The sequence below is a fragment of the Procambarus clarkii genome, chromosome 28 (genome assembly GCF_040958095.1).
Source record: "Procambarus clarkii isolate CNS0578487 chromosome 28, FALCON_Pclarkii_2.0, whole genome shotgun sequence".
Taxonomy (NCBI): Eukaryota; Metazoa; Arthropoda; class Malacostraca; order Decapoda; family Cambaridae; genus Procambarus; species Procambarus clarkii.
Genome location: NC_091177.1, coordinates 21,881,955 through 21,954,043, shown reverse-complemented (window position 1 = coordinate 21,954,043; position 72,089 = coordinate 21,881,955). Strand labels below are relative to the sequence as shown.

The window sequence follows — 72,089 nt, the reverse complement described above, 5'->3', positions numbered from 1 at the left end:
GACTTGGTACAACTTCCTCTTCCCCTCTCCATCAGTCATGCCATCTCTAGCCCTTATCCTCTCCTGATATTAATGTCTTGCCAGTATTTTCGACATTCAATTTATCTTTAAAAATGCCTTTCAATCACTTGCTTTTCTCAGTTCCACTACAGTATTACAAAATAAACGCGTGTGTGCATTCCCCTTGGAATGCAATTTTCCCTGGCATTCCCCCATGCAAGGGGGAATACATTCCCCCTTGGAATAAATGGAATGCAAGGGAGGAATATTTCATTCCTCTCCGTAAATATGACAACTTCCAACCTGCTGGAAAATGGCTAATGACTAAAAATACAATAACGGGAGAATACAGTAACTGTTAAGCCACTGACCAGCATCTTTAATACGTTTCTCCCTTCCTTTTCTGCTAGTTCTAGTAGAGAACGACCCATAATGCTTTATTGCATTTAACTCTGCAATCTCCCTTAACTCATTCACTTGTTTGCAACACGTATGATGGAGACATTTATTCAAGATTGTATTGGGGGAAGGGGGGGGCTCATCTTGATCTCTAGTTTTCATCAATAATCTGTATTTCTTAATTTTTTCGAAAATGGTCTTTTTGTCAAGCGTTATCTTGAGGTTATCTTGAGATGATTTCGCAGCAAAGCGTTCCCGCGGCCCAGTCCTCGACCAGGCATCTTTTTTTTTTGTTACACACCCCCAATGAAGCAGCCCGTAGCAGCTGTCTAACTTCCAGGTACCTATTTTCTACTAGGTAACAGGCGCATCAGGGTGAAAGAAACATTTTGCCCATTTGTCTCCGACTCCACCGGGCTAGAAAAAATCAATTTAGAACGGCTAAATTTTATCTCAAAACACCAGCACGATTTTATCAACGGGAAATCCATGCTGCTAGACGAGCGCTTTAAAGTTCAATAATGATGAAAAGATGATGGAAATCAAAAAAAGTCATTGGAGAATGGGCAGGCTGCATGTTCCTCGACTAACAGAAGGCATTCGATACTGTCCAGCACAGGAGACTCCTACTCTGTGTAGTGAAGCACGCTGATGTATCTAAGGTATCTTAAAGTGAAAGAGTATCTATTCGGAAGGAAACAAAGGGTTATAGAGAGCGGGGATATAAAATTTAAGAGACTTTACGCGTGGAATACCACAAGTATACCTTATCTTGAGGTTATCTTGAGATGATTTCGGGGCTTTTAGTGTCCCCGCGGCCCGGTCCTCGACCAGGCCTCCACCCCCAGGAAGCAGCCCGTGACAGCTGACTAACTCTCAGGTACCTATTTACTGCTATTTACCTTGCAAAAGATTTTGAACACGCCCCATAAATGTCCTGAATAATGGCTACTAGACTTTAACCCAACCAAATGCATACAAAAATATGAGGAATAGAAGAGGAACCGCAAAAAAAACAAAACCCTGAAGTAACAGATCTTTCAGGCTGAAAAGGAGAAAGACACGAGAGAAGAAATAATCCCAAATCAAATGGCAGAACACACAAGAGCAGGGAAGGGAACTATCAGGGGGGAAAGCACCAAGTCATTACGACTATACAGCACTTGGAAGGGGTCAGGGTAAGGATTTGGGATGGGACGGTGGGAAGGAATGGTGCCCAACCACTTGGACGATTGACTAACGGCTGCAACACACGCCACATACTGGCCTGTGTTCAGCTAGCCATCAGAAATTTGGAAAAAGGAACTTTTCTGGCCCTGTACACATCAAAGGTGAGACCTTCTCTTGCGTATGCATCACCTGCATGGAACCCTGACCTGGAAAAAAACAAGGAAACTAGAAAAGGTTCAAAGAGATGAGAGAGGGTGGAGATTGGGACAGAGAGTGGAGATTGGGAGAGAGGGTAGAGATTGGGAGAGAGAGTGGAGATTGGGAGAGAGGGTGGAGATTGGGAGAGAGGGTGGAGATTGGGGGGAGATTGGGGGAGAGGGTACAGATTGAAATCCTGAATACCCCTCTTTTTATATATATATATATATATATATATATATATATATATATATATATATATATATATATATATATATATATATATATATATATATATATATATATATATATATATATATTGTCTGAGCACGCTCTCGAACTTGCATCCTTCCTCAATTAGACAACGAACGGAAGATACAAGATACAAGGAGGCAGCTGTCTTAAGAAATGAAAAGAAGCGGAAGAAAGTCTTAAAGTTCAGTCAATAAGAAGGGAGGAAAAGCGGCAGCTGTGGCCACAGAATAAGGTGATTCGAGGCAAAGAGAGCGTGATACGAGGTTAGTATCACACAGGAAACAGCAGGAAAAATATTAGATAAAACAGACAGCAGTCGACATTCTAATTCAACGAGATGAAACAGAACAGAGAACTAACCCAGTTATGAGAAACTAACTCATTTCACCCTGAATATAATGACATCAAAGGGAAATAAAAAATGGGACAATGATGTTGAATGGTTATAGGGAATTGTTGGTCTATGGTTATAGGGACATGGTGGTCAATGGTTATTAGGGACATGTTGGTCAATGGTTATAGGGACATGTTGGTCAATGGTTATTAGGGACATGTTGGTCAATGGTTATTAGAGACATGTTGGTCAATGGTTATAGGGATATGTTGGTCAATGATTATAGGGACATGTTGGTCAATGGTTATAGGGACATGTTTGTTAATGGTTATAGGGACATGTTGGTCAATGGTTATAGGGATATGTTGGTCAATGGTTATAGGGACATGTTGGTCAATGGTTATAGGGACATGTTGGTCAATGGTTATAGGGACATGTTGGTCAATGGTTATTAGGGACATGTTGGTCAATGGTTATAGGAACATATTATATATGTTCCATTATGATATATGATCATAATATATGATCACACGCAATATATATATGATCAGTGTACAGTGTACAGTGTCACTGTACACTGACACGGGACTCTAACTAAGCAATGCACACTGTACACTTACACTGGATTGTAACTAAGTGCACAAAACTGTACACTGACGCTGGACTGTAACTAACCGCTCAACACTGTACACTGACACAAGACTGTAACTAAAACTCAACACCGTACACTGACACAAGACTGTAATTAAGTGTTCAACACTGTATAGTGACACTGGACTGTAACTAAACACTCAACACTGTACAGTGACACTGAACTGTAAACACTCAACACTGTACAGTGACACTGGACTGTAACTAAACACTCAACACTGTACAGTGACACGGGACTGTAACTAAACACTCAACACAGGACAGTGACACTAGACTGTAACTAAACACTCAACACTGTACAGTGACACTGGACTGTAACTAAACACTCAACACTGTACACTGACACTGGACTGTAACTAAACACTCAACACTGTACACTGACATTGGACTGTAACTAACACTCAACACTGTACACTGACACTGGACTGTAACTCTCAGCACTGTACACTGACACGGGACTCTAACTAAGCACTGCACACTGTACACTTACACTGGATTGTAACTAAGCACTCAACACTGTACACTGACACTGGACTGTAGCTAAACACTCAACACAGTACACTGACACGGGACTCTAACTAAGCACTGCACACTGTACACTTACACTGGATTGTAACTAAGCACTCAACACTGTACACTGACAATGTACTGTATCAGGGGGTGTGGAGGGAAGTTGGGAGAGGTTTCTTTATCCCTGCACTGAAATTTTGTTATTAGAACCAACCTGATACTAGTTTACCATCGAACAGAGGTCCCCAACCACTCCCTGACAGAACAAACAGCAGACCTCGGCAGCCACACTCCCGCTACCGCTGGTCGACCAGCAATGAACACTAACGTGCTTGCAATTACTTAGATCACCCTGGTAAGCATCTGGTGCTGGGAGAGGGTGGTGTGTGTGGGGGCGTTCCCTGCACGAGGCGGGAGCCTGGACCAGGAGCTACAACTCAACTCTCACCAGAGGATAGGTGGAAGTAGGTGATTCTAGTTTCCCTCCCAATTCCCCTTTAGTCAGCTATATTATTTAGCCAGAGTATTTTGTATGTCGTGAGCAAGGCTCACCTATGTCACAGTAAGGCGCAAGTGTGCAGAGTGGGGCTACATAGAGCACTCACTGTATCTATTATTATTATTGGTGTGTGCAGGCACCCGGAGTAATTGATGAATTTACTGTGTTGATAATGTCTTTCATGAGACTTTAATATGATCATTTAGTGAGAGAATATATATATATATATATAAATGTACCAGTATTTGGTGTTAGGCTATGTGCCCAGTAACTATATTATTACTATTATTGATATATATGATTTATCTATATATATATATATATATATGTCTATGCTTGTGTATTGAATAACCATTCATGTGTGCAGTGATCAATTGAATATTCGCCCACGAAAGGAATTACCGAGAACTCCAGTAATATATACTTGCATGCGTTATCATTAAATGAGGTGCAGTGTGTAATACCATGATAGTGAATTATTGTGTTCATTAATATAGAAATGTTTGATTGAGCTCAAGATCAGTGCAGCAAAGTATTTACGTTCTATTGCTATTGTCGCAGATATTGTGTTGTTTGAGCATTTAGTGATCCTTGAGAATTTAAAGAAACAGGCATATTTCACCAACAAACAAGTGCAGTAAGAGATCACGCAGTGGGAAGGGGGGGGGGGAGTCGCCCAGCTGATTTTGACATTGACGTGAGGGGGAGCATTTGCCAGCTTGGCGAGTTCATGATTAAATGTGGGAACGAGCGACTTACGCATGAAATAGCTGTTTACTTGTTGATATACGGATGTGATGTCTTGAGTTTTAAGTAAAACACAAAATACCTTGGCGTTTGTATCATCCCCTCCATATTTCTTGTGGCTATATAATACATGAAAGGAAATAGAGTGATAGAAATAAATACCTGCCTGATATCAGACCTATTGAGTGTGCTCTTGCCACTGTTACCACAATTCAACGAAACCACTGACGTGTTACTGGACACAGGAAACACCAGTTGGCGACCTTGTGGTTAATAGTAGAGCCCTTGGCGGGGCGGGCACACAGCTGTGAAGAGAACGAGCTGTGTTCTCACTCATTCTCGATCAGAGGCCGGTTGGGATTGACTGGGATACTCTCCTGGCGTACAGTGGCGCCGCGAGGATAGAGTGAAGACCCGCAGGGCTATGGTGAGTGACCTTGTGTATACTGTTGCTCACCCTCTTATGGTGAACCCCGACAAAGTGCACACTTATATAAACTATAAAATCTAAAAAACCCAAAAATACAGCACAACTATATATTCACATTACTGCACCACAATTTAATCTTTGCCAACCTTTATTAGGTAGGAATTTAAGGTGTGATTGTGCTGAATTTGGCACAAACGCAGACTAAATAAATTTGTAGTTTCTTAGGTAGAAATTCTTACAACTAGGCTTGAGCTAGTTAGTAGTACATATATTATTCATTCTTGTGCTGACCCTATCAAGGGTGGGATTTAACCTTAGGATAACTCTGATTAGAGTATATCCATATTAATTATTTGTGTTCTCATTATTTGTGTGTATGCATTTTGAGTGCTGCTGAATGGTCACCATTACATCTAATGGTGATAAAGATGAGCTAGCCGGACGAAAGTTAATAGTGAAGTGCAAGCACTGCTCAAAATCATTAGCTACTTATTGTTAGGTAGGTACATTTAACCTCGAGTGAGGTATCTTCTTGAGGTTATCTTGAGATGATTTCGGGGCTTTAGTGTCCCCGCGGCCCGGTCCTCGACCAGGCCTCCACCCCCAGGAAGCAGCCCGTGACAGCTGACTAACACCCAGGTACCTATTTTACTGCTAGGTAACAGGGGCATAGGGTGAAAGAAACTCTGCCCATTGTTTCTCGCCGGCGCCTGGGATCGAACCCAGGACCACAGGATCCCAAGTCCAGCGTGCTGTCCGCTCGGCCGACCGGCTCCCCTAGTAGAGGTAGGTGTAAAGATAGGTAGTGTAATTTAGAAAGGTAGAGTGTAATTTAGCCACATTAATTTAGGCTACATTCAATATTACTTGTCAATTAATGAGCAAGTACCCAAGCTTCATTAGTAATACTTATTCAAGTCCCATGAAATTTGGACTTAAAGCCACCATGGCTACTCCTGAACAATTAAGGAGAATCTATATTGGCCTCAAAGGTCATTTAACTAGACATATTAATAAGTCTGATACCTTATCTAAAGCAACTCCCATTGATTCATATCGACTAGAAACATCAGTGAGGGTAGCTGATCTGAAATTTGATCAAGTTAGATCTACAAGCCAGTCTTATCTCGACCTACTGAATACCATTGAAACTGATCCTGATGAAATGGATCGAATTATAGCAGATATTTCCCAGTATGAAGATGAGACTCAAGATAAACTTGACATACTATCCAATATAGTAACCCAATCTAAATCTAATGCAAATGATACTATGTCTCAATCCAGTTATCAATTAACTGAGGTTCGTCTACCTACTTTAGACTTACCTACATTTGCAGGGCTGGATGAAGAATATTGCGACAACTTTTGGACTTTATTTGAAGTTCATATACATAAGAAATCTTCTCTTGACAAGATTTCTAAATTCTCATACCTGATTAGTCTTCTCAAAGGAGAGGCTAAAAAGGTCATAAATAACCTAGCTCTCACTGAGAGTAATTATGAGGAAGCTGTAAAACTGCTAAAGTTAAACTATTGCAACAAGGAGTTGAGTATAGCTAACCTTTATTACCAGTTGCTAGATCTGAATGCACCAAGTAACAGACCAGACTAACTTCAAAGCTTCAGGCTAGAAGTAGAGTCTCTAGTGAAGGCCTTAGGTACTAAAGTTGATGTATCAGCCTCAGAATGGTCAATCAAGTTACTTTTGCAGAGGAAATTACCTCGAAATATCTTAGCAGAAATCTGCTCACACTATAAAACCGAGTTTCTCACTCTCGAGCAAATATTCGAGGGACTGAGAATAACGGTCTGTCAGGGGACATATTTTTCCTGCTCTCTCGTGCACTGAATTAAGTACGAAATTGCATAGTGCACCAGTGATGTGCACCGTGATTCAACTTTCTGAATATAACTTTTCCACAGTCGTGTTGGGTGTCGTTGGATAGCCCATGACATTTGCTAGCCATTGATGTCATTCTGATCGCTGTATCAGGTCTGTGAAGGAAATTACAGGAGGGAGTTGATTTCAGGGAAATTTTGTACAAGTCAAGTGTAGAGAGGGAGGTATGGGGGGGGGGGGTTAACGGCCGTAGACCACCCCCCCCCCCCTATCACGTGTCCACCTCGTGAGAGAGGGGGTAGCGTCATGGGGCAGGCACGCCATTGGCTAAGGTTCCTGGGCCTCAGGAATGCTGAACCGTGATTGGCCAAGACGCTGAGGGGTACAGTGTGGTACCCCAGGCGTAGACTTGGTGGGAAAAGACATTCTTACCTAGAACGTTGCTATGAGAGGACGTAATTTTCCGTGCTAGGCCAAGCATCAGGAAATACCGCCTGCAACGTTACTAAAGTCACGCCTATCATCTTGCTATCTTTCCGTGTGCCGTGCGTAAGAATCCGGTAATCGGAAAGGTGCTTGTACCGAACCGTGTGAACTTGTCATCTAGCCGCGTAATTGTGGGACGCCATCTTAGAGCAACTGGACTGAGTGAGGTGTTAATTATCGGGCTACGAAAGTGACATCCGCCGTCTATCGTATCTGTGATTGAAGGTACTGTTGTGAGACGTGCTAGAGAAGGTTTCAGTGTTATGAGAGAAACCTTAAAAGTTCTAATTCTGAGGAACAGTGAAGGACTCCGTCTCGGGTCTCGTGTACCGTGTAACCCCGTGTACCGTCGTATCCTGGGATACCGTCGTATCCTGGGGTACTGTGTCAAGTGAAAGGGCGTGATTCCGTCTGTCCAACAGCCTGGTTGATCAGTCCGGCAACCAGGAGGCCTGGTCGACGACCAGGCCGCGGGGACGCTAAGCCCCTGAAGCACCTCAAGGTAACCTCAAGGTGGTACTGCATCCCTGCTGTTGTGCGCTCACCCTGGCCTGCCTAAGCCGGTGTGTCGCGCCACCCTGGTCTCTGTGTGTGGAGCTAACCCCGTGGTCTAGGACCCTGTGCTCCACCTGACCAAGTGTAGGAAGTGAGGACGCCTACGTCATCATCCAGCAGCAGCAGCAGCGGGAGTGTGATTTGGACGTGTGTATGAGTGAGTGCGAGAAGGTTGTGGGCCCGCATAATTGATGTAAGTACACTGTTTCCGTTTGGGTAATAAAACTCTGAAGCTGGGTTCGCCCCCAGTGTTCCATCTGTCCTCTGTCCCTGGGACCACCTGGTGAGGTGAATGGGAATTGGAGACGTGTGAGTCTACCCTGTTTGCTGTCATCAAGTTGAGGTTGGGCCCAACTGTGATTTTTGACGTGTGTGAAGACACCTAGTGACACATTCAGAGGTAGAGTAAAGTGAGTTATTTGCTTCTATTTTTTCTATGTGCCGCATATGTATTCGCTGTAATTTGATTCCCTTTTTCAGCAGTGAAAGTGGTAACAGGGAGATTTCCCTTGGTTATAAATTTTACTGTTGTGTTGTGGTAAAGTGTGAATTATTGGTGGATAATTTACTGGGGGAAGTCATTTACAAGTTTTGCCATGAGTGGCAAAGATGTACTGTGTTGTACTGTGTTGTACTGTGATGTACTGTGTTGTACCGTGTGTAAACCGTAGACAAGTTTGACCTTGGTGGAAGGCGTTGTGTACTGTGAAGGATTCCGTGAGAATTAAAGTCAGTTAACGTCACCGGGGGTCACGATTTACTTAACGAGGTCACTTGTTCGTTGAACATTGTTGTGATTAACGTAGGGACGTGTAAAGGCAACAGTCACAGTGAAGTTCACGCAGTGGAGGAATTTTCAAGTGAAGACTAACGTAGTGTTAACGATTTAACGAGCTGTCGTTAATTGAGTGATTAACGTAAGGGGTTGACGGTCTGTTATGATCGGGGGTCAATTGAGCTGTAATTAAGCTGCTGTAATTCGTTGGACTGATCAGATCTGTCTGTGGACAGAGTGATTAAGCACTCGTAGCTAATTAAAGATAATTAGTAATCGCCACTTAGTAAATTCTCCAGGTGTTGATGTTGTTGTTTACACGGAGTGTCGTAACCTTGTGTGTGGTACAGTAGTCTACCCTCGTTAAGGTAATCTTGTCGTAAGACCGAAAGTAAACTGTCAGTTGAGAGACAGTAGGCTTTATCAATACTCGTCTGAATTAATAGGCTGTTGTATTCAGTAATTAATTGGGAATTACTCACCGAATGCTTGACTTTCAAGTTGATGTAATTAATTGATGTACGAGTTATTGCTGCCATTTAAGTGTCGTTGAGACACGTGTGTGTTAACGTAATTGTTTAAATTCAATTAGAGTAACTTTTGTTTTGATTGTCCTGAGAGACAAGTGTTAACGTAAGATTTTTATAAGGGGTTATCATTCTTGGATTAACCGCCTTGTTACTTGGTACCTCGTTGAGGGCAGCGAGCGCCAGTCAAGTCTTTGTGATTATAGTATTGATCACCGTGAAGCCGTGACACTATTGATTGCAAGCTTGCGTCACCAGTGGGCACCACTGTGTTCAGTTAGTGTCATTAGTCAGTCAGCGACGACGGGATAAGGATACCGTGGGTCCATCAGGCTGTTGATTAGCTGTTCTTGAATGTGCCACTGGAGTGACAGTAAAGTAACGTAAATTCACTGTGTAGTAGTTTTAGTTCTTGTTTTGTGAATAAATTGTTTTGTTATAGAAAACGGTCGTTTACGTCAAACCTTCCAATATTACTGCCCCCATTTCATGTTCTGCAACGCTTTGTCTGCTTATGTTCATATCAAGTCTGTATCTAAAGCTCGAGTCCATTGCACAGCACCACACTTCTATAAATAAGAGGTGAGAATCCGTCGGGTACCCTTTATTAGTTGTCAACTAGGAGGAGCCAGCGACCTAAGTGACAGGTGTTACCCGAGTGGTTTCGCCTGGCGGTTTGCTCCCGCGGTCCTATGATCTTAGGCTTTAAGATTAAATATCTGCCACTGGCAGCTCTTGCTGTTTAAGGTCTGCCTCTCTTGCGAGGTAGTTACCATTAACGCAACATCAATAGGACTTAATTCTTTTGATAACCTGTCAAAGAAAAAAATCTCTCACGGTCAACAGGTTGAAGACTCATGATAAGATTAAACCTGAGTCTATACCATCTAATATTGACACCTCAGTCAAACCCAAATCGACTTTGAATAAGTCCAATAAATTCAAACCTAAGACTACTCCATCCACTGGAAAAAGGAGTGGTAGTGTAGGTATTTATTCTGTATCTCCCTCTGATGTAACAAATGATTTGCCTACTAAAGGGACAAATTCAACCAGAGAGAGAAGGTGTCTGCTCTGTAGTCAAGAACACGTCACCTACAAATGCACTGTTTATTCTAGCTTTAATACCAGGATTAAACGGTTACAAGAATTACACAGGTGCTCCAAGTGCATGGGCTCTCATGATCCCAGTAAATGTGTAGTGCAACTACGGTCATGTGGTAGATGCAACAGAGGTATACATCATTATGGCTTATGTAGAAAAACTTCTACACAATCTATGACAACTGGGGAGAATTCTATGAATTCTACCACAGTACAATATTGCAAGGTACATCAGGAAATAAATGTATTTGCTACTGAGTCAGGCAATAATACCACTCTGCCTACAGCTCAACTCAAACTAATTGACAGGAAATCCAGAGTTAACACTAGAGGTCTTTTTGATCAAGGATCACAGAAAACCTTCATCACACAACAGTTAGTCGAGCAGTTAAAATTAAAACCTGCCAAAAGTGTGAGATTGAATATTTCTGGCTTCTTGACTAATAGTGGACCTCGTGAATACCAAGTAGTTAAGGTATTAGTGAGACTTGGATCTTCCACTAGTCCAATACAAGCGGTAGTAGCAGACAAACTTCCTTCAGACCTGCAGGTCACAGGATTAGCTCGCACTGCGAACTATCTTAAACGAAACCGCATGAGGCTAGCAGATTACAAAATAAATTCTGACTGCCTCACTAATGTTGGCATACTTATAGGCGCTGACCATTATTATAAACTTATAACGGGATGCACCAGACAACATGGAATGAATTTGTTGTCAACTGCTGGAAGCAAGTTGCTTACTGGACCGGTGCTTTTCCAACATAATTCAACGTCAACCAACCAACCATCTAACGATACAATAGTAGCGTGACTAGGCTTGGAACAGTCACCCCCTACATTTCAGAGAAATATCTGAAGATAATGAGTCTGATCCACCTGTACATCGTCTGTGGGATTTAGACACTTTAGGTATTGTCCCTGAACAACCAAGTCCTGATGATATGTGGACTTACCAGCAATATCTGGATACAGTTGTCTATAAAGACAAACAATACTGGGTGAGACTACCATGGAAGTTGAATCATCCACAACTTCCAGTTAATTATTTCATGGCAGCCTCACAATTACAGTCTCAATTAATACGGCTGAAGAAGCAGCCAGACAAACTGAACATGTATCATCAATTAATTCAACAACAACTCAACAGTAAATTTATCGAAGTTGTTGATAATGATGACCGAAAAATAGGTCACTATTTACCCCATCACGCTGTGGTGAAAGATTCATTGACAACGCCAATACGTATTGTCTTCAACTGTAGTGCCAAAGTGAAACCAAACAGCGTGCCCTTGAATGAATGTCTCCAAATGGGACCTAGCCTAACACAAATGCTACATGATGTACTATTACGATTCCGTACTGGTATTTTCGCTTATACTGCTGATATCAGTAAAGCTTTCCTTAGAGTAGGCTTACAAGAGGAGGATCGTAATTACACCAAGTTTCTCTTTATTAAGGACCCACTGGATCCTGACAGTGATGTCATAACTTATCGTTTTGCCTCTGTGCTGTTCGGAGCGACTTCCTCCCCGTTTCTTCTTCAAGCTTCATTAGATACACATTTGAGGAAGTCAAATAGCCCTTATAAGGCAGAGATCAGTGACAACTTGTATGTCGATAATTTCCAGGGAACTACAAATGAACAATCCAAATTGGTAGAAATCTATCATGAGGCTAACCGTGAGTTATTAGGAGCCAATATGCCACTACAATCATGGGCCTCAAATAATGAATCATTAAACCAGATAATCGAGAAAGAATTTCCAGGTTATCAGGTGCCTAATCAATTAAAAGTTCTGGGTGTGGAATGGAACACAAGTACTGACGAGATGAATGTCAAGTCAGTACAAACCGATAATTCATCCCTTACCATGAGAAAATTACTCTCGTATGTCAGTCAACCATTTGACCCTTTAGGCTTACTTAGTCCTATATTAATAAGGGGCAAACTCCTAATGCAGGAATGCTGGCAGAAACATATGGGATGGGATGATCCGTTGCCAATTGAGTTACAAGCTAAATGGCAGATACTCACAACGGATTTCAATCAGTTAGGTGTTTTGAAATTTCCTCGTAATGCTTCAGGACCAAACTTGCCCACAAATTTGCACGTTTTTTGCGATGCCTCTGGCAAAGCGTATGGCGCTGCAGCCTACTTAGTCAATAGTGCACAATCAATTTTACTCACATCTAAAGCAAGAGTTGCTCCAATTAAGAAGAGATCTTTACCTCAAATGGAGTTAACTGCATTGCTGGTGGGAGTAAGATTGGCTCATTGCCTGACCAAGACACTCAATAATATCCACTTTGGTGAAATCGTCGTGTGGTCGGACAATGAGGCAGTCTTACAATGGGTAAGAAATAACAAGAATAAAACTCCCTACGTTAGTAATCGTGTTAGGGAAATTCATGAATTATCTGTTGGATATAAATTCAGACATGTCCCCACTAAGGACAATCCTGCAGATTACTTATCAGGAGGATTAACATTAAAACAACTCATCAAGTCTTCGATGTGGTTTAATGGACCTTCATGGCTTGTTAGTGGTCAGTGGCCCAAACAAAAGCCACAAGTCATAGTGACTAATATCACTACTCTCATGACAGAACCAGAACCTCACCGAATCTTAGCTATTAATCCTCACAATTATTCTAACTTGAGTAAGTTATTAAGAGTGACAGCACATGTGTTTGACTGTCTTGCTAAGATAGGAATCAGACATAAGTTTCCCAATCCTATCCTCTACTGGATCAAACGTGCACAACAAGAGACATATGGAAGTGAATATGAAAATCTTCCAGATAAATTAACCAAGTCTCTAGGTACCTGGTATGATGCCAACACTCATAATATATTAAGGTGTGGGGGACATTTGCTTCATGCAAAAATTGATTTGGATACAAAAAATCCGATCCTTTTACCACGTCACCACATTATTACAAAATTTCTAGTTTTACATCACCATCAGTATGGTACTTTGCATGGTGGAGTGTTAGACACTCTCACCGACCTCAGACAGAAATATTGGCTTCCTCAAGGTCGTCAAACTGTCAAATCAATTATTAAGTTCTGTGTGATCTGCAAAAGATACGACGCTCGAGTGTGTCCTCACCCAGGACCTCCACCACTCCCTAAGGAGAGAGTAGTTCATCTTCGTCCCTTTGAGACCACTGGTGTCGATTACACAGGAGCCTTGCTTCTCACTGGCAATCCAGATAAGATACCAGTGAAAGCTTATATTTGCCTCTTCACGTGTGCTACCACACGAGGTGTACATCTAGAAGTGACTTCTGACATGAGTGCCGAAGCCTTCATCCAAGCTTTTTGTAGATTTGCAGCTCGCAGATCCTCTCCCAAACTAATGATATCGGATAATGGCTCAAATTTTGTGGCAGGAGAAGCTTGTCTACGAGAGGTATGGAATCATCCTTAAGTGCAGTCAGTCCTGCAGAGACGACAATGCCACTGGAAATTTATTGCTCCCAGAGCCCCCTGGCAAGGTGGGTTCTACGAACGTATGATAGGGACTGTCAAGAAGTGTTTAAGGAAGACCTTGCTTCGACAGAAAATAAGTTACTCCGAACTCCAAACACTCGTCGTGGAAATTGAGGCACGAGTCAACAATCGCCCATTAACTTACCTATCAGATGATTTCTCACAGAGAGAACCTCTGAGTCCCTCACACTTAATACATGGAGGCCTGCTGAGCCCTCTGATACCTTTGGCAGAAGAGGACCCCGTCGAACCTTCCCATGTAACCAGGAGTGACTTAGTAGAAAGTTACCAACATCTCTCGAGAGTGATTGAAAGGTGGAATGAGGTGTGGACTCGAGAGTATCTCACAGCTCTACGAGAGTACCATTATGGAGCTTCGAGCCCCTATAATAAAGTTAACTTAAATCAGACCTGGTATTGGTTGACAGTGATGGACCAAGGTCAGAGTGGCCTATAGGCAAAATTGTTGCTATCCACCCAGATCACCAAGGCATCCTGAGAGTAGTAAAGGTTTTGTGCCGAGGCACTACTACCCTAAAAACCTTAGAGAAGTTGGTGCCTCTCGAATTAGCAGAACGAGAGTGTTTATCAGAACCAGCTTCACCAACAGTTTCCGAGGACAACAATTCTGATCCACCGAGCACCCGCCCTACTAGAGCAGCTGCTCAACAATGCAAACGGAAACTACAAGCCTATTATAGCTCTGACTAAGAGCAAATAATTTCCCATCCAATTTGAGTAATCATGATGATGCTGTGTTGTGATGTCAAGTAACAAATCAGTTACAAGTCACAATGACCCAAAACATTCACCTCACAGTGGATTCTCAGTTACTTTAAATTGTATGATTTAATTCTTAATTTGTTGTATAGGCTATTAACAATAACATTATTTCATCTAGAGGATCTATGAGTTTGCAAAACTTTAAGACTTAGCAACATAAACGTTACATGTCATAGCGACACCAGTCACAGAGTATATTGTAGGCTTTATTAGTCATTAACTTTAGATGATTCACAATACCATGTTCCATTCAACATGATTTTCTTTACAAGACTCAAATTTCTTGTATGTCCTTGACAATTACGGGACATCCGTTATGTGTGGTTATCTTGAGGTTATCTTGAGGAGATTTCGGGGCTTTAGTGTCCCCGCGGCCCGGTCCTCGACCAGGCCTCCACCCCCAGGTACCTATTTTACTGCTAGGTAACAGGGGCATAGGGTGAAAGAAACTCTGCCCATTGTTTCTCGCCGGCGCCTGGGATCGAACCCAGGACCACAGGATCACAAGTCCAGTGTGCTGTCCGCTCGGCCGACCGGCTCCCAGTACTATGTTTGTATGTTAGTATGTACTAACATACTAACATTAATACTAACTTCGGGATAGGTATGTCAGTACTCAACATTGCACTACGACCCGAGAATTCTCCCTCCGGAGTTATGTTGGAAATTTCCAACACTAATAAACTACTATTGTATTATAATAAATCATTATTATTATATATTAACTACAGTAGTCAATAAATTTACTAACAGTAGTGTCAACATAAACTAACCATTGCATCTGCGTATTAATGCTAGAATTCTCACGAAATAGAGAAGCAAACATTGCGTCAGATAATGTCTAGTTAAACACATTTATTACCAATGTGTTAGAGAATTGAATGTGGTTCTCTAAAATCATTAGTATTCCATGTGATAATTACTTATGGATAACATAACTCCCAATAATCTTAAATCGAGAGTTATTAGTTACAATTGTTATCAAGTAATAGTTTTTTCTGTCACGCGCGAATGCCATGGAGAAAACTAAAATCTTCTCCATTTCTCGTTTAACACCATAAAACGAGAATGCGATAATATTTAAACCCCTATAATTGCAACCCAGTCCTCATTAAAGTATTTCATCCACAATCGCGCGAAAAGGAATTATTTGTGATTAATAATTTCTGTGGTCAATGCGAGACCCGGGTTGAGGGAGGCGGCGACGCCATTGTCGAGCGAGTGAGCCTGGACAGTGGAGGAGAGAGAAGGGTCCTGGCGTCAAGAGTGGCGAGACACGTGGCGATTGTGAGTTATCAGCAAGAATTACACTGATACCCAACTAATAGTGAATAATTATTCTTCCACGTGCTCCATAGTGCTCAGCCAACCAATAACGCGTCTATAATTAAAGCCAAAACCCACAAATACGCGTGCAACGATGTAAACGTTTGGGATTGGCAGACGCGATATCGGCAGACTCCGGTAGTACCTACACTCACGTTAAGTATAGTTTCTTTCTTGATGCATCATTTATGATTGTATATTTGTGAGTAGTCTGTCGTTACATAGTGAGATGACCCCATATCCAACGTTAGTACCACATCGGCATTTCTTCTATTTTCATGAATATTGAGATTAAAAGTAGCCTATTTCAATGCTACTTAATATTCTTTAATTTTCAGCTCGTATGTGAGGAGTCACCGAGTCGTTTTCTTCATTCGTGCTATTCACCTCTAATTCCTTCTATGTGGAGATCCTGAGATCACGAGGAAGAATCACAAAACGATGTCATAGAAATCGTCTTAAAGCTAAGACTCTTTGTACCAATTTAATTCCTCCAATTTGATTATTATACAAATTTGTAGGATCATTATATTAAATATTATTACCAGATATGATGATTGGAAATTCATGTGTTTGCTTAGACGGTTGCTCCGTAATTTTATAATCATTAATATTTACAATTTGAGTTTATATATTTGAATCTACAGCATTTTAGATCATAATATTATTTACTCAGCAATGAACTGGTGACGAACCACACTAGTTCCTAGACGTATATGAAGTTCAAGTAATACCCCTCCCCCCCAATGTAGGTGTTTGAAGCTTTGACTTTAGTTGTGGGAACCGACCTGTGAGATTTATATTTATTTAATTTATATGAATTTATATTTACGTTAATTTATATACTTCGATAGCAATTTGTATAATGATAAGTGGACTGTATTTCTGCAATAATCTCTTAATCTCACAAATCGATCCTCTACACATTAGGGGGGGTTATTAAATTAATATATATGCAGCCAATCAAACTACAGTAACTACATACATTGAAGAGGTTCCTTCTCTTATAGTACAGCAGGTTAGTCCACCAGGTATAACTAGAGTGTAGACACCAAATTATCCTCTTTGAGGTAGCTTCTATCACCCAGTAACTGGTGCACATAATCTTGCATCCTCGTCTTGACCTTTAGTATGAGGCGATTTCGCGTTCTAACCGGCTAACCCTATATCCTGACATTAATGGCCATAAATGAATGATAAACGGGTTTCGGATAGACACTTAACTTGTATTTGTAGACAGCGTGTTGACAATGGTACACCTTTGGGTTCCATAACACTACGTCCAAGTAAATTTAACAGGAGCCGAATTTGCTCCCGTGTGAGCCTCTGGTCTCAATAAACAACAATCGCTGCCCTCCTCCTCACTCTGACGCCTGGCCTACTTTGTCCAGATTTCAGAAAGTGATAGAAGGGTCACATTTACTCTACTTTAATATTGATAATTAAGTTAATTTATATAAGATGTTTTTATGATGGTAAAGTCCAAAGACTTATGTATTTAAGAATAATTCCCAGCAGAATAGCTGGTGAATTATAATGGTATGTGGTGATGATATCCCGTCTTCTTTAGACGGTAATTCCACTACAAGTTACGTTTTCTATGGGTAACTTGTTGGTAATACAGCTATTATCTGTATGATATATTAAATGATGTCGGATTTTCCGACATAATTCCCCAGGGGGCTGCTCACGGGTCGAAGTCCTATTTAGAACAGACGAACACCGATACTCCTCCTTCGGATTATTAGATTAATTTGATGTTAGTAGTTAGTAATCACACATTTGTGTGTCTGTTCGTACAGGACGGATGTCCCGTACTAGAGTTGTAGGGGTTAGAAGTCTAATGCGATTTCATTTCCCTGTCAACTCTTGAAAGGCTAATATTCAAGCCTTATTACATATTATTTAACCCAGAAGACTGGATGTGATCAAGTACTACAGTCAAGTATGATTCAGGGACTGCAGTGAGATCAGTGACATTAGATATAACTTGAAGTTTCTTCAGGTAACTGGTCACTGATATATGAACACTGAGGCCCATGGAATACATCTTGATTAAATAATAAATGTATCAAATCAGTCATCAGATTTATTGGGGTTTAATTTAATTAATTGATTCAGAAGATTGAATAGCTCATCATTAAAGTAAAGTATGGTTCTGAGACTGCAGTGGGATCAGTGACATTGGTCGCAGTGACTTGTAGCTGTTTTAGGCTACTGTTCACTGATTTGCCACTGAGGCCTCATGAACTCATCTCCAGCTTTAAATGATGATACTAACATCAACCTCTGTTGGTATAGTCAGCTGTAATCTCCTTAGTATAATGCTACTGGAGAAATATAATCAGCTGACAAATTTAAATTTCTACTGGTATTGTTTATCTGCAGGCATAGGTCTCCTCAGGCTTGATACTGGGCCTGAGAGTAATTTACCTCCTGCAGAGTTTAACATGGTTATACCCTGATATTTAGTAGGGCTACCGATGAATCGATGACAATAGTCTGTCCCTACAAGGAGACCGAAGTCGGTGAGGTGATCAGACTTAATATTATCTGCCAATTTTATTCCTCTATTTCTCAGGAATTTGGCTGTTGCTCGCAGACCTTGAACTTGTAGGTCTACTGGTATTTTGTCCACCACAATGGCTTGTACTCGACAGATGTACCTGCCTAAACGTACTGATGGTTGTACCACCTGGTAGACTTGAGGTCCTGCATCTGTTACAAACCCTGAGATGTTGAATGACATCTGGGCTACAGGCCTTAATTGTAATTCATCTGCCAACTTTTTAGTGATATATGTTCTCTGGGATCCTTGGTCAAACAACCCACGGGTATGGACCTTGGCCCTCTTATTCAGGATGGTAATTTGGGCAGTAGGCAAAGTCGTATTACCTTTAGACTTTGCCGATTGGACACTCTTTGTTTGTTGCACCTTGCAGTACTGTACTGTGGTGGGAATGCTATCTTCCACCTTGGGTCTTGAATACGTTAATTTCGTATATTTGCACAGTGCTGCATGGTGTCTACCTCTTCTACACCTGTTACAGGTGTTGAATTGGGTATCACAATAGTCTATGTTGTGTGACTTGAGACACCTTGAACATCTCCCTAATTCCTGGAGTCGCTCAATACGAGTGTCTCTGGTTGGATAATTAGCACAACGGTATGTTGAATGTTTCTTTTTGCAGAACATACATGTCCCCCAGCCTACTGCACGTTTGGAAGTTACCGGTTTGGGTGAACTAGTAACAGTAGGCTTGGAGGATGCTGCTGCATTGTCAGATTTTCTGCAACTTGATGTTAGAGTAATTGACTGATGTTTATTTGGGGAAGTTGTTTTACTCTTTAATTGACTATTTTCTATTACTGAAGGCTTGCATGAGGCTTTAACTTCCTCATTTGCACGTCGTTTGTTTATGATGGAATGTAAACCTTCAGTGATGTCCTGTACTGTCAGGATGGTGTTATGTTGATGTGCATATAATTCATCTAGTATATCGCTGGACAATTTTCGTTGAAGGATTACTTTGGTCATCCATTCACTAGTAGTTATATCAACCTTAAGTCTGAATGTTCTTAGTAGTGACTCAAACTCCATGCTGAAGGATTGTAATGAGTCAGCAGTCTGATCAGGTTGAGGTAAATCCAGCAATTGTAGTACTAGATGTATGACAGTTTTCTCATTGCCAGCATTATTCCTAGGAGGCTGGACTGGGAAATTAGTGCTGTCGCTATTTTCATTTACATTTTCTACTACTGGTTCAGCTTCACCTCTAGTTTGGAGGCATGTTAACTTAGTAGCTTCAGGTATTGGGTTTTCAGAAACCACAGAGACTGTGGATAAATTGTCTGAAAACTGCTTAATTTCTGGTGGTATAATATTAGGTGAAGCTGCTGTGGGTGAAGCTTTATCCTTGTTGATTAAAGGATCTAATCTGGCTTTACATTTATTCTCAAAAAGATCCAGATCATCCATAACATTATCTACTTTATTTGATGTACTTGCTATTTGTTCTGATTCAATTATCCTGTGTAAATGTTCCAACCTGCCTTGAGTTTCTTCTTCATATTGTGCTAGGTCAGACAGGAATGGTTCCACATCTTCAACTACTACGTCATCGTGGACTTGATTTTGGTAAGATTTCCTATTTGCTTTCAATATATGCAATTGGGTTTGAATCTGCAACAGTGGTATTTTCAACCGACGATAATTAATTACAGGCTCATATAACAACTGTTCATATTGGTTGAGATCTCTTGTTAGTTGGCGTTTGCTTGATATTAAAGCACGCTTTGCTTTCTGTGGATTAGTCATGGTGACTTGTTAATTGAGCACCACTGGCTCATAAATTGTGAGCAAGTACTAATGGTAGCCTAGGGTTAATTCTGCACTCACTAGGCAATAATCCTACCTCTACTAGAGGTTAGCACTTAAAATTAATACACATTATATATATACAATCATACACACTAATGATTTGAGTGATAAACCAGTGTCACTGGAAGTACCTTTAGGTTAGCTCTTCTATATCACCCTAGGATGGTAGAGACACTAATTAATCACTCAAAGGTGTAATGATCATAAGTAATTTATTATATATACAACTCAACTCGAGTTGATAAAAATTACACCCAAAATAGGGTCTGGACCATTCATTAATGGTGTTAGGTTGTTCAATATAGTACAACTGACTATTGTAATAATGGGACTAGGATGAACAATAATAGTTCAACTAGTCATATCCTACCCTGTTGTGGGTTGGCAATTAGTAAATATTATACTGTGATCACTAGTGCAATATATATTAAATAATTCTCTATTTTGGAGAAATAATATACACAATTATTGATAATAGCCTCTTAATTAGCCTCTAAGAAACTTCTAATATTATCAAGAAGTATTAAATATTATTAGTGACCTCGCGAAATAAAGTCCACAAAATTCGTAGATAATCTCTCGCGAAATGTAACACCACGAAATCCGTGAACAATCTCGCGAAGACACAGTCACTAATTTGGCTGGATTCTATATTAGCGCTGTCATTTCACGAAATAACACGCCACCAAATATCTGTGGGTGTGCATGAAACCGCTGACGAAGCTGAACTGGGCTGAGGGAGGCTCCTGAGCTCCCTCGAGGCTACGCTGCCGTCTTGACTGCTGGCTTTGTTTAAATAACACTGCACTAGTATATTTAATGAATCCACTGGTTAACTGGTTCATCCGGTACTAAGATGACCAAATGTGGGTTCATAGGACCGAATATTCCGGTTCCGAAGGTCCAAATAATTCGGTTTCGAAGGACCAAATAATGTGGGCACCGACCTGTGAGATTTATATTTATTTAATTTATATGAATTTATATTTACGTTAATTTATATACTTCGATATCAATTTGTATAATGATAAGTGGACTGTATTTCTGCAATAATCTCTTAATCTCACAAATCGATCCTCTACACATTAGGGGGGGGTTATTAAATTAATATATATATGCAGCCAATCAAACTACAGTAATAGCTACATACATTGATGAGGTTCCTTCTCTTATAGTACAGCAGGTTAGTCCACCAGGTATAACTAGAGTGTAGACACCAAATTATCCTCTTTGAGGTAGCTTCTATCACCCAGTAACTGGTGCACATAATCTTGCATCCTCGTCTTGACCTGTCAAAAGTGCGCTAGCTGTGAAGCCAGAATCCTATATATGACAAGCTATATAAGAGAAAACACTATACAGTACATGGAACATTAAAGACCTGGCTTAATTACCTTTAGTATGAGGCGATTTCGCGTTCTAACCGGCTAACCCTATATCCTGACATTAATGGCCATAAATGAATGATAAACGGGTTTCGGATAGACACTTAACTTGTATTTGTAGACAGCGTGTTGACAATGGTACACCTTTGGGTTCCATAACACTACGTCCAAGTAAATTTAACAGGAGCCGAATTTGCTCCCGTGTGAGCCTCTGGTCTCAATAAACAACAATCGCTGCCCTCCTCCTCACTCTGACGCCTGGCCTACTTTGTCCAGATTTCAGAAAGTGATAGAAGGGTCACATTTACTCTACTTTAATATTGATAATTAAGTTAATTTATATAAGATGTTTTTATGATGGTAAAGTCCAAAGACTTATGTATTTAAGAATAATTCCCAGCAGAATAGCTGGTGAATTATAATGGTATGTGGTGATGATATCCCGTTTTCTTTAGACGGTAATTCCACTACAAGTTACGTTTTCTATGGGTAACTTGTTGGTAATACAGCTATTATCTGTATGATATATTAAATGATGTCGGATTTTCCGACATTAGTTAATTAATCATACAGTCCATTCTTTATTTCAAGTGATTATCCTTTCTAATAATTATCCATAGACACTTGTTCTCTAGTGTTATTCTAATGATCATTTTTATTAGTTTTCCCTCTTTTCTCAAAAGTGGGTGGTCCTTCGTTATTAAATTAAATAAGTAAATAATTGAATAATTGAGTCAAGCTCCAGATATCCCACAGTTTGTGTTTGTGTTTTGTGAGATTCGAGTTGTGAGTTGTGAGATGCAAGTTGTGAGTTGTTTACGTGATTTGAGTTGTGTTTGCATGTTGTGATACATTGTCTATGTTTGTGTTTTGTGTTTGTGTGTTGTGATTTGCAAGTTGTGTTTGCATGTTGTGAGCTGTGTATGCGTGTTGTGATACATTGTCTAGTTTTGTGTTTTGTGTTTGTGAGATGTGAGTTGTGAGTTGTTTACATGTTCTGAGTTGTGTTGTGAGTTGTTTTCATGTGTTGTGAGATGTGAGTTGTGTTTGCATGTTGTGAGTTGTGTTTGCGTATTGTGTTTGCGTGTTGTGAGTTGTGTTTGAGTGTAGTGAGATGGGAGTTGTGAGTTGTGGTTTTGGCAGTGCGGAACGATCCCCAACGCTAGATTCTTTGTGATTTTGGTAAGAGCAGAATAACGCTGTGTACCAGGGAAGTGACTAGGAATTATCCCTAAGAGAGAGATCTGTAGTGTAATAAACCTTCTCTGTTGAACCTGAGTGTTTTCATCTGGGGCGGTGTTGTGAGAGGTGAAGCTTTCCTGAATACTCAGTGTCTACCTGGATGTACTAACCACAACATCACCAGAGTGAGAAGTCAGCCAATTAACACATCATGGGGTGGTGCCGGACTGTTAAGAAAGTAACCATATTGTATTCATTAATCGCAGCGGCATGAGCAAAGGGCCCCAGGGCGTGGGCAGAGGGCCTCGGGCGCGGGCCACGGGCGCGGGGCAGAGGGTTCCCTTGGTGCGGGCAGAGAGCTCCCTGGGTACGGGCAGAGGCGCACGGCAAGTGGCGTTGGCTTGTAGCGTGGGCGTGTGCACACATCTCCACTGAGTTGGTGACCCTCTACATAATCTAAAGTTTGCTTATATGAACTAGTCAGGAGAGAGAGAGAGAGACAGACAGACAGACAGACAGACAGAGGGTATGGGGTGTATAATAAAGAAATTATATCTCTTATCTATAGGTGTAATGTCTTAGGGCTTTCCCTGATAATTCCCTCCCTCCTTGTGAGAGAGGAGCGCGGCAGAGGCTCCCTCCCTCACACCCAGAGCGGCTCGATTACGCTCATCTGTCATGGTCACCTATCATCCATCTATCTGTCATCCATCTCCACTGATTGAGTGGGGGACCCTCTATATAATCTTGCTTCAAGAGTAAGCTGGTTAACCGGAAAACTACATCCGGCTTGCACAGGTTTACCATGTGATTAATCACACTCATCCATCATGCTCATCCATCTCACCCACCTCAGCGATGCAGTGGACACTCTACCCCACATAATCACACATCAAGAGGGACTGGTTAACCAGAAATCCCGCCCGGGTCTCACGATTATCACTCCTCACTCATCAGTCATCCATCTGTCACCCATCTGGCGCTTGCACTGGTCCAAGAGCTAGAGCCTCTAAAAAATACACATAATCATACATTAAATGTTCATGGAATAAGCGGAAAACATCACCCGGGCCGCACAATTATCACTCCTCAGCCATCAGTCATCCATCTCCCATCCATCTGCAGTTTGTGCTGGTCCAAGAGCTAGAGTCTCTAAAAATATACCTAATCACACATTAAATGATCATGGGATAACCGGAAAACCATACCCGGGTCTCACAATTTTCACTCCTCAACCATCAGTCATCCATCTGTGGTTTGCACTGGTCCAAGAGCTAGAGCCTCTAAAAATACACATTAAATGATCATGGGGTAACCGGAAAAACCATACCTGGGTCTCATAATTATCTCTCCTCATCCGTCAGTCATCCATCTCACATCCTTGCATTGGTCCAAGAGCTAGAGTCTCTAAAAATACATTAATTACCCCTGAAATCACACATCGAGAGTGGGAAGGGTACCGGAAAACACTCCTGGGTCGTGCGATTAATCTACTTCACCCGTCTGTCATCCATCTTAGAAATGGAGTGTGAACACTCTAGTCATAAATCCTCCTACTGATCACAACTCTTGGCCCACTTGTCTGGGTCAATTCGGCATATCTTCCTTATTCTCAAATAGACAAGATGTCTCCTATGAAGTACAATTTGTTATTGGGTATTTTCATGAACCAAGTCAAATATCTTTATCTGTAAACCTTACCATATTTACTCATGTCAACTCTAATTTGACTTGTTGATCAGTGTTTTATCTTCAGCACATTATTATTTCAGAGTAATTTATTTATGGATGATTGAAGCCTTAAGTTTTGCAGATTTTTAGATTTTAATGTTAGCTAATCAGAGTACAGCTTTACATGCTCAAAATGAACCGTTCATCCTCCATGCTAAACTCTGATTCCTAACTCGGTGTTTTGGCTTGGTCTGATAGCAGAATAACCATTTAAAAGTATTTTACACTTTAATAGAGTGGCATAATCTTAGAATTACAGTGGTTTATATAATATTTTTTTTTTTTAGTTTTTGAAATAGGTAGGTCATTTGCTTCACTTAACATTAGTACTGTATTTGTCCTCAGTGATGTAAAGGCTTAATTAATTATTGTTAACAACAGTATACCTTCACAAGAGGTTCTCCTTGCCATTGCATTACCTTGTCATTCCATAACTCAAGGATAGTGCTCTACATATCTATTTATTGCAATACAGTAGCTCTGAAGATTAAGTAAGGGAAGATAATCATTTTACTCGAAGGACATTGTAATCAGTTGTCAAGCCTGTTTTGTTAAGATATAATAGTAGCTATTATAAAGAGATAGTATTATCTCTAAAGCTAATCTTCTTTTGGTTGTATGGGTTTAGGAGAGGGGTGCATATGATGCATTTTGTGATGGCAGTACATATTTTAGGTTGTATATGTCGTGGGATGAAAGTGTAAAGTTTGGGTTGAGGAGGGGTTAATATTTATTGGGAACTTGGGAGGGGGGGGGGATGCATTGTGTGATGAGAGGGCATTCCATAAGTGTGTGTGTGTGTGTGTGTGTGTGTGTGTGTGTGTGTGTGTGTGTGTGTGTGTGTGTGTGAACTCACTTATTTGTGCCTGCAGAATCAAACACTGGCTCTTGGATCCCGCCTTTCAAGCCGCCAGTTGATTAAAGCAATGACTTCTTTACCATGTCGTGGTGCAGTCGACTAGATCACGCCTGGGAACATCCAGCGCATAAGTTAGAACCCTTATCACGGCTCCTGTTGGATTTGTTCAATGACTCCTGTCCTATTTACCTATCATATCTAGTTTTAAAATTATGAATAGAGTTTGCTTCCATAACCTGTTCCCTAAGTTCATTCACTTTTTCCACTACTCTCATGCTAAAGGAAAACTTTCTAACATCTCTTTGACTCATTGGAGTTTACACCATCCACCTATGTCCCCTTGTTATGTTAGTATTACGTGTGAACATTTCTTCTATTTCCACTATGTCAATTCTCCTAAGTATTTTATAAGTTCCTATCATATCTTCCCGCTCCCTTCTTTTTTCTAGTGATTTAACAAACATTACCTTGATTGTTATGTTAATATTCAGTGTGAACATTTCATCTATTTCCACTCTGTCAATCTCACGTATTTTATGTTTCTATCATATCTCCTCGCTCCCTCCTTTTTCTAGTGTTGTCAGGTTCAGTGTCAGAGGTTGCCCTCTGAGCTAGCTTACACTTATTAGATAGTAGAAGAAAAATTGATATTTTGGCCTTAGGAAATTTCAGGGATGTGCACGGTTGTGCACAGAAATCTATCTCCCTTAGTATAGGAGATGGTAGGTCGAAATTAGGTGTCTTTCGAAAGCAGATGCCTTCAGTTCTCCAGAGAGTCAATCATCGTTGCTGTAGCATTTCTGGATGAATAGTTACAGGATTTGCCTGAAACCTGGCCTTAAGGCGCATAGCAACAAGGTGAGAGAGACAGGAGGCCCTCGCCTGGCACTTGAAAGTCAACGATTGCGCGGCAGGTTCGCTCTGATAGGTTGAGCCTGGCACAAGGGGACGCATGCCCCAGCCTTCCAGCCAAAATGCGAGTATTCTGTCTTTGAACGCTGTGCTCAGTGGACGTGGGAGCCTCTGCTCCCGGCCAGAACAGAGTTCTACCCCAGTCTACATCAAAGCTCAGCTAGCCAAACTGGCTAGCTGTTTTGTGTTGCCGTTGCAGAATCCAGTAATCGTAGGGCTCCATCCGAAGTCATATAACGAAGTTACGAGACCAAAATCTTAGCTGTCACATGTGTTACCTATAGGCACAACTGGACTGTGCAAAGTAATCGTGTATAATAGGTTTGTGTATGAGCGATCCGTCATTTTATTGCTCAGTAAACTGTGAGAAAGAAATCGGGAAATGTGATTCCAAGTATTTGAGTGAAGATCATGCCTTAATCTTCAAATTTGTGGGATGTGGGAACTCTGTTAAATTTTCTTCCAACCTGTGATCACTCTGTGTGTCTGTTACGTGGTTCTTAATAATATTCCAACGTGCATTCAGTCAGCCTTCAGCATATATCACACTAGTGTGTATAATCCGTGTATATTGTGAGCACGCTTCCCAAAAAAGTCATTAGTGTGAAAGCCCAGCCATTCTCGCCCTTAGCGACCAGTGGCCGCATCACCCGTGCTGCCTGAGGCCTTAAGCCACGCCTCACCCAGTTGCACCTCACTGCCGCACCTCATCCATCCTAGCTCACACTTGCTCCGCTTTCTCCTGTGTTTACAATCAACAGCAGGTTGTTCGTTCTCCATAACCCCTCTATGGGACCGAGTTCGATTCCCCGAGGAAGCACGATAGGTAAAGGCCGACTACAGTTTTTCCTGTGTGATTGCTGTAGCTGGACCTTAAGTGTGTTTGTCTACATTATTACACATTTAGAGATTGTGTGTCAACTGTTGTGGTTTTATTGTGTTTTGTGTGGATTCAATATTATACCACCACTGTGTTGTTTAACCCATGTCCATTCGTTCTGTACTTTACTTCCAGGGGGCATGTTGTAATTAAAGAGTAAGATTATTGTGTGTATTCAGTTATTGTTTATTGACACGAGTGTCAATATGTTGTGTTCATTATTGTGTACTGTATTGAGTTGGTCTCTGTGACCCGGTGTTGTTTGACTTGGTGTCATTATTGTGTAGGTTTATGTTGAGCTCCGTGACCCGGTGTTGTTTGACTTGGTGTCATTATTGTGTAGGTTTATGTTGAGCTCCGTGACCCGGTGTTGTTTGACCCGGTGTCATTACTGTGTATTGTTTGTGTTGGTCTACGTGACCCTACGTTATGTAACTTAGTGTTCATTTATCTCGAGAAGTCAGTGTAACTCAGTGTTCATTTATCTTGAGAAGTCAGTGTAACTCAGTGTTCATTTATCTTGAGAAGTCAGTGTAACTCAGTGTTCATTTATCTTGAGAAGTCAGTGTAACTCAGTGTTCATTTATCTTGAGAAGTCAGTGTAACTCAGTGTTCATTTATCTTGAGAAGTCAGTGTAACTCAGTGTTCATTTATCTTGAGAAGTCAGTGTGACTCAGTGTTCATTATTCTTGAAGTCAGTGCATTGATTTAACGTTATCAATTGTCGTTTTAATTAGCACGTGATGACTAGCAATCGTGTTGACTAATAAGCGTTTGTCAAGCGGTCTCAGTGACTGCCGAGCGTTAACGTAATTCTTTGTGAATCAAGTTGAGCTGTTGAGTTGTAACAGGACCTTGAGCGGTTACTCAGGAATTGCTAATTACCCGTAAGCTGTTGTTGACTTCATTGACTTGTTCTGATTTGTTTGAGTGACTGTGTTGACAGAGTGTGTTAACGTAGTTTACCTTTTTTTGAAGTGAATATCTTGGAGACCTAGTAACGTAATTGGATTTACTAAGTAACGTAAACATCTGTAATTGTTTGATTGAAATTGAGTAGATCACTTGTCATCTGTCATCGTGTTTAACGTAATTCACTGAGTATGCATCCCTGTGCAGGGTTGAAGTAATAAGCTGTCCTTACAGCATTTGTTTGATGTTAGTTCAGTCTTTCCTGACTGAGGTCACTTGTATTAATATTGAGACATAACATCTGGTGCCAACGTGTTGCTGCTGAATTGTCATTAAGAGTACCACGAAGTGCCCATCTGGCCAATAGATACTTGTAACCTATTCACCTCTAAAAGGGATAATCTCACATTCAGATCCTACAATCGCTCTTCATACCCAATTCCTTACAACTCTAGGACGAGCCTCGTTGCAAATTTTCAAACTTTTTCCAGTTTCTTTGGGTTTCTTCAAGTGGGGGCTCCATGATAGGGCGACATACTCGAAGACTGGTCTCACATAGGCAGTGTAAAGTGCTCTAAATGCCTCCTTACTTAGGTTTCTGTATGATGGTTTCTTCTAACTTTTCCCCAGTGCGCTGCTGTTGTTACCCTAATTATATGTGCCTCTGGAGTTAGATTAGGCATTACAACCACTCCCAGGTCTCTTTCTCAAATCGTCACAGGTAGAGGTAGTTTTTCTTCATTGTGTACTGTCCATTTGGTCTCCTGTCACCTAATCCCATTTCCATTACTTTACATTTGCTCATGTTGAACTCCAGGAGCCATTTCTCTCTCTATCTCTGCAACCTGTTTTAAGTCGTCTTGGAGGATCCTACACTCCTCTTCTGTCACAACTATTCTCATTAATTTTGCGTCATCCGTGAACATCGACATATAGGACTTTACTGCTGCGGACATGTCATTTATGTATACTGTATTAGAAATAGAAATGACCCCAGCAGCGATCCTTAAGGTACTCCACTCGTTACTGTTCGCCAGTCTGACTTCTCGCCCCTTACCGTTACTCTCTGGCTCCTTCCTATTTGGTAGTTCCTTACACATGTTAGGGCTTTTCCGCTTACTCCCGCCTGCCTCTCAAGTTTGAATAGCCTCCTCTTGTCAAGTCTCCTGTGCGATACTGTATCAAAGACTTTTTGGCAGTTCAGAATTATGCAGTCTGCCCATCCTTCCTTGTCAAAAATTTCTTGAAAATTTATACATTTGTCTTCTTCCAGCAACTGGGCAACTCTCCCTTCATAAGTGACTCATTAAAGATCCTTGCCAGAAGCACGCTAGGGCCTGCGCTGCCTCTTTTAGTATCTATGGTGATTCATTGTCTGGTTCAACTGCTTTAGTTTCATCCAGTGGTGCTAGCTTTTTCATTACTTTCTCTACTGTTACCTTTATATTTGATAGTTTTTCATCTAGGGTCATCTCTTCTAACGATAGGAGCTGTTCAAGCTCAGTTGTGAACGCTGTATAGAAACTGGCATTCAGTACCTCACAGAGATCTTTGTCACTTTCCGTATATGGCCTTTTTGTTTTCTCATAGTCTTGTCACTTGGTCGTTCAGCGACATTTACCTCCTAATATGACTAAGGAGTAATTCAGGTTGCTTTTTCGCTTTGGTCGCAATATCGTTCTCATAATTTCTTTCCGATACTCTTCTTATGTTAACGAAATCGTTCCTAGCTCTGTTGCAACTAATCCTGTTCTCCTCTGTGCTTTCTTCACTCCTTCCTGCTTCAATTTTTTTCTTCCTGACTACCTCCTCTCTCCCCCCCCTCTCTTTCTCTCTCACTCTCTCTCTCTCTCAGTCTCTCTCTCTCTTTGTGTGTGTGTGGAGGGGGAGGGGATGTACTCTCCTATTTGGGCATGCAGGATCGAGCTTTAGCTCTTGGACCCGGCTTTTTGATACAGTACCCCGTTTTATGGGGTACTGTATCAAAGGCTTTTTGGCAGTTCAGAAATATGCAATCTGCCCATCTTCTTGAGGTTATCTTGAGATGATTTCGGGGCTTTAGTGTCCCCGCGGCCCGGTCCTCGACCAGGCCTCCACCCCTAGGAAGCAGCCCGTGACAGCTGACTAACACCCAGGTACCTATTTACTGCTAGGTAACAGGGGTATAGGGTGAAAGAAACTGTGCCCATTGTTTCTCGCCGGCGCCCGGGATCGAACCCGGGACCACAGGATCACTGTCCAGCGTGCTGTCCGCTCGGCCCCATTGCAGATTCTAACGCCCAGGTAACTATTTACTGCTAGGTAACAGGCGCATCAGGGTGAAGGAAACTGCCGATTTGTTTTTCCGGCGGTGCCGGGGAATCGAAGCCCGGTCCCTAGGTCCATGAGTCTAAAGCTCTGTGCACTTGGCCAGCACCCACCGGATGTGGGATTGTATGTGTGAGTGTATGTATGAGTGTGTGTGTACACTCATTATTCCGTGAGTCCAACAACGATTGTAATACGCAATTTAATTTAGAGAATAAAACAACTCGAGTTATATCATATGCATTTGAACAAGTACATCAAGAAGTTTGAGAAAATAATATATGTATATAATTCATACTTGACCAAACTGACTTGCCTAAGCTAAGTTGTCGTGTCTACAACATTCATATGTAAATTTTTGTAAACCTAATTAGATAAAAATATAACGTTCGTTATACTATTAGGCTGCATACTAGAATATTTAGTAAGTTAAAAGTATTTAAGTGAAGAGTGACACGTTGAGCATAATGAAGCAGTGGCCGCTGTTCCCATAACCTGTGTTCTTGTCTGGGTGTTGAGCATCACACAGAGCTCCGATATCATACTTAATGAGTATTCAGTATCTCCATGACTACACCGGACATCTATGATCTTACAGGATCTCTGTGACTATGCAGAAACTCCATGACTATACAGGAACTCCGTAACTATGCAGAACGTCCATAACTATACAGGAACGCCAAGACTACGAAGGAGCTCGATGACTCTACTGGAGCTCCATGACTTTGCAGAAAGTCCATGACTATGCAGGAGCTCCATGCCAAAGACAAGGAGACTAAGAGCGAGGCCGCACACCAGCACAAGGAACATGCCCTGAAAGAGTTACTTTGAATTATCTAATGTAATCGAACATTTACTCATATTCAATCACATTAAATTATGGCAACTTATAGTTAAACCAGTTAATACTTGCACATTACCTTGATGTTAACAATAGAGAGTGAAGTCTGGATAACAACCTGGGTCGGCGGATTGGAACAGTTGGAACTGTTTGCAAACAATTGTTTTAACTCCTGATTGTAGAGCCAGGTTTCATCTATCCTCATGAGTCTGGTGATATTAAATTAAAATATGTTATTTAGTAAATTTTAATTATTTCTTATGTAGCATATGTTTTATAAGGTTAAGCACAACAGAGAAGGAATTTGGTTTCCATTTTTGATTCGGCAGACAATTAAGGATTTATATTACACTAGGGATACATTATTAATGGTAATCTATGCCAAACTTTACTAGCATATTTCGATAAATATGATTAGATAATTAAATAAATAATAAATCTTGATAAGAGGATAAATATTCTTGCATTAAAGTGTTTGGTAATTTTATTACATTAGATAACATAACTCAAGAATTATATAAGCTGATTTATATAAGTAACGAGTTATACCTTCTGCTGAAGACAGGCACCAGGGGGTGTCCCTTGGCACACAAAATACAGTACATCAGCGGCAGGAACTCCTCCCTCGCCACGTAAAAGTCACACTCACCTGAAGATAGTGTATTTTAACAGCTGTGTAAAGCAATCACTGTGCACGAACAGACTTCACTTTGGAATATATATACTGTTCATCCCTTCCCTGATTTCTTTGGTGAAGTCGGTGCAGATTTCGTCTGGAGAGTTCTTCATAAGTAAGCTGGCGTATGAAGAACTCTCCAGACACCAAGCAGAACGCCTTAAGAAAGACTAACGTCGTCTATGCTTTCACATGCCCACTTGGGGTACTGTCAGTACCCAAGATCTCAGTATGTTGGCAAGACCACAACGTCTCTCACTCTAGGTGATTAACAATGCACAAGTAATAGGGCTCCATCAAGGAGCGTATACTTTCCACACACACAACCAGACCATCAACAGAGACATCCTAACAAGCAACACTGAAATAATCGACAAGTATAACGACAACAGAAGACTGGACACCAGCGAGGAGCTACACATCAAAACGTCAGAGCCAGCAATCAACAACCAGTTAACACTTAATTACATTCTACCCACTCAAGACCCCGAGCCAACGTTGAGACAGGATCAAATGACCCTGCCTTAGGGCCACAAGCACCAACAAGAACATAAGCTGTCCATGTTGATACATTTAATACCCTTTCACTATACCCATGTTATGCCATTCATCCAATTGTTCTTTACCACTTCACCCAATGAGAATATAAGCCTGCACTAAAAATGGTAAACTTTCTTTTGTGCATGCAAAGAGGGATATTGCAAAACAAGACCTTGCTGGAGTTCCTCCAGCTCCTCAGATGATGGGCAGAAAACCCTGAATGCAGTGTGCATTTCCTCTCTGTATCGCCATGATGAGGCACTGGAAAAGGAAGCTGGTAGCTGTAGGGTCTCTTGTTGTTTCAATGAGCCTAAAACCCAGTCCTTCAAAAAATTGGTGGCACTCTTACCCCAGGCGCCGAGTGTCCCAGAAGCAATGGGGACAAAATTGCAGTGGTGATCCAGTTATCTGTATTACGGGATTTGGCTGATTCCCTGTGAGTGGTAGCGCCACCTGGTTGTGCAACACTGACGTTATTGTAGGTGTTAGCCAGGGTTGATACGCGTGTGTATCTCATACAACTGCTTGTCATTCTTCTGGGGGATCGTTGTGACACAATCTGGGCGACCAATAAGAGCATCACAGTTATTGGGCGATAGGTAACGGAGCTCTCTTTCAGCTGGGCATCCAGCTGTGGTGAAGCTCCTCTTGATGATGTCGTTAACTTCCCTGTGCCTTGAGTGCCATCCTCATGTGCTTTGGCAGAGTAGGCCATGTTGGCCGTACTTGTTGGCCACCACCTTGCCGCAAATAAACCTATATTTGCTGTGGATAGGGACAGCAATTCAAAGGGCGTGTGGTGTCTCACACCACACGCCCTTCAGTTGATAACATTGGGGTTGCTAAAATTTTATGCATGTGGGGTTGCATGTGGGGCTGCTACTGCTGGAAGGCGAGCAATGTCGTGTTTATCATATATATATATATATATATATATATATATATATATATATATATATATATATATATATATATATATATATATATATATATATATATATATATATGTCGTACCTAGTAGCCAGAACGCTCTTCTCAGCCTACTATGCAAGGCCTGATTTGCCTAATAAGCCAAGTTTTCCTGAATTAATATATTTTCTCATTTTTTTTTCTTATGAAATGAGAAAGCTACCCATTTCATTATGTATGAGGTCAATTTTTTTTATTTTAGTTAAAATTAACGTAGATATATGACCGAACCTAACCAACCCTACCTAACCTAACCTAACCTATCTTTATAGGTTAGGTTAGGTTAGGTAGCCGAAAAAGTTAGGTTAGGTTAGGTTACGTAGGTGAAATAGTCGAAAAATAAATAATTCATGAAAACTTGGCTTATTAGGCAAATCGGGCCTTGCATAGTAGGCTGAGAAGTGCGTTCTGGCTACTAGGTACGACATATATATATATATATATATATATATATATATATATATATATATATATATATATATATATATATATATATATATATATATATATATATATATATGTCGTACCTAGTAGCCAGAACGCACTTCTCAGCCTACTATGCAAGGCCCGATTTGCCTAATAAGCCAAGTTTTCATGAATTAATTGTTTTTCGACTACCTAACCTACCTAACCTAACCTAACCTAACTTTTTCGGCTACCTAACCTAACCTAACCTATAAAGATAGGTTAGGTTAGGTTAGGTAGGGTTGGTTAGGTATGATCATATATCTACGTTAATTTTAACTCCAATAAAAAAAAATTGACCTCGTACATAATGAAATGGGTAGCTTTATCTTCTCATAAGACAAAAATTAGATAAAATATATTAATTCAGGAAAACTTGGCTTATTAGGCAAATCGGGCCTTGCATAGTAGGCCGAGAAGTGCGTTCTGGCTACTAGGTACGACATATATATATATATATATATATATATATATATATATATATATATATATATATATATATATATATATATATATATATATATATATATATATAACTGAAAACTCACACCTCAGAAGTGACTCGAACCCATACTCCCAGAAGCAACGCAACTGGTATGTACAAGACGCCTTAATCCACTTGACCATCACGACCGGACATAATGAGGTGATAGCCGAGGCTATTTGAACCACCCCACCGCCGGCACTCGGATAGTAATCTTGGGCATAGCATTTTACCAAATCACCTCATTTTTTTGGGGCACACGTGAGGAACACAAATGCGAACAAGCCTGAATGGTCCCCAGGACAATATGCAACTGAAAACTCACACCCCAGAAGTGACTCGAACCCATACTCCCAGAAGCAACGCAACTGGTATGTACAAGACGCCTTAATCCACTTGACCATCACGACCGGACATAATGAGGTGATAGCCGAGGCTATTTGAACCACCCCACCGCCGGCACTCGGATAGTAATCTTGGGCATAGCATTTTACCAAATCACCTCATTTTTTGGGGGCACACGTGAGGAACACAAATGCGAACAAGCCTGAATGGTCCCCAGGACAATATGCAACTGAAAACTCACACCCCAGAAGTGACTCGAACCCATACTCCCAGAAGCAACGCAACTGGTATGTACAAGACGCCTTAATCCACTTGACCATCACGACCGGACATAATGAGGTGATAGCCGAGGCTATTTGAACCACCCCACCGCCGGCACTCGGATAGTAATCTTGGGCATAGCATTTTACCAAATCACCTCATTTTTTTGGGGCACACGTGAGGAACACAAATGCGAACAAGCCTGAATGGTCCCCAGGACAATATGCAACTGAAAACTCACACCCCCCAGAAGTGACTCGAACCCATACTCCCAGAAGCAACGCAACTGGTATGTACAAGACGCCTTAATCCACTTGACCATCACGATCGGACATAATGAGGTGATAGCCGTGGCTATTTGAACCACCCCACCGCCGGCACTCGGATAGTAATCTTGGGCATAGCATTTTACCAAATCACCTCATTTTTTTGGGGCACACGTGAGGAACACAAATGCGAACAAGCCTGAATGGTCCCCAGGACAATATGCAACTGAAAACTCACACCCCAGAAGTGACTCGAACCCATACTCCCAGAAGCAACGCAACTGGTATGTACAAGACGCCTTAATCCACTTGACCATCACGACCGGACATAATGAGGTGATAGCCGAGGCTATTTGAACCACCCCACCGCCGGCACTCGGATAGTAATCTTGGGCATAGCATTTTACCAAATCACCTCATTTTTTGGGGGCACACGTGAGGAACACAAATGCGAACAAGCCTGAATGGTCCCCAGGACAATATGCAACTGAAAACTCACACCCCAGAAGTGACTCGAACCCATACTCCCAGAAGCAACGCAACTGGTATGTACAAGACGCCTTAATCCACTTGACCATCACGACCGGACATAATGAGGTGATAGCCGAGGCTATTTGAACCACCCCACCGCCGGCACTCGGATAGTAATTTTGGGCATAGCATTTTACCAAATCACCTCATTTTTTTGGGGCACACGTGAGGAACACAAATGCGAACAAGCCTGAATGGTCCCCAGGACAATATGCAACTGAAAACTCACACCCCCCAGAAGTGACTCGAACCCATACTCCCAGAAGCAACGCAACTGGTATGTACAAGACGCCTTAATCCACTTGACCATCACGATCGGACATAATGAGGTGATAGCCGAGGCTATTTGAACCACCCCACCGCCGGCACTCGGATAGTAATCTTGGGCATAGCATTTTACCAAATCACCTCATTTTTTTGGGGCACACGTGAGGAACACAAATGCGAACAAGCCTGAATGGTCCCCAGGACAATATGCAACTGAAAACTCACACCCCAGAAGTGACTCGAACCCATACTCCCAGAAGCAATGCAACTGGTATGTACAAGACGCCTTAATCCACTTGACCATCACGACCGGACATAATGAGGTGATAGCCGAGGCTATTTGAACCACCCCACCGCCGGCACTCGGATAGTAATCTTGGGCATAGCATTTTACCAAATCACCTCATTTTTTGGGGGCACACGTGAGGAACACAAATGCGAACAAGCCTGAATGGTCCCCAGGACAATATGCAACTGAAAACTCACACCCCAGAAGTGACTCGAACCCATACTCCCAGAAGCAACGCAACTGGTATGTACAAGACGCCTTAATCCACTTGACCATCACGACCGGACATAATGAGGTGATAGCCGAGGCTATTTGAACCACCCCACCGCCGGCACTCGGATAGTAATCTTGGGCATAGCATTTTACCAAATCACCTCATTTTTTTGGGGCACACGTGAGGAACACAAATGCGAACAAGCCTGAATGGTCCCCAGGACAATATGCAACTGAAAACTCACACCCCAGAAGTGACTCGAACCCATGACTGGGGAACGTGACTGGGGTGTGAGTTTTCAGTCATATATATATATATATATATATATATATATATATATATATATATATATATATATATATATATATGCGAACAAGCCTGAATGACAGTATATATCATTCATATATATATATATATATATATATATATATATATATATATATATATATATATATATATATATAATATAAATATATATATATATATATTTATATATATATATATATATATATATATATATGTCGTACCTAGTAGCCAGAACTCACTTCTCAGCCTACTATTCAAGGCCCGATTTGCCTAATAAGCCAAGTTTTCCAGAATTAATATATTTACTATAATTTTTTTCTTATGAAATGATAAAGCAACCCTTTTCTCTATGTATGAGGTCAGTTTTTTTTTATTGGAGTTAAAATTAACGTAGATATATGACCGAACCTAACCAACCCTACCTAACCTAACCTTACCTATATTTATAGGTAAGGTTAGGTTAGGTAGCCAAAAAAAGCTAGGTTAGGTTAGGTTAGGTAGGTTAGGTAGTCGAAAAAACATTAATTCATGAAAACTTGGCTTATTAGACAAATCGGGCCTTGAATAGTAGGCTGATAAGTGCGTTCTGGCTATTAGGTACGACATATATATATATATATATATATATATATATATATATATATATATATATATATATAATATAAATATATATATATATATATATTTATATATATATATATATATATATATATATATATATATATATATATATATATATATATATATATATATATATATATATATGTCGTACCTAGTAGCCAGAACGCACTTTTTGGCCTACTATGCAAGGCCCGATTTGCCTAATAAGCCAAGTTTTCCTGAATTTAAATATTTTCTCTAATTTTTTTCTTATGAAATGATAAAGCTACCAATTTCATTATGTATGAGGTCAATTTTTTTTTATTGGAGTTAAAATTAACGTAGATATGTGACTGAACCTAACCAACCCTACCTAACCTAACCTAACCTATCTTTATAGGTTAGGTTAGGTTAGGTAACCGAAAAAGTTAGGTTAGGTTAGGTTAGGTAGGTTAGGTAGTCGAAAAAACATTAATTCATGAAAACTTGGCTTATTAGGCAAATCGGGCCTTGAATAGTAGGCTGAGAAGTGCATTCTGGCTACTAGGTACGACATATATATATATATATGTATATATATATATATATATATATATATATATATATATATATATATATATATATATATATATATATATATATATATATATATATATATATATATATATTATATATTGTTACGGTGCCCTCTCCTATTTCTTTCGCTTGCCAGCTTTAAGAGTCATATCAGCTCTCCCTACTGATTCTCTGAGGTTCGGGGAGTCTATTGATATATGTGGCGACCAGACCGGTTGCCAGTTAAGGGAGAAAGTTACATTATAAGTTGTAAGTAAGGGGAAATTAGCACCCTGATATAAAATGAAAGAGTATCCCCTACTGCAGATATGACGTTTTGGAAGGGATACTAGCCGATCGCGGATTGGCTGACTTAGGTCGCGAGCGACCAATCTGGGCCCGCCATGACGTCACCGAGTGCCCCGGGCGGCTCCAACGTCAGAATTGACCTGACCTTGGAAGCGAGCGGACGCACCTCGGTCAGCTCTCAAGGATTAGAGGCTCTACAAGCCTTTCTTAGTGGATTAGTACCGGCTATCGCAGCCCATCGGATGTATTGGAGACCCTGCGCTTCTGGGAAGCAAAAAGGAACCAAGTTTATTGAGCGAAAGAGTGCCAAACTTGGAAAATATTCGGCGACGACGCTGGACGTTGAGGGCCTGATAAAGTGTAGCGGGCAAGCCTAGCTGTGACCGGGTCACATCCACTGAGGGTTTTAGAAGGACGACACCGTGCCTAGGACAAGGAGCAACGCCTTGTGGAAGGGGCGAGTGTGGGAAAATAGTGATTAGCTCAGCGCCTATCGATGAACCAGGATTGGGGTAGCTGAATCTCAGGGATTGGAATGGCGACGACGCGAAGGCTCCACGACACCTGAGGACCTATGGAACGTTCCTGGATCGTCAGGGATCGACTCAGGAAGCGTGGGAACCTCACACCATCGAGGGACAGGCGTCGTGAGCCAGGAATGTAAGGTAGATCATTTTCCCTCCCATTACCCCTTGTGTGAGTAGGCTAGTTAGGCCACAATATTTACTTATGTATGTGGCAATAGGACATTAATACTTTAGTAGTAGAATAGGCTGCAAGGCAGCTTGTGTCCAGGACTGTCAGAGGGGACAGTGTGTATGGATGGGAGGACAGTGAAGAGGAGGCGCCGACATGGTGAAGAGGCCCTCCTGTGTGAGAGTGTGGGACTCCTGTCTTTCTGCCCAGTTGAAGGAGTGTTGGAGGTCGTGGAAGAAGAGGCTGACGATCTCCAGACTTATTATCCTTATTTTCATATTCATGTATTACTTGTGATTGTATGTGTGATCATGTAATTTGCGTCAGTAAATTCACACATTTTATCGTTGTGTTTAAGTGTGCCTCCATTATGATATTTCTCTACGAGTATACACGAAGGTTATCATAGTGCCACCTAGGGAACACTACGTTCTCTATAGAAGTTCTTATTGCCTGGAGAGTGGTAAAGACAGCACGGACCTATATAAAAGTGTACCCTTACCCATCCGATCAGTATCAGTGCCTGAATGGTGGCAACTAGTAACGTAGTGGCTAGAGAGAGGTAAAGCCACACAGACCTTCCTGGGAGAGTACCCTGGGCCAACAGTCTAGTAGCAGATCTATGGGAGTAGCGATCTTCTGGCTACAAACAATATATAATACACCCACTGAACTGCATTGCTGGGGTGCAGATATAATAACCCAGCTGGCGACCTTGTTAAGAAGAAGATAGAGAAGACAGGCGGGAAAGGAGTTCCTGCAACCTTTTTGTCTGGCAGGCAAGATTCAGGGAGGTTATTGTTATAAGGTAAGCCTGAGTCTTCCTTCACTCCCCCACGGGTCTAGGCCGGAACTGTTAACAGCAGTTTCCCCGTGTTTGACTGAAGGGCTTCCAGGGTGAATCAGTGGCACCCCCTTTTGTGGTGGAAGCAAAGACCTGCGGAGGTGGGCATTGTTGGTCCTCTCCTGTGTGACCAAGGAGACTCCGGTGAATCCCGGGAGTCGGAGGGGCTCAGTATTCGGCCTTTTGAGCCCCTAGCAGCCGAGTGCTAGCAGAGCCCCGGCCCACCCCCACGTGATAATATATATATATATATATATATATATATATATATATATATATATATATATATATATATATATATATATATATATATATATGTCGTACCTAGTAGCCAGAACGCACTTCTGAGCCTACTATGCAAGGCCCGATTTGCCTAATAAGCCAAGTTTTCCTGAATTAATATATTTTCTCTAATTTTTTTCTTATGAAATGATAAAGCTACCCATTTCATTATGTATGAGGTCAATTTTTTGTTATTGGAATTAAAATTAACGTAGATATATGACCGAACCTAACCAACCCTACCTAACCTAACCTAACCTCCCTCTATAGGTTAGGTTCGGTTAGGTAGCCGAAAAAGTTAGGTTAGGTTAGGTTAGGTAGTCGAAAAACAATTATTTCATTAAAACTTGGCTTATTAGGCAAATCGGGCCTTGCATAGTAGGCTGAGAAGTGAGTTCTGGCTACTAGGTACGATATATATATATATATATATATATATATATATATATATATATATATATATATATATATATATATATATATATATATATATATATATGTCGTACCTAGTAGCCAGAACGCACTTCTCAGCCTACTATGCAAGGCCCGATTTGCCTAATAAGCCAAGTTTTCCTGAATTAATATATATTTTCTAATTTTTTTCTTAAGAAATGATAAAGCTAACCATTTCATTATGTATGAGGTAAATTTTTTTTTATTGGAGTTAAAATTGACGTAGATATATGACCGAACCTAACCAACCCTACCTAACCTAACCTAACCTATCTTTATAGGTTAGGTGGCCAAAAAAAGTTAGGTTAGGTTAGGTTAGGCAGGTTAGGTAGTCGAAAAACAATTAATTCATGAAAACTTAACTTATTAGGCAAATCGGGCCTTGCATAGTAGGTTGAGAAGTGCGTTCTGGCTACTAGGTACGACATATATATATATATATATATATATATATATATATATATATATATATATATATATATATATATATATATATATATATATATATATATATATATATATATATATATATACTATACATATATATATATATATATATATATATATATATATATATATATATATATATATATATATATATATGTATATATATATATATATATATATATATATATATATATATATATATATATTTATATATATATATATATATATATATATATATATATATATATGTGAAGAACTCTGTAGGGTAAGGCAGGTCCTAGTCAACAACGGCTTCTCCAATGGTTTCGTGGAAGACATCATAAGAAGGAGAGTGAAACGCAATGCAACCTCTGAAGAGACAACTAACACAACACCTATACCCCTTATTAGACTATTTTACAGGAACTTCTTTTCCACAGCCCATAAAACGGAGGAAAGGGTCCTGAAAGATATTGTCAGTAGAAACGTTATCCCAACAGATAAAAATCAGAAGATACAACTGACGATTTACTATAAAACCAGAAAAACGGCCAGCCTACTCATGAGAAATTCTCCAGACACAAAGCAGAACGCTTTAAAAGAGACCAACGTCGTCTATGCCTTCAAATGCCCTCTTGGGGACTGTAAGCTAAAAAAAAAACAGTATATAGGCAAGACAACAACATCTCTTTCCAGGCCTTTAACGTTGCATAAGCAACAGGGCTCCATTAAGGAACATATAATCTCTTCCCACAAACAAACCATCACCAGAGAAATCTTAGCAAACAACACAGAAATCATCGATAGATACAGCGATAGCAGGCGGCTAGACGTCTGCGAGGCACTACACATCAAGAAGTCAACACCAGCAATCAACAGCCAATTAATGCACAACTATATTCTACCCACTTCAAGACTCCGCTCCAATATAGAAGCATCAAGAAATATGGACCAATAGGCTCTCTACAGTTACTTCCATTCAATACCCATTGTTTCGTGTTCTGTCTTGTGTTTGAATTTAATACCCATTCAATACCCATTCTTTCGTGTTCTGTCTTGTGTTGGAATTTACTACCCATTGAATACCCATTGTTGAAAGTTCGTTTTCACCTCATTCACCTCACCCAAATGTAGATATAAACCTCGAAGATATATAAGCTCTATTCAGTTTCAGTTGTGTGTTTGTAAACTAAAGTCTTTGAAAATGTAATAAGTTTTACGAAACGCGCTCAAGTGTCGCGTCAGACTAGAAATAAAAATGAATTTTGGAGAATTGATCTTTGAATTACCATCAACAATGAAAAGAAACATAAGAAAGATAGAGAAAATTTGTGTTAGAATTATTAATCTTACTTTTTCGGTCATATTTAATAATATATGTCTACAGGAAAGACTGCTACCAAAATAAACTAATATATATATATATATATATATACAACTTTAGAACACTTTCCCACCAGGAGACTCGAACCCTAGCCAGCACAGAAGCCTTCCAGCAACTGGCATAACAGGTACGCCTTAACCCTCTCCACCACCTGCTCAGACCCCTAAAAGAGATGGTAATTTCGGAGTATTTAAATACACCAAAGATCAACACCTCCCAAGAGCACTAGAGCAAGTGAGGGGTCATTTAGACGTTAATTTCATCAAGTCCCTGTTAATATGGGAAGACACAGTGTCTATGCTTAAGGCACAACTCTCCTAAACACGAGAGTGAAGTATACAACTTTAGAACACTTTCCCACCAGGAGACTCGAACCCTAGCCAGCACAGAAGCCTTCCAGCAACTGGCATAACAGGTACGCCTTAACCCTCTCCACCACCTGCTCAGACCCCTAAAAGAGATGGTAATTTCGGAGTATTTAAATACACCAAAGATCAACACCTCCCAAGAGCACTAGAGCAAGTGAGGGGTCATTTAGACGTTAATTTCATCAAGTCCCTGTTAATATGGGAAGACACAGTGTCTATGCTTAAGGCACAACTCTCCTAAACACGAGAGTGAAGTATACAACTTTAGAACACTTTCCCACCAGGAGACTCGAACCCTAGCCAGCACAGAAGCCTTCCAGCAACTGGCATAACAGGTACGCCTTAACCCTCTCCACCACCTGCTCAGACCCCTAAAAGAGATGGTAATTTCGGAGTATTTAAATACACCAAAGATCAACACCTCCCAAGAGCACTAGAGCAAGTGAGGGGTCATTTAGACGTTAATTTCATCAAGTCCCTGTTAATATGGGAAGACACAGTGTCTATGCTTAAGGCATATTAAGGCATATAATTAACGTCTAAATGACCCCTCACTTGCTCTAGTGCTCTTGGGAGGTGTTGATCTTTGGTGTATTTAAATACTCCGAAATTACCATCTCTTTTAGGGGTCTGAGCAGGTGGTGGAGAGGGTTAAGGCGTACCTGTTATGCCAGTTGCTGGAAGGCTTCTGTGCTGGCTAGGGTTCGAGTCTCCTGGTGGGAAAGTGTTCTAAAGTTGTATACTTCACTCTCGTGTTTAGGAGAGTTGTGCCTTAAGCATAGACACTGTGTCTTCCCATATTAACAGGGACTTGATGAAATTAACGTCTAAATGACCCCTCACTTGCTCTAGTGCTCTTGGGAGGTGTTGATCTTTGGTGTATTTAAATACTCCGAAATTACCATCTCTTTTAGGGGTCTGAGCAGGTGGTGGAGAGGGTTAAGGCGTACCTGTTATGCCAGTTGCTGGAAGGCTTCTGTGCTGGCTAGGGTTCGAGTCTCCTGGTGGGAAAGTGTTCTAAAGTTGTATACTTCACTCTCGTGTTTAGGAGAGTTGTGCCTTATATATATATATATATATATATATATATATATATATATATATATATTAGTATATTTTGGTAGCAGTCTTTCCTGTAGACATATATTATTAAATATGACCGAAAAAGTAAGATTAATAATTCTAACACGAATTTTCTCAATCTTTCGTACATTACGCTTCACTGTTGGAGGTAAATCAAAAATCACTTCTCCAAAATTCATTTTTATTTCTAGTCTGACGCGACACGGGCGCGTTTCGTAAAACTTATTACATTTTCAAAGACTTCACAAATACACAACTGATTAGAACTTACGTCTCTCTGATATTATATCTACATTTGAGTGAGGTGGGAAGGGTGATGTGGCATTAACACAAGACAGAACAGGAGGGGATATTAATAGGGTATTAAAAGTATCAACACAAGACAGAACAGAAACAATGGGTAGAAGTGTTTGTAGAAAGCCTATTGGTCCATATTTCTTGATGCTCCTATATTGGAGCGGAGTCTTGAGGTGGGTAGAATATAGTTGTGCAATAATTGGCTGTTGATTGCTGGTGTTGACTTCTTGATGTGTAGTGCCTCGCAAACGTCAAGCCGCCTGCTATCGCTGTATCTATCGATGATTTCTGTGTTGTTTACTAGGATTTCTCTGGCGATGGTTTGGTTATGGGAAGAGATTATATGTTCCTTAATGGAGCCCTGTTGCTTATGCATCGTTAAACGCCTAGAAAGAGATGTTGTTGTCTTGCCTATATACTGGGTTTTTTGGAGCTTACAGTCCCCAAGTGGGCATTTGAAGGCATAGACGACGTTAGTCTCTTTTAAAGCGTTCTGTTTTGTGTCTGGAGAGTTTCTCATGAGTAGGCTGGCCGTTTTTCTGGTTTTATAGTAAATCGTCAGTTGTATCCTCTGATTTTTGTCTGTAGGGATAACGTTTCTATTAACAATATCTTTCAGGACCCTTTCCTCCGTTTTATGAGCTGTGGAAAAGAAGTTCCTGTAAAATAGTCTAATAGGGGGTATAGGTGTTGTGTTAGTTGTCTCTTCAGAGGTTGTATGGCTTTTCACTTTCCTTCTTATGATGTCTTCGATGAAACCATTGGAGAAGCCGTTATTGACTAGGACCTGCCTTACCCTACAGAGTTCTTCGTCGACTTGCTTCCATTCTGAGCTGTGGCTGAGAGCACGGTCGACGTATGCGTTAACAACACTCCTCTTGTACCTGTCGGGGCAGTCGCTGTTGGCATTTAGGCACATTCCTATGTTTGTTTCCTTAGTGTAGACTGCAGTGTGGAAACCTCCGCCCTTTTCCATGACTGTTACATCTAGAAAAGGCAGCTTCCCATCTTTTTCCGTCTCGTAAGTGAAACGCAGCACGGAACTCTGCTCAAATGCCTCCTTCAGCTCCTGCAGATGTCTGACATCAGGTACCTGTGTAAAAATGTCGTCAACATACCTGCAGTATATGGCCGGTTTCAAGTTCATGTCGACTAAGACTTTTTGCTCGATGGTACCCATGTAGAAGTTTGCAAACAGGACACCTAGGGGAGAACCCATGGCGACCCCATCTACTTGCTTATACATGTGCCCATCCGGGCTCAAGAAGGGTGCCTCTTTAGTACAAGCTTGGAGTAGTTTCCTCAGAATACTTTCTGGCATGTCAAGAGGAGTACAGGCTGGATCACGATACACTCTGTCGGCTATCATTCCGATTGTCTTGTCCACAGGTACGTTGGTAAACAGCGATTCTACGTCCAACGAGGTTCTTATCCCTGTGGCCCGTGTGCCCCGCAGTAAGTCCACAAATTCCTTTGGAGACTTCAGGCTGAAGGCGCAAGGAACATAAGGAGTCAGCAGGCCGTTGAGTCGCTTCGCCAGTCTGTACGTGGGTGTGGGTATCTGGCTAATGATTGGCCGAAGTGGGTTTCCAGGCTTGTGCGTCTTGACATTTCCATACGCATATCCAGGTTTATATTCCCCAATGATCTTTGGCAGGTGGAGTCCGGATTTCTTGGCGTTCACAGTTTCGATCAGTTTGTTGACCTTTGCTTTTAATTCGGCTGTAGTGTCCTTCGTTACCCTTTGGAACTTAGTTTGGTCAGAGAGTATGATGTTCATTTTCGCCAGATATTCGTCTTTTTTAAGAATGACATATATTGGCGACTTGTCACCTCTCCTGACAACTATCTCCTTGTTCTCACGAAGGCTTTTAGCTGCCGCTTTAAGCTCGGGGGACAGTATGGTGCTTCTGTAGTTGCCTCGATTCTTTCCTCCTTCTGCAATAAGTTCTGCTTGTAAGGTATCTTTGGTAGTGACCTTCTTTTGTGTCTCGAGGTCGAATATGTCGTCCAACAGAATTTCCAACTCTACTTTCCGGGCCATTTCACTCGGTCTGGACATAACATGACAGTTTATGCCCAGATTTAGGAGAGTGACTTGGTCCTCAGTGAGGTTAATTCCTGCAAGGTTCAGGAAGCCATCTCTTGGTCGTGGAATTGCCATAGGTCCTCCATATAATGTTGTTAGTTTCTTGATAATCCTTGTTTCAGTGCTGAGGTGATGTTGGTCAGTGAGGATGTCGAGGTGTTGTTCAATGCGGGTACGGATACTATGGTCGATGTTGCTATTTCTCCACTCGTTTGTAGCATGAAGTAGTTGCGTTTTGTTGTCTTTGATTTCATTCTCTGCCTTGATCAGATAAAATATCGCCAGGATCTGATTCGTGATCAGATATACAAGGCAGAGAATGAAATCAAAGACAACAAAACGCAACTACTTCATGCTACAAACGAGTGGAGAAATAGCAACATCGACCATAGTATCCGTACCCGCATTGAACAACACCTCGACATCCTCACAGACCAACATCACCTCAGCACTGAAACAAGGATTATCAAGAAACTAACAACATTATATGGAGGACCTATGGCAATTCAACGACCAAGAGATGGCTTCCTGAACCTTGCAGGAATTAACCTCACTGAGGACCAAGTCACTCTCCTAAACCTGGGCATAAACTGTCATGTTATGTCCAGACCGAGTGAAATGGCCCGGAAAGTAGAGTTAGAAATTCTGTTGGACGACATATTCGACCTCGAGACACAAAAGAAGGTCACTACCAAAGATACCTTACAAGCAGAACTTATTGCAGAAGGAGGAAAGAATCGAGGCAACTACAGAAGCACCATACTGTCCCCCGAGCTTAAAGCGGCAGCTAAAAGCCTTCGTGAGAACAAGGAGATAGTTGTCAGGAGAGGTGACAAGTCGCCAATATATGTCATTCTTAAAAAAGACGAATATCTGGCGAAAATGAACATCATACTCTCTGACCAAACTAAGTTCCAAAGGGTAACGAAGGACACTACAGCCGAATTAAAAGCAAAGGTCAACAAACTGATCGAAACTGTGAACGCCAAGAAATCCGGACTCCACCTGCCAAAGATCATTGGGGAATATAAACCTGGATATGCGTATGGAAATGTCAAGACGCACAAGCCTGGAAACCCACTTCGGCCAATCATTAGCCAGATACCCACACCCACGTACAGACTGGCGAAGCGACTCAACGGCCTGCTGACTCCTTATGTTCCTTGCGCCTTCAGCCTGAAGTCTCCAAAGGAATTTGTGGACTTACTGCGGGGCACACAGGCCACAGGGATAAGAGCCTCGTTGGACGTAGAATCGCTGTTTACCAACGTACCTGTGGACGAGACAATCGGAATGATAGCCGACAGAGTGTATCGTGATCCAGCCTGTACTCCTCTTGACATGCCAGAAAGTATTCTGAGGAAACTACTCCAAGCTTGTACTAAAGAGGCACCCTTCTTGAGCCCGGATGGGCACATGTATAAGCAAGTAGATGGGGTCGCCATGGGTTCTCCCCTAGGTGTCCTGTTTGCAAACTTCTACATGGGTACCATCGAGCAAAAAGTCTTAGTCGACATGAACTTGAAACCGGCCATATACTGCAGGTATGTTGACGACATTTTTACACAGGTACCTGATGTCAGACATCTGCAGGAGCTGAAGGAGGCATTTGAGCAGAGTTCCGTGCTGCGTTTCACTTACGAGACGGAAAAGGATGGGAAGCTGCCTTTTCTAGATGTAACAGTCATGGAAAAGGGCGGAGGTTTCCACACTGCAGTCTACACTAAGGAAACAAACATAGGAATGTGCCTAAATGCCAACAGCGACTGCCCCGACAGGTACAAGAGGAGTGTTGTTAACGCATACGTCGACCGTGCTCTCAGCCACAGCTCAGAATGGAAGCAAGTCGACGAAGAACTCTGTAGGGTAAGGCAGGTCCTAGTCAATAACGGCTTCTCCAATGGTTTCATCGAAGACATCATAAGAAGGAAAGTGAAAAGCCATGCAACCTCTGAAGAGACAACTAACACAACACCTATACCCCCTATTAGACTATTTTACAGGAACTTCTTTTCCACAGCTCGTAAAACGGAGGAAAGGGTCCTGAAAGATATTGTTAATAGAAACGTTATCCCTACAGACAAAAATCAGAGGATACAACTGACGATTTACTATAAAACCAGAAAAACGGCCAGCCTACTCATGAGAAACTCTCCAGACACAAAACAGAACGCTTTAAAAGAGACTAACGTCGTCTATGCCTTCAAATGCCCACTTGGGGACTGTAAGCTCCAAAAAACCCAGTATATAGGCAAGACAACAACATCTCTTTCTAGGCGTTTAACGATGCATAAGCAACAGGGCTCCATTAAGGAACATATAATCTCTTCCCATAACCAAACCATCGCCAGAGAAATCCTAGTAAACAACACAGAAATCATCGATAGATACAGCGATAGCAGGCGGCTTGACGTTTGCGAGGCACTACACATCAAGAAGTCAACACCAGCAATCAACAGCCAATTATTGCACAACTATATTCTACCCACCTCAAGACTCCGCTCCAATATAGGAGCATCAAGAAATATGGACCAATAGGCTTTCTACAAACACTTCTACCCATTGTTTCTGTTCTGTCTTGTGTTGATACTTTTAATACCCTATTAATATCCCCTCCTGTTCTGTCTTGTGTTAATGCCACATCACCCTTCCCACCTCACTCAGATGTAGATATAATATCAGAGAGACGTAAGTTCTAATCAGTTGTGTATTTGTGAAGTCTTTGAAAATGTAATAAGTTTTACGAAACGCGCCCGTGTCGCGTCAGACTAGAAATAAAAATGAATTTTGGAGAAGTGATTTTTGATTTACCTCCAACAGTGAAGCGTAATGTACGAAAGATTGAGAAAATTCGTGTTAGAATTATTAATCTTACTTTTTCGGTCATATTTAATAATATATATATATATATATATATATATATATATATATATATATATATATATATATATATATATATATATATATATATATATATGTCGTACCTAGTAGCCAGAACGCACTTCTCGGCCTACTATGCAAGGCCCGATTTGCCTAATAAGCCAAGTTTTCCTGAATTAATATATTTTCTCTAATTTTTTACTTATGAAATAATAAAGCTACCCATTTCATTATGTATGAGGTCAATTTTTTTTTATTAGAGTTAAAATTAACGTAGATATATGACCGAACCTAACCAACCCTACCTAACCTAACCTAACCTATCTTTATAGGTTAGGTTAGGTTAGGTAGCCGAAAAAGCTAGGTTAGGTTAGGTTAGGTAGGTAAGGTAGTCGAAAAACAATTAATTCATGAAAACTTGGCTTATTTGGCAAATCGGGCCTTGCATAGTAGGCAGAGAAGTGCGTTCTGGCTACTAGGTACGACATATATATATATATATATATATATGTCGTACCTAATAGCCAGAACGCACTTCTCAGCCTACTATTCAAGGCCCGATTTGCCTAATAAGCCAAGTTTTCATGAATTAATGTTTTTTCGTCTACCTAACCTACCTAACCTAACCTAACCTAGCTTTTTTAGGCTACCTAACCTAACCTTACCTATAAATATAGGTTAGGTTAGGTTAGGTAGGGTTGGTTAGGTTTGGTCATATATCTACGTTAATTTTAACTCCAATAAAAAAAAATTGACCTCATACATAGAGAAAAGGGTTGCTTTATCATTTCATAAGAAAAAAATTGTAGTAAATATATTAATTCAGGAGAACTTGGCTTATTAGGCAAATCGGGCCTTGAATAGTAGGCTGAGAAGTGAGTTCTGGCTACTAGGTACGACATATATATATATATATATATATATATATATATATATATATATATATATATATATATATATATATATATATATATACATATATATATATATATATATATATATATATATATATATATATATATATATATATATATATATATATATATATATATGAATACTCCCACAAGGGCCGTGACAGGGGTTCGAACTTACGTCCAGGATGACCCCAGACGTGCCTTAATCGACTGAGTCACGACATGGTAAAAGAATTGCAACCGGGATTGCTACTGCTCTCACATGGATCCCGTAGTCTCTCTGAGACACAAACTGGGACTTTTCACAATTCCCCCCTGCACCCAGGCTCTGTCAACAAGCAATTTGACCTCTTCGCCCATACTTAAATACACACAGAAATCACAATAGCGTGATATATCACATGAATAAATCCACATGGGCCTTGATGAGGGTTCGAACTTACGTCCAGGGTGATTCCAGATGCGCCACGACATGGTAAAAGAATTGCAACTGGGATTGCTACTGCTCTTACACAGAACCCGCAGTCTCTCTGAGACACAAACCGAGGTTTTACACAATTCCTCCATACACTCGGAGAGACTGCGGAGTCTTGGAGAGAGACTCTCCGAATCTCTTTGTGTTGAGACTGTGTCTCAGAGAGACTGCGGGATCCGTGTGAAAGCAGTAGCAATCCCGGTTGCAGTGCTTTTACCATGTCATGGCTTAGTCGATTAGGATAATCAGCAAACGTGTTTTGAGTTAATCGAGCTCACAGTGTGTCAGATTACAAGTATATGATTCATTCATTATTGTGGAGTGATATACAAGAAAATTATACCAGTGTTTAAGTGTTACCCTGCCCCCCCCCCCCCCACCTCAAGCCGAGAGGTGACCAGTCACCCCCTTCCTTCACCGCACCACTCCTGCCACCAGTCTTACCTGGGACGCGGTCGGGTCAAGATACCTGCTCCGCACCTTCCCCCCCCCCTCCCCCCATGCTGGGTACTGAGATGGAGACTCAGTCACCAGAAGACATGGCTACTTCTCACGACGTTATTAACATGGACCCTGAAAGCAGCCAGTCAGACGAGGAGGGCGAGTATCTAGAAGTTCTGTCAAGGAATAAGAAGAAACGAAGAAGACAGGAGGCAAGGCGTAGTGAGGACAGTAATACACTTAACGGAAACGATAAAAGAATGAAGAACGACGCCGAGACTGATGCAGACAAACGGACGGAACGATGTCAGGAAGGTGAGGATCAGCGGAGATGGAGGCTTCTCTTCCCTGCCTCATGCACGCTGGCCTATCATCAGAAGCTGCTGTGGACCGTCAAACTCGGAAGAGAACACCGCAAGTTCGAGCCCCTGCTGAAGGAAGGTGTAAACAGACCTTACTTAACGGTAGGTTCTATGGAGGCAGTGGAGTATCTTACCCAGCAAGGATACGATGGAATTCTTATGGAAATACCGGAGGGGAACGAGAAGCTGACGAAGGTAATTATCTATAAATACCCTCAGATTCTGGACCCCGAGTTTATACTCGACGACCAACGATTTGTGTGGGCCAAGCGTCACCTTATTAAAGGTGAAGCTAGGAGTCAGGTGGTGGCTCTAGTGAGAGGTGACGTACCCGAAAAAGTGTTCATCACCGGGGCTGGCTACAGGCATGTAGCAAAGTATGTGGAAGAGCCCATAATATGCCTGAAATGCTGCAGATGGGGGCATAAATCCTGGAGATGTCAAAATGATCCACGATGTCGTTTCTGCGGAAAGTCTCACCTCTCTACTGTGTGTAGAAACAGACTGAATCTGGGTGAGAAAATAGTTCCCAGATGCTGCAACTGTGGAGGTGTTCACAATGCGAGCTCGGCTGTGTGTAGCAAGAGGCCGAGTATGGCTGTTCTCCGGCCGGTGAATGTTACAGAGCAAGCAAGAGCTCTTACCCAGACACCGGGAGCACAGCAAACCAGTCTGCCCCAAACAGTGCCAGTGAACCGGACGAATGCGTGGGTAAAGGAGTCACCTTTACTTAGGCAGGCTCCAGCAACAAGCAGCCACGCCACCACTCAGGACTCCGGCAGTGACAGTGTAACGGTGAGTGAAGTGGCTACTGTGGCTCAGAGAGAGGGTCATAATAATATGGTCAAGGAAGTGTGGGCTGAACTTAAAAAAGTTGGTGAGTTCCTCCAAAATCTGGGGCAGAGAATCGAGTCCATCGAGGCTAAATTAAACGTTCAGGAGGTCAAGGAAAATCACAAAACGGTGAAGGATAGTCAGGATATAGTGGTTGAGGACGAAAATGAAATATTGAGTGATGAAATGAAGGAAAGTGAAGTGTGTGTGAATGATGGTAGTCGTAGTGAAAGGAAGAACCCTATAATTACACATAAAATGAAGGAATCATTTGGGCCAATAATGGACATCTCAGGGCTGAAAAAATCTCTTGAGAATCGCAATGTCGCTTTTACTGGTGAACTTGGGAGGAGGTGGGAGATGTTATACAAGGTATGGCTATCATTTAGTGAACTTATTGGGGATGACTTAGGCAATGAATTGATTAATAATGGATCACCCTAGACTGAAAGTGTTGTCATGGAATGTTAATGGTTTGAGAAACAGGGTTACAGATGTTCATTGTTATGTGATGGGAAATGATATTGATGTTGTAGCTCTCCAGGAGACAGGGGATAGGAATGAAGGATTATTGAAATTAAATGGCTATAAAGGGTTTCATCTCTTCGCTGCAAATAACATCAGAGGCACGTCGATTTATGTTAAGAACTCCATACCAGCAGAGTTAGTAGAACCGCCATCAAAAACGCAAGGTATAGAGAGTGTTTGTGTTAAATTATCATTAAGGGAAGGGGAATTTATTGTAGTTAATTTGTATGTATCCAGGAACTGCTTCGACGCTAACTATTTACCTGACTGCATTTATACTAATCCTTCACTGGTCATTGGGGACCTTAATGCTCGGCACACAAGCCTTGGGACAGTCGGTAGTATTAATACTAATGGGGTCAAGTGGTTACAGTTTCTACAAGATCATCCAGATACCTGTCTATTGGGAAACAATGAACCAACTCACATCAGGGGAGGACGGCTTGACTATGCCTGCGTTTTAAACTCTCAGGGGATTATGGGGGAGGCTCGGGTTGTTCGGGAACTACTTAGTGACCACTTTGCCTTGAACGTTGAATTACCACTGGGGAAAAAACAAGTCCACTTTCAAAGGAAAAGGCTAAATATTAAGAAAGATATGAAAAATTATTTTATTCAAAATATGGGAGATTGGTATCAACATTACACGCCGCTCTGCGTTGATAGTTTTTACGAGGACATGGTCGAGAACATAGAGAAATTAGTACAGAGGGAAAATAACGGGGGCAGGGGAAGCAAGACGCACGGACCTAAGAAATTTAAATATTCCAATGATCAGCAAGTCAAGGGATGGGAGAGAATGCTACGGGGTGCGCATAAAGCATGGTTAAAAAATGGAATGAGGGATGAAGAGAAAAATACAATGTTGGAAGTGGCTAGGGAATGCAGTCAGGTGAGGAAGGAGGCGCGGGACAGATACTGGCAAGACTTTGCTCAGGCCATTGGTAATACTAAGAACCTTAAAGACATATGGAGAGCAGTAAATAAAGTCAGGGGTTGTAAGACTAAATTCATTGCTCACTCAGATCCAGGGAAAGTTGCTAATGAGTTAGTAGATAAATGGGCAAGTGCTGCTGGTATGGAGTCCTTACCTGCAGACACGAGAGTCACCATTGAGTCATGGGAAAATATTAGAAATGGAGTAACTTTATGTGCCTTAAATACAAGATCTATAGCATGCACTGAGATAACCCACGATGAGCTACTGGATGCTATAAAAAGTGGCAGCTCCACTGCTCCGGGAAAAGATGGAGTAACGTATGACATACTTAATTATTTAGCCGGTATGAAACCTAATCCCTTACTTGATTTGTTTAATATGAGTTATAGAGAGGGAAAGTTACCAAGAAAATGGAAAGAGGCTGTCATCATTCCTATCCCTAAGTCAAACGGAGGCTACAGACCTGTCTCCTTAATATCCTGCTTTTGTAAAATGATGGAAAGGATTTTGTTAAATAGGCTACTCTACCTTGTAGGTGATAACATGTCCAATAATCTCTTTGGTTTTATCAAAGGCAAAAGTACTGCGGATTGTCTCTTAAAGTGTTTGTCTAATGTGGATGACAATTGTAGAGTTTTTGTTGATCTACAAGGAGCGTTTGATAAAGCCAATGGGGAAGTAATCTTATACGAATTAGCCAATCTGGGAATAACAGGGAGATTGCTACACTGGATAAGGGATTACCTGCAAGGCAGAAAAGGTCAGGTGTATTACCAGGGATACATGTCTGAGGAACGGAGGTTTCAGTTAGGTACCCCACAAGGGGGAGTATTAAGTCCCACCTTATTCAATGTATTAATGAACAGATTAGCATCAGAGATGTATCCTCCAGGGGTCACGACGATCATATATGCTGATGACATTCTTATACAAGGCACTTCTGGGAACAAAATTCAAGATGCTCTTAACATACTTGGTACAACCTGTCACAAGTTAGGCTTAGTTATAAATGCAGATAAAACCAAATACGAGTATAGGAAACGAAGAAATATAACCCTTACTCTAAATGGTGTGGAACTGAGCCGTGTACAGAAGTACAAGTATCTGGGCATGTATGTTGGATACACATGTGAGAGTAAAAATGCTGAAATAAATCATATCAGCACCTTATGTAAAGCCCGTCTGCATCCTCTAAAAGCACTGGCTTTTTCTGGTAAAGGTGTTGGGGTACCTATCTTGCGGATGTTATACATAAGCACTGTTCGATCCCTGATAGACTACGCAGCACCCGTATTGTCTTACACAGGCCAAGGCAGAATTCAAAAAATAGAGCTGATACAGAACGAGGCTATGAGGATTATTCTTGGATGTCAAAGAAATGCAATGATTGAAATAATGAGAATGGAATTAAATTTACAGAGTGTGTGTGATAGAGTCCGTGACATTAACACTAGAGTATCTATTCGTTTCATGCGGAGAAAAGGAGGGGATAAGCTGTTTGAGAGCGTTCAGACCTGCTTGAGTGACGTACACACTTCCAGGAAACTGAGGGAGACTCGCTATACGAGAGGATTAGCTCATGACCTCAGGGAATACGACGTACTTGACTGCTGTAAACCCTCTCGAAAGTGTAATATGTCTGCTCCCTGGAAAGTACAGAAAATAGACGTCGAAATTGTACCCCTCAAGGTGAAAAAGATTCATCATGAACCGGGACAATTACGGTGTTTGTATGGAAGCATGATATCTCGGTTACCAAGAGGCAACAGTTTACATGTATATTGCGACGGGTCGGTGGCGGAGGATGGCAGGGCAGGGTGTGGTGTCCTAATAAGGGATTATACGGAGTTTGGGACTGTGGACAGGATAATTGAACTCCGGCTTAGTAATTATATATCATCCACACAAGCTGAACTGCAGGCCATTCTGGCGTGTTTGGAGGAAGTACGTCATGACGACAAAAATGTTTTTGTATTTGTCGATAGCCGAGGAGCACTGGAGTCCTTAAACAGTAGAAACCCAGTCTTCATGTCTATAGTGGAGGACTGTAAGAGAAGAATAACTGAGATACAGCTGAAAGGTTATAGTGTGAAATTCATGTGGATTCCATCTCATGTTGGAATAGTGCTCAACGAGGTGGCGGATGACTTGGCCAAACGTGCCACATCAAAACCACAAGTTGACATCGAATGTGAATTCACAATGAGACAAATAAGAAGCAAAATCAGAAATATTCAGGCACAGGCGGGAGTGGAGAGGAGAGAGATAATGTATGAGAGAAGTCAAACCATGCAACACTACATGTATGTGAGTCAAAACACCCATTTCACTTATGGTAAAAGGAGAAATGCTTGGAGTGACTCTGTGTACATGCGGCTCAGGCTTGGGTACAAATATTACTGGGAATATGGGATAGATGTTCATGGTAATGACACGAAGTGTAAACTATGTGGTATGTTAAGGTCTCACACCCTTGCCCATTATATTCTTGATTGTCCGTTGATTAGTGTATATAGAAACACTGAGATAAGGACTGTTCCTGAACAAATAGCCTGGATGTGTCACAACGGAAAGGTTGATGATATTCTTGAGAGATATAAGAATTTTGCACCAAGATTGTAATATTTTGTTGAATTATCTGCAGGTGTCTTGCAAATTGTCTATACAGTATACCTAGGTCATAAAAGTATTTGTGTGTACGTCTGATACCATACTACTTGTGAGGGAGGAAATGTATATTTTTACCTCTCAGAATGTTTGGTAATATGTTTATTTGTGATGTGTGTATATGTATATATTAACACGTTGTACTGAACGGGGTGAGAATAGCTTGAGCTACCTCATCCCTTTGTGTGTATTTTACCTCAATAAACTTATTTCAATTTCAATTTCAATTTCAATTTCAAACTCCTGCCACCCATCCTTCTCGCCCACCCTGCGCCCGGGCGTCTCCCAGCCACTCATTCCCCGCCCACAGATGTGTTACCCTCTAGGCACCTAGACATGGCGCATGTCACAGCAGGCATTCAGGTTCCTCTCAAAAGGGAGAGAGACACAAGTACTTATATAGTGATGAGTGCGATTGACAGCTAACCACCCCTCCAGCTACCAATCGTGTCTACCCTCCCACGCCACGCCCGCCCAGGGCCCGTCCAGATTCCACTGAAGTTTCTGCTCACCCGGAGGATGGAGGAGACTGCTACAACTAATGAGGAACCCCTTAGCCACGAACACGGTCCTGGGAACAATGCATCCAGTGGAACGTGTCGGGCTTGTTACGAAGGTCACAAGCTACTACGTTCCATCACGCCTTAGACGTGATGGAACCCTACGCAATCTAATTTATGAACGATACCTGGAGAGAGAAGGCCCACAGGTCCCCCCGGCAGCCCCACACATACCTACAAACTTCTTGTCATCAGATAACCTCCTGGGGGCAATCAAAGCATCCACCACCAGAACTCGTCCCCACTTTCCAAAAGCACCGCACCCATTTGTAGCAGGGAAATATACTGACCTTCTTAAGCAAGTGAAAAGCCTACAGCCCTGCTCCTGTGCCAGGTAAGTCCACTTCGGGCTCACCATAGCCCATGCTACTTAGAACTTTTTGTTCCGAGTAGCTGAAACTAAAACAACAACAACAACTGATTCCCAAGAATCTGTAGAAAATCAAAGACAGATAACTATCGACAAAAGAGGATTTGGCATGACTGTAATTTTGCAAAATTATAACATGCTCTCCCTAGTTCGTATACTTCGTGTGTCATCATAATATACTAGTTATATCTATAATACTTTCAGTTTAAGAAAGTTCAGTTCAGTTTACTCACGGCAATCCATAATTAATATTTAAATAAATATCCTCAATATACACAGATAAACCATTACTGTATACACACATTACATATGTGGGAAATATTCCCACATATTTTATTTAAATTATGATCAATTAAATCTACACTAGGGAAAATTATTTTCTTTTGATTTAGTAAATTTAGCTAAACTAAATTTACTCGAACAACAACCATAATGATTAATTTGTCAGTAGAGAAATCACGATATAACGACGCAATAAATATATTTCTTTAGCATAATTCGTCTATATTAAATTCTCCAAGAGTACAGTCCCAGAGCTGAATTACGCTTCATTAAATTTATTTAATTACAATTATAAATCATAAAAGTACAAATTCATCCTTCCTAATGAATAAATTATAACCCATATTGAGTAAAAGAAATGGAAATCTGGCAGGGGAAGAGAGATGCCATTGTGTGGTTCTCGTGACACGTGAGAGCAACGTCTGGTACCTTCATAACTAGATACACATGAGAGCAGCTCTAGAGTCCTTAGTGTTACTCTTGTGCTTCGCTGCCCTTCGACCTCGTCAATCTGGGAATCACTTTTCGTATCCAATTTTACAGTAGACCGGCCAGTCAAATTTGTTAATAGCTAGATGTGGTTAGTACGAATGGACGCCAGCCCTAATGGGTAAGAGTCTCGCTTTCAATCAACAAGCAAATTTAATGTGCGTAATATTAACCCTCTTGTCAACAGTAACTAATTGGTCTTGGTTGGCAGGCTGTGATCGAACTACGTGGAATTTCGTGGTACCCTTATCCAGTGATGTGACGCCATAAAGCCTATGGTGGGCTATTGAAGGACCAGGCCCCACGTGACGAATACGCTCTGTGGAAGCTTCATCTACTGGCACAGCTAAACTTTAAAACTTTAATTATACTTAATTTATTAAAAAAAATTACTGTAACTAACATAACATTTATAAAGCAACTAACAAGTCGACCTGTCTAGTTAAAATTATTATATAAACTCTCACAAACTTGTAAGGAGTTTATCAGTGGGATAACTATCCCTATACAGTCCTCTTGCTTAATTAAATTATATAATAGAAAATTTAACATAAATAAATAAATAATTAAAATAAAATCCCACTGGTAAATTTCCCACAACATTATTGTTGCTAGGGATGTGATTCGTTCATATTACAAGACATAATTATTATCACTTAATATGTGTTAAGTAATTCGTGGTTCAATTTCTACCAATGTGTAGCTTAACTGTTGTTGTTCACTTGTTTTGTAACCTACAACCAGGTGTCTGCTGGGAAACTTGCGGTCAGTACACACGACTAGCTGTTAGTTCTCAACCAAATGTTTAAAAATACAATGTACTGTATCCTAAACAAATTAAATTCCTAATTTGAATACAAATGAAGAAAATGAAATACCTTTTCGTGAGAAATCGTCGCCAATCATCGAATTCACCAGCTTATTTCCTGATATTACAACGTAATGGGTGTTACTTCTAAGCTTATTGAAGCTTTCAGACAGTTCCTCCATACTGATGTATTGAATGCGCTCGTACCTTTCCAAGTCAGCTATATGTCTTAACATGCCAGTCCTTGAATTCTTAATAGAGTGAAAGAAAAGTTGATTTCATGCAAACAATTTTAGCCAGAACGCACTACTTAGCCTAATATGAAAGGACCGGTTTGCAAAATTAGCCGACTTTTCCTAAATTTATATATATTAAAAAAAAGCTTATGAAATGATAGAGCTTTCCATTCTATTATATAGGATTAAATTCGTTTTAATTTAGGTTACGTTAGGTAACCTAACGTAACCTAAATTAACGTATGATAGGTTAAGTTAGGTTTGGTTAACGTAGGTTATGAAAGGCTAGGTAGGTTTGGAAGTATTTATATGTTTGTTTTAACTCAAATTAAAACAAAATCATATTTAATATAATGGAATGCTCTATCTCTTCATAAGAATTTTTTTAAGATATAACTTTAGGAAAACTCGGCTCAACTGGGTTTTTCATAGTAGACCAAGTAGGCCAAGTACGACGTTCTGGCTACTAGGTACAACATATATATATATATATATATATATATATATATATATATATATATATATATATATATATATATATATATATATATATATATATATATATATATATATATATGTCGTACCGAGTAGCCAGAACGCACTTCTCGGCCTACTATGCAAGGCCCGATTTGCCTAATAAGCCAAGTTTTCATGAATTAATTATTTTTCGAATACCTAACCTACCTAACCTAACCTAACCTAACTTTTTCGGCAACCTAACCTAACCTAACCTACAAAGATAGGTTAGGTTAGGTTAGGTAGGGTTGGTTAGGTTCGGTCATATAGCTACGTTAATTTTAACTCCAATAACAAAAAATTGACCTCATACATAATGAAATGGATAGCTTTATCATTTCATAAGAAAAAAATTAGAGAAAATATACTAATTCAGGAAAACTTGGCTAATTAGGCAAATCAGGCCTTGCATAGTAGGCCGAGAAGTGCATTCTGGCTACTAGGTACGACATATATATATATATATATATATATATATATATATATATATATATATATATATATATATATATATGTCGTACCTAGTAGCCAGAAAGCACTTCTCAGCCTACTATGCAAGGCTCGATTTGCCTAATAAGCCAAGTTTTTATGAATTAATGTTTTTTCGACTACTTAACCTACCCAACCTAACCTAATCTAACTTTTTCGGCTAACTAACCTAACCTAACCTATAGAGATAGGTTAGGTTAGGTAGGGTTGGTAAGGTTCGGTCATTTATCTACGTTAATTTTAACTCCAATAAAATAAAATTGACCTAATACATAATGAAATGGGTAGCTTTATCATTTCAAAATAAAAAAAATAGAGAAAATATATTAATTCATGAAAACTTGGCCTATTAGGTAAATCGGGCCTTGCATAGTAGGCCGAGTACGACGTTCTGGGTACTAGATACAACATATATATATATATATATATATATATATATATATATATATATATATAAATATATATATATATATATATATATATATATATATATATATATATATATATATATATATATATGTCGTACCTAGTAGCCAGAACGCCCTTCTCGGCCTACTATGCAAGGCCTGATTTGCCTAATAAGCCAAGTTTTCCTGAATTATTATATTTTCTCAAATTTTTTCTTATGAGATGATAAAGCTATGCATTTCATTATGTATGAGGTCAATATTTTTTTATTGGAGTTAAAATTAACGTAGATATATGACCAAATCTAACCAACCCTACCTAACCTAACCTAACCTATCTTTTTAGGTTAGGTAGCCGAAAAAGTTAGGTTAGGTTTGGTTAGGTAGGTTAGGTAGACGAAAAAACATTAATTCATGAAAACTTGGCTTATTAGGCAAATCGGGCTTTGAATAGTAGGCTGAGAAGTGCGTTCTGGCTATTAGGTACGACATATATATATATATATATATATATATATATATATATATATATATATATATATATATATATATATATATATATATATATATGTCGTACCTAGTAGCCAGAACTCACTTCTCAGCCTACTATGCAAGGCCCGATTTGCCTAATAAGCCAAGTTTTCATGAATCAATGTTTTTTCGTCTACCTAACCTACCTAACCTAACCTAACCTAGCTTTTTTTGGCTACCTAACCTAACCTTACCTATATATATAGGTTAGGTTAGGTTAGGTAGGGTTGGTTAGGTTCGGTCATATATCTACGTTAATTTTAACTCCAATAAAAAAAAATTGACCTCATACATAGTGAAAAGGGTAGCGTTATCATTTCATAAGAAAAAAATTATAGTAAATATATTAATTCAGGAAAATTTGGCTTATTAGGCAAATCGGGCCTTGAATAGTAGGCTGAGAAGTGAGTTCTGGCTACTAGGTACGACATATATATATATATATATATATATATATATATATATATATATATATATATATATATATATGTCGTACCTAGTAGCCAGAACGCACTTCTCTGCCTACTATTCAAGGCCCGATTTGCCTAATAAGCCAAGTTTTCATGAATTAATTGTTTTTCGACTACCTAACCTACCTAACCTAACCTAACCTAACTTTTTCGGCCACCTAACCTAACCTAACCTATAAAGATAGGTTAGGTTAGGTTAGGTAGGGTTGGTTAGGTTCGGTCATATATCTACGTTAATTTTAACTCCAATAAAAAAAAATTGACCTCATACATAATGAAATGGGTAGCTTTATCATTTCATCAGAAAAAAATTAGAGAAAATATATTAATTCAGGAAAACGTGGCTTATTAGGCAAATCGGGCCTTGAATAGTAGGCTGAGAAGTGCGTTCTGGCTACTAGGTACGACATATATATATATATATATATATATATGTCGTACCTAGTAGCCAGAACGCACTTCTCAGCCTACTATGTAAGGCCCAATTTGCCTAATAAGCCAAGTTTTCATGAATTAATGTTTTTTCGACGACCTAACCTACCTAACCTAACCTAACCTACCTTTTTCGGTTACCTAACCCAACCTAACCTAAAAAGATAGGTTAGGTTAGGTTAGGTAGGGTTGGTTAGGTTCGGTCATATATCTACGTTAATTTTAACTCCAATAAAAAAAATTGTCCTCAAACATAATGAAATGGGTAGCTTTATCATTTCATAAGAAAAAAAATAGAGAAAATATAGTAATTAAGGGAAACTTGGCTTATTAGGCAAATCGGGCCTTGCATAGTAGGCTGAGAAGTGCGTTCTGGCTACTAGGTACGACATATATATATATATATATATATATATATATATATATATATATATATATATATATGTGCAAATAAGCCTGAATGGTCCCCAGGACTATATGCGAATGAAAAAACATTCTGGGGTGTGAGTTTTCATTCACACATATATATATATATATATATATATATATATATATATATATATATATATATATATATATATATATATATATATATATATATATATATATGTCGTACCTAGTAGCCAGAACGCACTTCTCTGCCTACTATGCAAGGCCCGATTTGCCTAATAAGCCAAGTTTTCCTGAAATAATATATTTTCTCTAATTTTTTTCTTATGAAATGATAAGGCTACCCATTTCATTATATATGAGGTCAATTTTTTTTTATTGGAGTTAAAATTTACGTAGATATATGACCAAACGTAACCAACCCTACCTAACCTAACCTAACCTATCTCTATAGGTTAGGTTATGTTAGGTAGCCTAAAAAGTTAGGTTAGGTTAGGTTAGGTAGGTTAGGTAGTCGAAAAAACATTAATTCATGAAAACTTGGCTTATTAGGCAAATTGGGCCATGCATAGTTGGCTGAGAAGTGCGTTCTGGCTATTAGGTACGACATATATATATATATATATATATATATATATATATATATATATATATATATATATATATATATGCGAACAAGCCTGAATGGTCCCCAGGACATATGCAACTGAAAACTCACACCCCAGAAGTGACTCGAACCCATACTCCCAGAAGCAACGCATCTGGTATGTACAAGACGCCTTAATCCACTTGACCATCACGACCGGACATAATGAGGTGATAGCCGAGGCTATTTGAACCACCCCACCGCCGGCACTCGGATAGTTATCTTGGGCATAGCATTTTACCAAATCACCTCATTCTTTGGGGCAACACGTGAGGAACACAAATGCGAACAAGCCTGAATGGTCCCCAGGACATATGCAACTGAAAACTCACACCCCAGAAGTGACTCGAACCCATACTCCCAGAAGCAACGCATCTGGTATGTACAAGACGCCTTAATCCACTTGACCATCACGACCGGACATAATGAGGTGATAGCCGAGGCTATTTGAACCACCCCACCGCCGGCACTCGGATAGTTATCTTGGGCATAGCATTTTACCAAATCACCTCATTCTTTGGGGCAACACGTGAGGAACACAAATGCGAACAAGCCTGAATGGTCCCCAGGACATATGCAACTGAAAACTCACACCCCAGAAGTGACTCGAACCCATACTCCCAGAAGCAACGCATCTGGTATGTACAAGACGCCTTAATCCACTTGACCATCACGACCGGACATAATGAGGTGATAGCCGAGGCTATTTGAACCACCCCACCGCCGGCACTCGGATAGTTATCTTGGGCATAGCATTTTACCAAATCACCTCATTCTTTGGGGCAACACGTGAGGAACACAAATGCGAACAAGCCTGAATGGTCCCCAGGACATATGCAACTGAAAACTCACACCCCAGAAGTGACTCGAACCCATACTCCCAGAAGCAACGCATCTGGTATGTACAAGACGCCTTAATCCACTTGACCATCACGACCGGAGTCACTTCTGGGGTGTGAGTTTTCAGTTGCATATGTCCTGGGGACCATTCAGGCTTGTTCGCATTTGTGTTCCTCACGTGTTGCCCCAAAGAATGAGGTGATTTGGTAAAATGCTATGCCCAAGATAACTATCCGACTATCACCTCATTATGTCCGGTCGTGATGGTCAAGTGGATTAAGGCGTCTTGTACATACCAGATGCGTTGCTTCTGGGAGTATGGGTTCGAGTCACTTCTGGGGTGTGAGTTTTCAGTTGCATATGTCCTGGGGACCATTCAGGCTTGTTCGCATTTGTGTTCCTCACGTGTTGCCCCAAAGAATGAGGTGATTTGGTAAAATGCTATGCCCAAGATAACTATCCGAGTGCCGGCGGTGGGGTGGTTCAAATAGCCTCGGCTATCACCTCATTATGTCCGGTCGTGATGGTCAAGTGGATTAAGGCGTCTTGTACATACCAGATGCGTTGCTTCTGGGAGTATGGGTTCGAGTCACTTCTGGGGTGTGAGTTTTCAGTTGCATATGTCCTGGGGACCATTCAGGCTTGTTCGCATTTGTGTTCCTCACGTGTTGCCCCAAAGAATGAGGTGATTTGGTAAAATGCTATGCCCAAGATAACTATCCGAGTGCCGGCGGTGGGGTGGTTCAAATAGCCTCGGCTATCACCTCATTATGTCCGGTCGTGATGGTCAAGTGGATTAAGGCGTCTTGTACATACCAGATGCGTTGCTTCTGGGAGTATGGGTTCGAGTCACTTCTGGGGTGTGAGTTTTCAGTTGCATATGTCCTGGGGACCATTCAGGCTTGTTCGCATTTGTGTTCCTCACGTGTTGCCCCAAAGAATGAGGTGATTTGGTAAAATGCTATGCCCAAGATAACTATCCGAGTGCCGGCGGTGGGGTGGTTCAAATAGCCTCGGCTATCACCTCATTATGTCCGGTCGTGATGGTCAAGTGGATTAAGGCGTCTTGTACATACCAGATGCGTTGCTTCTGGGAGTATGGGTTCGAGTCACTTCTGGGGTGTGAGTTTTCAGTTATATATATATATATATATATATATATATATATATATATATATATATATATATGTCGTACCTAGTAGCCAGAACTCACTTCTCAGCCTACTATGCAAGGCCCGATTTGCCTAATAAGCCAAGTTTTCATGAATTAATGTTTTTTCGTCAACCTAACCTACCTAACATAACCTAACCTAGCTTTTTTTGGCTACCTAACCTAACCTTACCTATATATATAGGTTAGGTTAGGTTAGGTAGGGTTGGTTAGGTTCGGTCATATATCTACGTTAATTTTAACTCCAATAAAAAAAAATTGACCTCATACATAGTGAAAAGGGTAGCTTTATCATTTCATAAGAAAAAAATTATAGTAAATATATTAATTTAGGAAAACTTGGCTTATTTGGCAAATCGGGCCTTGAATAGTAGGCTGAGAAGTGAGTTCTGGCTACTAGGTACGACATATATATATATATATATATATATATATATATATATATATATATATATATATATATATATATATATATATATATATATATAATAATAATAATTTTTATTTAGGTAAGGTACATACATAAAGAGATTTTACAAAGTTTGTTGGCTTTATTGATAGAGCTAGTACATACAATGCCTAAAGCCACTATTATGCAAAGCGTTTCGGGCAGGAAAAACATTAATGACTAAAGCTTAAAACTAATGGGTAAAAAGAATAAAATGTGTTGAGAACAAATATAAATAGAGGTAAAAGAGGGGGGAACATTGTTGAAAAAGCAGCACAAATATAATTACAAATTATTACAGAAAATTACATTCAACCAGCGTTGATTTGAAAAACAAAAAAACAAACAAAAAACATACATGGGTTGACAACAGAGGGGTAAGGTAGGTTACAGGGAATTTATTAGGTATAGCTTCGTTTTTAACTTAAACTGGTTGAGAGAGGTACAGTCTTTAACATGGTTGGGAAGGTCATTCCACATTCTGGGCCCCTTGATTTGTAGAGCATTTCTGGTTTGATTAAGTCGTACTCTAGGAATATCAAAACTGTATTTATTTCTGGTGTGGTGCTCTTGGGTTCTGCTACAACCTTCTATGAAGCTTTTGAGATCAGGATTGGCATTATAGTTTAGCGTTTTATATATGTATAATACACATGAGAGAATGTGCAGTGACTTAATGTCTAACATATTCAGAGATTTGAGTAGGGGTACCGAGTGATGTCTGGGGCCAGAATTGGATATTGTCCTAATAGCAGCTTTGTGTTGAGTAATTAGAGGACGTAAGTGATTTTGGGTAGTAGAGCCCCAAGCACAAATACCATAGTTGAGATATGGATAGATAAGGGAGTAATAGAGACTCACCAGGGCAGGGCGTGGTACATAATATCTGATGTTAGAAAGAATGCCCACAGTTTTTGAAACTTTTTTTGATATGTTTACAATGTGTCCCTGGAAATTCAGCTTGTGGTCAATGAGAATACCAAGGAATTTGCCATCTAATTTGTTTCAAATTTGGGTATTGTTTATTTTGAGATTTATTTGATTAGAGGATTTATTGCCAAACAAAATATAGAAAGTTTTGTCAATGTTAAGGGTGAGTTTGTTGGCAGTTAGCCACAGATGGACTTTATTTAGCTCAGTATTTACTGTGGCATTTAGAGCAAGGGGATCAGGACTGGAGTAAATGAAGGTTGTGTCGTCAGCAAATAGAATTGGTTTGAGGTGTTGGGAGGCATTTGGAAGGTCATTAATGTAGATGAGAAAGAGGAGAGGGCCAGGTATGCTGCCCTGGGGAACACCAATGTTGATGGGTAGGGTGGGAGAAATTGTATTATTCACAGAAACACATTGGAGCCTGTCAGTAAGGTAGGATTTGAGGTATTGTAGGGAGTGTCCTCTGACACCATAATGATGTAATTTAAGAAGAAGGTTTTGGTGGTTGACAGTATCGAAAGCTTTACGCAGGTCCACAAATAACCCAACAGGGAACTCATTTTTATCAAGAGCTGTATGAATCGAGTTAAGCATACTAATAAGTGCATCGTTAGTGCTTTGTTTGGGCCTGAAGCCATATTGGCAAGGGCTAAGTATATTGAGTTTGGCTAGATATGAGTAAAGCTGCTTATAGATTAGTTTTTCAAATTTTTTTGACAAGTTTGGCAGGATTGATATAGGTCTGTAGTTGTTAACATCTGTGAGATCACCACATTTGTGGACAGGCGTTACTCTCGCTTTTTTTAGAATATCTGGAAAGGTTTGGAGTTCAAGTGACTTGTTGAAGAGCAAAGCAATAGCAGGGGCTAAAGATCTGGAGGCTTTTTTGTAGATTAAAGTTGGTATCTCCTCGAGGGCACCAGACTTGGTTTTAAGGGAAAGGATTATCTCATTGACGTCAGTGGAATTAATAGGCTTTAGGTACAGGGACTGTGGATAGTTACCTGTAAGATAGTCCTTAATGTCAGTACTGGAAGATGGAATATCATTAGCAAGGGATGAACCAATGGAAGAGAAGAACCTATTGAACTCAATAGCAGAATCAGAGGCTGAAAGCTGACCATCGTTATTAGACAGGAGAGTCGGTTTGTTATTTAAAGACTTCTTTGATCCCAATATTTGTGAAATTGTTCTCCAAGTTTGTCTAATGTTGCTCTTTATTTAGGTAAATTTATCTTTGTAGTATTTAGTTTTGGCTCGTCTAATTATCTTAGATAGCAATAATGAGTAATTCTTTGAGAATTCTTTGGAGACAATTCCTAACCTATACTTCTTCTCAAGGTCATGTTTTTTATTAATAGATTTAAGTATTCCCTTTGTAAGCCAGGGATTGTTAAGCCTTTTGGTTGTGACTTGTTTTGTAAGCATAGGACAGTGGGTATTATAAAGGCTAAGAGTTTTTTGAAGAAAAGATTGCACTGCTAGGTTGATGTCCTCTATGTTACCTAACTCGGACTCCCAGTTGACATTATCAGTAGCAGTTATGAAATTGTCTATAGCAATTTCATTGTGTAGTCTAAAACGTATCTCTCTTGACTCAAGAGGTGGTTTGTTAATGTTAGTTAAGAGAAATGTGGGGTAATGGTCTGTAGTGCTATCGGTGATTATACCAGTAGTAAGCGGAGAGGTTATGTTTGTCCATATATATATATGTATATATATATATATATATATATATATATATATATATATATATATATATATATATATATATATATATATATATATATATATATATGTGTGTGTATGTGTGTGTGTGTGTGTGTGTACTCACCTAATTGTGTCTGCAGGATCGAGCATTGACTCTTGGATCCCGCCTTTCGAGCATCGGTTGTTTACAGCAACGACTCCTGTCCCATTTCCCTATCATACCTGGTTTTAAAATTATGAATAGTATTTGCTTCCACAACCTGTTCCTGAAGTGCATTCCATTTTCCCACTACTCTCACGCTAAAAGAAACTTCCTAACATCTCTGTGACTCATCTGAGTTTCAAGCTTCCACCCATGTCCCCTCGTTCTGTTACTATTCCGTGTGAACATTTCGTCTATGTCCAGTCTGTCAACCCCTCTGAGTATCTTATATGTTCGTATCATGTCCCCCCTCTCCCTTCTTCTTTCTAGTGTCGTAAGGCACAGTTCCCTCAGGCGCTCCTCATACCCCATCCCTCGTAGCTCTGGGACGAGTCTCATTGCAAACCTCTGAACCTTTTCCAGTTTTAGTATATGCTTCTTCAGATGGGGACTCCATGATGAGGCGGCATACTCTAAGACTGGCCTCACGTAGGCAGTGTAAAGCGCCCTAAATGCCTCCTTACTTAGGTTTCTGAATGATGTTCTAACTTTTGCCAGTGTAGAGTACGCTGCTGTCGTTATCCTATTTATATGTGCCTCAGGAGATAGATTAGGTGTTACGTCCACCCCAGGTCTCTTTCGCGCGTCATCACAGGTAGGCTGTTCCCCTTCATTGTGTACTGTCCCTTTGGTCTCCTATCTCCTAGTCCCATTTCCATAACTTTACATTTGCTCGTGTTGAATTCCAGTAGCCATTTCTCTGACCATCTCTGCAACCTGTTCAGGTCCTCTTGGAGGACCCTGCAATCCTCATCTGTCACAACTCTTCTCATCAACTTTGCGTCATCCGCAAACATCGACATGTAGGACTCTACGCCTGTAAACATGTCGTTAACATATACAAGAAATAGAATTGGTCCCAGCACCGATCCTTGTGGTACTCCACTTGTTACTGTTCGCCAGTCCGACTTCTCGCCCCTTACCGTAACTCTTTGGCTCCTTCCTGTTAGGTAGTTCCCTATCCATGCTAGGACCTTTCCCCCCACCCCCGCCAGCCTCTCGAGCTTGAACAGCAGTCTTATGTGCGGTACTGTATCAAAGGCTTTTTGGCAGTCCAGAAATATGCAGTCTGCCCAACCATCTCTGTCCTGTCTTTTCCTCGTTATTTTATCATAGAATTCCAGAAGGTTTGTTAGGCACGATTTCCCTGTCCAGAACCCATGTTGATGTTTGTTCACAAACCTAATGTTCTCCAGGTATGCAACCAGTCGTAGCCTAATTATTCTTTCAAGTATTTTACTGGGGATGCTTGTCAGTGATACAGGTCTATAGTTAAGTGCCTCCTCCCTATCACTTTTCTTGAAGATCGGCACGACATTTGCCTTCTTCCAGCAACTGGGCAATTCTCCCGACATAAGTGACTCATTAAAGATCATTGCCAGAGGCACGCTGGCAATGATCCTGCACTGCTTCTTTTATTATCCACGGTGATACTTTGTCTGGTCCAACTGCTTTAGTTGCATCTAGAGTTGTCAACTGTTTCATTACCTCCTCTGCTGTCACCACTATATCTGATAGTCTTTCATCTAGGGTAACCCCTTCCAACAATGGGGGCTGCTCAGGCTTGGTAGTGAACACTCCATGGAAACTGGCATTCAGTGCCTCGCAGATTTCCTTGTCACTTTCAGTATATGCCCCCTCTGTCTTCCTTAGTCTTGTCACTTGGTCGTTCACCGACATTTTTCTTCTTATATGACTGTGTAGTAGATTAGGTTGTTTTTTCGCTTTGATTGCAATATCGTTCTCATAGTCCCTTTCCGATGTTGGCCTTATGTGTGTGTGTGTGTGTGTGTGTGTGTGTGTGTGTGTGTGTGTGTGTGTGTGTGTGTGTGTGTGTGTGTGTGTGTGTGTTAATCACGAAAATTAACATGTGAAGAAAAAGTGAGTGTCAGAGCACGAAGTCAGAATTGAAACAAGAATTTCCCTAAGTACTTTTGTATTTGATAATATATCTTCAGAAGGATGAATTTACAAATGGGGCTGGAAAAAAGAAAGATAGAGCTAAGCAGGATATAAGATAAGTTAACTAAGCTATAACTACTTGTAAATAAAAATAAATAAATTAGTTCCAAACCAAAAGAGTTTCTTTCCAAGCCCAGAAAATAATCCTGCTTAACAAAGATGAGAAGTTTCTGTTCAAAGGAAAAAGTGACTATCGGCTTGCGTCAGGTTGGGCGCGCACTCCACGTCGGTACTTAAGCTGTCAACATGGCTACACTCGTATCACATTCAATCCAAAAAATCTACCACTTACTTATTCATGCCCGTGCACCTCTTGGGGTGGCTTAATCTTTATCAATCAATCAATCTGCAAATCCATCCTTCTGAAGATGTATTAATAAATACAAAAGTACTTAAGAAATTTCCTGTCTTCGTGGTCTGACATTGTCATATATATTAAATATATAATTAATTATGAGTGTAATTATTTTAACACGGTGCTTAAAGAGCCTATATATTTAATTACATATATATATTTACATCTGGATAACCAAAAAAATCCAAGAAAAGAAGATAGCTTTTTTACAGTAATTTGGAGGGTTTTTGCTGCATTCTTTATCAGAAGCAAGGTTACAGAGGTGTCGTCGAGGATGTCCTGGAGGGACTGAATGGGCTGAGAGATGTGTCTGACAGTCAGAAGAGCCATGAGGTTGCCGGCGTAGCTCTGCGTCAACACCACCGACACCAACCCCCACACTGCCAGCACCACCCGCTCCCACCACCTGCTCCTCTTCGTCACAACGCCTGGTGGTAAAATACTGATATTAGAGTTTGAATTGGTTTCTATCTTCATTGCTGTCAACTCAATAAATAATGTAATCAATGCAACTGTCACTGCTAAAAACAATAATAATCCCAGTATTAATTTTGTTTTATTTTTTATTAAAAAAACAAAGACTTCTGTTGAGCCTCCCTGTAATGCCTCACCCATTCACTGTTGTGAATGGGTAAAAATCCTACATTTACGCAACTGTCCCTGTCTTGAGGATTTCTAAGAGTAGAACAGTCCACAGAGCAGTCCATGCGACCCTCTGAACTCTTCACTAATGGTTCCAGCATTCATTCATTCATTCATTCATTCCAACTCTCAGGCGGTAAATTGTATGTTCAACTAGTCTTAAAACATTCTTTTTGGTATCTTTTGTTTCTTTTTACTGTTTTTATTTATTTATTTTTAATTTATTGTGTGGATATAACCTTAAAAGAAGGTTCAGCTGTTGCTCTTTCTGGTTTATCGCTGGAGCCGATCTCTAGGCAGGAAGGCAGTGTTCAGTATGGCTCATTTTCCTCTCGGGAGATCCTTTCGACTGTTCTAGTATCATGTTAATCTCCACATAAAGGAATTGAACAGCTAACTCATGTCTATAATTTTTTCGTCTGAAGAAGATTTAAATGTCAGCAGTCTTTCAGACATAAGCTTATTTGACTTATATGAGCAGTGTTTCCCTCAAGTGATGAGATGAAGTTAGGTATTACTCAGTCTATGTTCGCTGGGGATGTTGGTGAGTAATGAGCTATATATTCCGAATTGATGATGAAGATAGTAGAATGTGAGCTGTATTTAGAAAGTTGAATGACAATGTTGATAAAATGTACTTTGCTGATGTGAAATCGTCAATTGTCATGGAATCTATCG

General features: G+C 40.4%; 1 protein-coding gene and 1 long non-coding RNA gene across 2 annotated transcripts in view; both read right to left on the bottom strand.

The window, feature by feature from the left end:
* LOC138369390 (uncharacterized) overlaps positions 1-3,826 on the bottom strand; it is a 9,167-nt gene extending 5,341 nt beyond the window's left edge. Inside the window, exon 1 of the long non-coding RNA XR_011229817.1 lies at positions 3,732-3,826. This is a non-coding gene — a long non-coding RNA (uncharacterized lncRNA). The remainder of the gene's footprint in view (positions 1-3,731) is intronic.
* Positions 3,827-30,890: 27,064 nt separating this feature from the next.
* On the bottom strand, positions 30,891-59,698 carry LOC123755098 (uncharacterized). Its single transcript, XM_045737578.2, has 4 exons — positions 59,102-59,698; positions 32,032-32,131; positions 31,562-31,691; positions 30,891-31,454 (listed from the first exon to the last, which is right to left on the bottom strand). Exons 1-4 carry the CDS (start codon positions 59,265-59,267, stop codon positions 31,308-31,310), a joined length of 543 nt encoding a protein of 180 aa, XP_045593534.1. The 5' UTR covers positions 59,268-59,698; the 3' UTR covers positions 30,891-31,307.
* Positions 59,699-72,089: the final 12,391 nt, after the last annotated feature.

Excerpts from the sequence above, each read along its gene's own strand:
- LOC123755098 (XM_045737578.2), bottom strand. The coding sequence starts at position 59,267 with ATGTTAAGACATATAGCTGACTTGGAAAGGTACGAGCGCATTCAATAC. Across the intron at positions 32,132-59,101 it reads CGACGATTTCTCACGAAAAG|GTGAGTGTGACTTTTACGTG; the intron begins GTATTTCATTTT and ends CACTATCTTCAG. Across the intron at positions 31,455-31,561 it reads TCTCTATTGTTAACATCAAG|GGCATGTTCCTTGTGCTGGT; the intron begins GTAATGTGCAAG and ends TAACTCTTTCAG.